The following is a 72089-nucleotide window of genomic DNA, read 5'->3' as shown; positions in this document are numbered from 1 at the left end:
AGTTGTCTGACTGTTTTTGTGGCCGTGAACACATCACTGGCTGTGCGGAGTGTGTGGTCTTTTGGCGCAAATGAATGAAAGTGGTTGCTGTCATTCAGACATACGGTATAGTTTGTTTCGTTTTGTGTGAGTATGGCAGAAAGTAACAGTTTTGCTCAGTGGTTATGTTGCTGATGTTGTTTTGGTGTAATTACCAGTGTTGGGACTAACGCGTTACAAAGTAATGCGTTACTGTAACGCCGTTACTTTCGGCGGTAACTAGTAGTATAACGCGTAATTTTTTATATTCAGTAACTCAGTTACCGTACTACATGATGCGTTACTGCGTTATTTTACGTTATTTTTTTATGTAGTATCGGCTAAAAACAGAAGATCTGAGTGTGTTTTATTGGAGAGTTGCAGTGCCGTCCTTTTGATTCTTCCTGTGTCACAACGGGGACAAGAGAAGAGGCGCTGTGTGTGTGTGTCTGGGTTGGGTTGTGGGAAGGGAAGGGAAGGGAAGGGGGGGCGTGTCTGTGTTTACTAACAAGACATCATGGTGAAGCCATGTTTCTTAACATGGAGATATTCTAGACTGACCATGCGTCTTCTTTTCCCCGGACATGTCTTCTTTTGTGCGGCTGTCTGGGCGGAGTTTCTTAAATGCCTCAAATGTCCGGAATTTTAAGTTAGAGTTGCGTGTATTTTCAATGTACGTTCAGGGTTAAGAAGGGGTTAAAAACAAAACAAATTGTGCACGCAGCAGCATTCGAGGGAGGGGCAGAGACAGAGAGAGAGAGCGAGGGAGTGTATTGATTGATTGAGACTTATTAGTAGATTGCACAGTACAGTACATATTCTGTACAATTGACCAATAAATGGTAACACCCGAATAAGTTTTTCAACTTGTTTAGGTCGGGGTCCACGTTAAACAATTTCTTTCAAACTGTCATTGCTCAAAACATAATATTGAATCAAAATCAATGTTATTATGAATTATTGACCTATCCAAGGTTCCGATTACTTCATATCGACAAATGCAGAGGACAAATTTCATCACATCTAGTGTGTGTGTGACAATCATTGGTACTTTAATCTTTAATCTTTAATCCAATATTAAACTTTGAAAAATATTTTTGGTGGAAGATTTTGCATATTTTGTGTGTTTGCCATTGAAAACATAGTTTTGTTTGACAAAAAAGGGCGGAAAACAAACAAACAAAAAAACAACAAACTAAAACATTTTGAAATGAGGAATAGATCTGAAGTTGATGTAGACTCCAGAGATTTAAGCGTTAAATCTAAAATGAATGTATGTCCTGGCACACCATTAGCATCATTTCATGACCGAAGCAAAACAATTTTTACACTTTTATACTGAAATAAATACACCTACAACTTATTAAATAAAAACATAGAAAAAAACTACCAGCAGTGGTAAAGTTTAGATCCATGAAGGAAAGAAGAAAGTGAATGAATGTTTATAACTGAATACATTTACATATGTATACAAATTTGTTTTCTTTTTTAATTATTTTTTTTAATGAATTAACGTTTATGACAACCTTTTTCCAAAACACAATATAGAATGTGAGATATAACAGGATAATGCATACGTTTATCTTTTTCTTTTTTTTTTTTCAAAACGCTTACAAAAAAGTGGGACCCAAAAAATGTACTGTAGGACCCCATTTTTATGACTTGATGGGGACCCCATTTTGAAAATTCATAGCGCTGATCAACAGATTGTATTATTTTCCAGTGCAATAACAGTACTGAAATGAAGCCTAAAAGGACATTAATGGGAGCTTTAAAAAAAAGAAAAGAAAAAAAAAAGTAACTAAATAGATACTTTTCACAGTAACGCATTACTTTTTGGTGTAAGTAACTGAGTTAGTAACTTAGTTACTTTTGAAATAAAGTAACTAGTGACTTTAACTAGTTACTGGTTTTCAGTAACTAACCCAACACTGGTAATTACTGCCGACAGTAATCAGTTTTGCTCAATAAAGAGATTTTTGATCAGGGGCATCACTAGGTTTGAAGAACAGGGGGGCTTAGTCCCCAGGAGGTTTTGCATTTGTAAGATCTTTTTGCTCACAACTTTTTGGCACTGTATTAGAATTACCCAACACCGAATACATCTAAATCAGTGGTCCCCAACCACCGGTCCGCACAGAAACACTAATTAATTTATGAACTAACCCATTTTCTCCAACTTAACTTTCGCCTGTCCCACTAAACACTAATAAGCTTGTTAATAGTTGTATATTACTCCTTTGTTATAGTACATGGGACAATGCACATTAATGGACATATAAAATGTTAATGTGCCAGATTGTAGCCAAAGGATAATTTTTTTGCTGTTTTTATCTGCCACACGTACAGTACAAAGCCGGTCCGTGAAAATAATGCATACATTAAACCGGTCCCTGGTGGAAAAAAGGTTGGGGAACCCTGATCTAAATGGTTGAAAGTGGAAGTGGAAGAACGCTTCAGTCATCTTTAGTAAGCATGAGATGGCCCAAACACGTGAGGGCAGTGTTGTTGCATGGAAAAGTGAGCAGGCAACTTGCAAACAGGGAAACTTGCACAGCGCTACAGAGTTGACCTGAAAACAGAGGAGGTTCTGGTGCAAGGAAACTTTCTTGCCTGGAAAACAGGGGCTGGATGTCCACCCAAAGATACTGTATGTTGTCCGTGCACAACCTCTTTGGTTCAGAATTTTTAAACAACAACTTGTTGTTACTGTATTAAAATTAAACAGAAATACTGAATAAATCAAAATGATTAAAAAGCAATATTGTTAGTTTATTGTTATTACTGTAATGGTTTATTAAGGCATTTAGACCACAGGTCTCAAATTCAAGGCCCACAGGGCACACTTGGCCAGTAGAGATGGATGGTATGGACTATCACAATAACCTGCCATTCATGGTGAAAACGATAACATTGAAGATTAAAAAAAAACATAGAACTCCACCTTTTTGACCGAGTCAAGTCTTTAGAGCCCACAAAACACTACTCTAAAATAACTAAGGCTATTAAACTACATCAATTAAGTTTAAGTAGCACACCTATACTGCAAAGCTGTTGTACCGTGCCTTGCTTTTCATACGGTATGAACGTTTTTTTCTGTCAGCAATGTTGGGGCGGTATAGCTCGGTTGGTAGAGTGGCCGTGCCAGCAACTTGAGGGTTCCAGGTTCGATCCCCACTTCCGCCGAGCTAGTCACTGCCGTTGTGTCCTTGGGTAAGACACTTTACCCACCTGCTCCCAGTGCTACCCACACTGGTTTAAATGTAACTTAGATATTGGGTTTCACTATGTAAAGTGCTTTGAGTCACTAGAGAAAAAGCGCTACATAAATATCATTCACTTCACTTATAGACATTATAATTATGAGTTTTACTTCCGTAAACACCGCAGGACCTCCAACTGCGGTCTGGCTCGACCTTGCTAAGGTAAAATTTCGCCACACCTTGTGTGTGTGTGACAATCATTGGTACTTTAACTTTTTACTTTTAAAAGTGAAAACGTGGACATGATTTTCAGTATAGTAATGCGGGCGTTACTGATGGAATGGATTGAATTGGATAATAAGCGCTGACAAAGGGTCTTCAAATTATTTATAATCATAGTGAATAATTACAGGTTATATTATTATTTATTTAAACTCATATTCCTGCATATTTACATTGTATTTTTTCTGCAATTTCTTGTAAAAAAAAATTAAAATCACACCAAATTATTGTTGTTGATGCAGACCACCATCTTTTCCTCCTAAAATCATCTCGGCTGACATTGTTTTGTCTGTTGTGACCACTTGTTGAAAATGGTGCAGAATAAACTATGTTTTTATACTGTTTAGAGTTTCATTTGGATTATGTGCGTTGCATATATTTTTCGTGAGCGGAGGACATCGGGAGCAGTGTGGAATTGCGAAACCTTACAGTCGAGAGAAAATTGGTGTGGAGTCAGTGGACCAAACCATTTTTTATGGGGGGCATCTGAGTTATTAAAATGAGTAATATTAGAATATTGTATGACTTGGGGCTTTGTTTTCATTCGAAAATAATTTCAATGAATGTATATTAGTTCAGTGTATGCATAATAATTTTGTCGTAGTGGCTACTGGGGATTGTGTGTGGGCCCGAGTGGGCTGTGAAACCTTAGAATTGTCCTCACCGTTCCCACCTGTACGACGTCCATGTCCGTGGCCCAGTGACGCAATGAGAAATTGTAATCAGACATTTTGAGAGCCTCTCCCTGAAACCTAACAATCGAGTTAGAAATCTAGGGATAATAATGGACTCAGACTTGACAGCCATATTAAGTCAATAACATTAGCAGCTATTTACCGCCAAAAAATATTGCCAAAATTAAAAAAATTATGTCTAAAGCAGACTAATTTGTCTCCAGCAGGCTCGACTACTGTAATGGCCTTCTCACTGGGCTCTCTAAATGGGCTGTATTAATGGTCAAGTATTTAGGTTACTGCCCAGCTTGTATTGCCTAGTGCAGTAACAAAGTACCTGTAATTTGCTACAGTGCAATATTTGTTGTGTATGTGTCTATAGGTGTCTGGAAAATGGATATTCTACGCCGGGACGTCAGACAATCAAGATTTCTTGAGTGAACTTGAAAAAGGGATCAACCTCTGGGTTCATTTCTCACTTATCCCTGACAGTGATAATATCCCAGTGAGATGGGGACACAAAGAGTAACTTCTTTTTTCATGAGCACATTTTGGACTAAATGGATCGCATAATAATAACAGTTGTTTTACTTTCTCCTTACTAGAGTTGGAAAATGCACCTATGAAAACCTAACTTCCACTTATCCAAGTGGCGTTGCAACAGTAGAAAGTAAGTATATTTTATTTAGGGCTGTGTAAGGTAGTTTCCTTTAACTGCACTATTTCGTTTTTAATCACGAGATTAAACAAGAAGAAACAAGTGATGAGACAGGGTGAGAGTTAGTGACAGAATTAGTTAAGAAAATTTAAAATATGTATATACATCTATATGTATATACATATATTCTGTATATACATATATACACATTCTTTATTACTTCTTGTGTAATTTATTTTTATCCCATATTTGTTCCCACTACCGCACCTTAAAGGCCTTTTATTTATTTAAACGGGGGATAGCAGATCCATTCTATGTGTCATACTTGATCATTTCGCGATATTGCCATATTTTTGCTGAAAGGATTTAGTAGAGAACATCGACGATAAAGTTCGCAACTTTTGGTCGCTGATAAAAAAAGCCTTGCCTGTACCGGAAGTAGCGTGACGTCACAGGTTGAAGGGCTCCTCACATTTCCCCATTTATTTACACAAGCAGCGAGAGCGATACGGACCGAGAAAGCGACGATTACCCCATTAATTTGAGCGACGATGAACGATTTGTGGATAAGGAACGTTAGAGTGAAGAACTAGAGTGCAGTGCAGGACGTATCTTTTTTCGCTCTGACCGTAACTTAGGTACAAGGGTTCATTGGATTCCACACTTTCTCCTTTTTCTATTGTGGATCACGGATTTGTATTTTACACCACCTCGGATACTATATCCTCTTGAAAATGAGAGTCGAGAACGCGAAATGGACATTCCCAGTGACTTTTATCTCCACGACAATACATCGGCGAAGCACTTTAGCTACGGAGCTAACTTGATAGCATCGGGCTTAACTGCAGATAGAAACAAAAGAAATAAGCCCCTGACTGGAAGGATAGACAGAAAATCAACAATACTATTAAACCATTGACCTGTAACTACACGGTTAATGCTTTCCAGCCTGACGAAGCTTAACAATGCTGTTGCTAATGACGCCATTGAAGCTAACTTAGCTACGGGACCTCACAGAGCTATGCTAAAAACATTAGCTATCCACCTACGCCAGCCAGCCCTCATCTGCTCATCAACACCCGTGCTCACCTGCGTTCCAGCGATCGACGGAGCGACGAAGGACTTGCGGTCGGCGGCTAGCGTCGGATAGCGCGTCTGCTATCCAAGTCAAAGTCCTCCTGGTTGTGTTGCTGCAGCCAGCCGCTAATACACCGATCCCACCTACAGCTTTCTTCTTTGCAGTCTTCATTGTTCATTAAACAAATTGCAAAAGATTCACCAACACAGATGTCCAGAATACTGTGGAATTTTGCGATGAAAACAGAGCTTTTTGTATTGGATACAATGGTGTCCGAATACTTCCGTTTCAACCATTGACGTCACCTGCATACGTCATCATACATAGACGTTTTCAACCGGAAGTTTCGCGGGAAATTTAAAATTGCACTTTATAAGTTAACCCGGCCGTATTGGCATGTGTTACAATGTTAAGATTTCATCATTGATGTATAAACTATCAGACTCTGTGGTCGGTAGTAGTGGGTTTCAGTAGGCCTTTAAGTTGGAGTCCTTAATCTTTTTACGTGCAAATATAATGACAATAAAGTTAATTCTAGTCTATTCTATTCTATTCTACATGTATATTAGGGTTGTCCCAATACCAATATTTTGGTACTGGTACCAAAATGTATTTCGATACTTTTCTAAATAAAGGGTACCACAAAAAATTACATTATTGGCTTTATTATTTTTTTAAATCTTACGGTACATTAAACATATGTTTCTTACTGCAAGTTTGTCCTTAGATAAAATAGTGAACATACTAGACAACTTGTCTTTTATTTGTAAGTAAGCAAACAAAAGCTCCTAATTTGTCTGATAACGCATGCAGTAACATATTGTGTAATTTTCCATTCTAATATTCTGTCAAAATTATAAAGGACAAGCTTTAAAAATTGATTATTAATCTACTTGTTCATTTACTGTTAATATCTGCTTACATTACTTTTGGATGATACCGCAAATTTGGGTATTGATCCAATACCAAGTAGTTACTGGATCATACAATGGTCATAATTTAAGTGCTCCTGTGTCTGGGGACATATTTCCTGAGTTTAAATTTAAAAAAAAAACGAAAAAAGATTTTGTGGTGCTAAGAAATATCGATGTAATCATAGTAGGATGTCAGGTGTAGATCCACCAATTGCAGTTGTTTGTGACGCCAGTGAGCTACTGTGTGTAGTGAAACATGTTTAGCTATTCCTCGTCCTGCAGAGATGATACTGGTAAGAAACATACTTTATTTGTCGCCATGGAGACTAGGATTAGTGATTCAGAAGTAGCTAAAACACTGCAGACTGCGTCTAGACGTTAGCCACTAGCTCGCTAGCCATTGTATTAAAGCACCTCTTCCTGAGGGCGTTTCAGTGTTATAACTTCACCTTTATCTTTAGTTTTTAAGCCAAAATGCGTCCATTCTCCCTTTTCTTTCTACACACCTTGTCTGCTTGTAAGTACTCCATGATTGTGCGTTGCAGAACACGCTCCTCTGCTTGTAAAACCAACAATGCCATGACGTGACGACGACGCACCGTCATGCCCGTTAAAAAAGGGGGGTGGGACCGGTACTTTTTAGAGGCGGTATAGTACCAAGTATGATTCATTACTATCGCGGTACTATACTAGCAGCAATTTTGGCAGCTATTTATTCTACAGCTTTTATGTTAATGCTAATAAGTTTGTCCAAACATCAAACACCACTCCTCCAATTCATACCTTTTCCAATGTGTATCTGTTGTTGTTAATTACTCAGGTTATCATACTTTATCAGAGAGTCTTTTTGTTAGTTTTAGTCTTGTATTCATTATCTAGTATCTGTGTTTTTGTGATTCTCTTATGCAGTGTTGGGTTAGTTACTGAAAACCAGTAACTAGTTACAATTACTAGTTACTTAATTTCAAAAGTAACTCAGTTACTAACTCAGTTACTTACACCAAAAAGTAATGCGTTACTTTTTTTCTTCTTTTTTTTTTTTAAAGCTCCCATTAATGCCCTTTTAGCCTTCATTTCAGTACTGTTATTGCACTGGAGAATAATACAATCTGTTGATCAACTTGACATGCATTTTTTTATTTTCCTTTTAACATAATTAATGAAAAACAGTGCAACATAAAAAGGCATTTCTCCTTTCTTTAAACTTGGACCAATGACCATTAATAAAAAACAACTGAAAGTGCAACATAAGAAGGCACATCATCTTCCTTGAAACATAGATAGTGAAATAAAGCCTGACATCTGGAGTGATGCTGCTGTCTTCCACACTTGGAGTCATGGATTGTAGAATCCTTGTTTTCAGTGGCAGGATCATTGACACAGATGGTGAAGTTTCAGTGCTCAGTAGAGATGTAACACTTTTGAGGGGTTGAAGCACCTGGAGGACCTCCTCTGCCACTCTCACATCATCAGACAGGTTGATGATGTCTTTGACATTTGTCTGCAGGGTGTTGTGGGTCAATGCAGAGTATATAGCTGCCTGCTGCTGCAACATATCATAAGTGGAGTTCCACTTCGTTGGGACATCATGTATGAGCTTTATGAGTAGGCAGCTTTAGCATTTCTTGCTTTGTCTTAAGCACATGAGCAGCTGTTGTGCTTTGGTGGAAGTAGGTAACCTCCTTCCTGATCCTCCCAAGGAGGCGCTCCATCCTATTGACTGAGATGTGATGCCAAATTCACTACTTGCACTACAAGTGGTCCCAGTCCTGCCTCATTCACTGCAATTATTTGATTTTTGGCATTATCATGTGACTTGGATATTTTTATCCTCCATTCCTCCACTGCTTGTGTCAGTACCTGCGCAAGGGGACTCTCGTAGAGGGGGCGTGTCTTCTCATCTGCCAGTCTGCTGTGATGAAGTGAGCGCTGGACGTCCACCCTTCTGTCATGAGCGCAACAGATGATGCTCGGGATAGTTCATCATCCACAACTTTTTTCTTCTCCTGCTCATAAAGATCTGGCAAAATCTTATCGCTGAAGTGGTTGCGCGACGGGATGTCGTAACGTGGCTCAACCACGTTCAGCATGTGTTTAAAACCCTCGTTTTGCACAACGGAGTCTGCACCTATAAACACACCGATTAAATGGCGCGGGGCGTTCAAGCTCCTCCGTTACTCCGCTCGCCATGACCACGCTGTGTGTGGACTGAACGTGCGGACACCTTTTTTTGTTTGTTTCATATATCAAACCGCGGATCACGTGTGTGCCGAACCGAAGACACGCCCACCCCCACCCCACCCTCCTCCCCACACCCACAGCCACACCCAGACACACACACACACGCCTCTTTTTTTCTCTCCGGCATGTGACAGAGGAAGATTCAGAAGAAAGACACCGCAGCGCTTCTGTTTCTAGCCGATACTACATAAAAAATAACTTAAAATAACGCAGTAACGCATCATGTAGTAACGGTAACTGAGTTACTGAATATGAAAAAATAACGCGTTGGATTACTAGTTACCGGCGAAACTAACAGCGTTACAGTAACGCGTTAATCCCAACACTGCTCTTATGGTAAAAGTGCAATTTCCATGTGCATTTATAAGAAAAACGTGTTAAGGCATTTAGAAAAATCCTTGTTTATTTCAACTATTTTCCCTTAAAGATGCATTGATGCGAGAAAGTCCGTTTTGCTCGATTACTCGATTAATCAAACAAATTAATTGATAGGTTGCGCGATTATTGAAATAATCGATAGCTGCAGCCCTAATGTACATACAGTAGCTGACTTTCTCGTATAGTCTGCATGTGATCAACTCCCACTTAATGGTTGACTGGATGGAAATTCATGAATGACACTATTTCATGCTGATGTCTAACAGCTCAATACAGCCTCAATGCTGAAGAACATTCGGAGAAATACCTGAAGTCATGTCCTGACTGCCTCCTCCTCGTCGACCACATGACAGTAAAGCTCCCTAACTTGAGGAGTCCCATGAAGGGCAGATTGCTCCTCATTTTAAGTGAGTCAACGCTCTTAAGTTGTATCCATATTTCCCAGCATCTTATGTTCGACAAGGATTTTCATTGGTTTATCGTGACATCATAAGCCTGTCTCTGCGTGTAACAGCGAGGACTGGAACACTCGATGATGCTCAGCTGGAGGTTTTCAAGAAACAGGCCGCATGTCTCAACTTTACAAAAAAGTTGCACTTTGCAGACAACACGGGTAAGACACTATTATGTCTCAGTTGGACACGATTATACGAGAATTGTAATGCTGTTCTCTCTTCTAGAACTGTGTCCAGAATAGAGGCTACAATTGACGAAACACATCCTGGGGACAGATATATACGACTGACTGACGCCTGACTTACTGCACAAGAGTCCGTAAAAAGACTGCACTAAAAGGAGTTAGTTTTCATGAAAAATAAGAACAGGGGAGGAACAGAATGTGTATGCAGAGTAACGGTCTATTTTTTCAGCCTTTGCTTCGATCATTTCCACATCTGTGTGTGTTCACATTCTTAATGATCAATTGTTCTAATAAACAGTCTATGTGAACGTTGACCGAATGATTCACTTGAAAGTTGACAAAAAGGTAAAAATAAGATGATCAGTAATCAAAACAGAGGCATGTTGACTAAGACGATAAAACAAGTAACTGACTTGTTAGTATAAAGTATAAATACCAGAAAAAGAAGTTGTCAGAAACGAAATCCAATCATATTTAATTTTGTCCTGTCGATGGGTGGGACAAATTCAGAATGAATCCAATCACGGCTCTTAAATAGCGTACATTGAAAGAGGGGTGGGGGTTTGGTATGAATGACAGCCAAGCACTTTTGATAAATGCTGTTTAAGTTAATTTACATTTTATGGAAGGTGCTTTATGTTTATTCAGCCAAAATGGGACTATTTACTTTATTTGCATGCTTAAAATAATTATTACATTTGTCTAAATAATTTGATGACGTAACTGTTTAAATTGCATATATGGCGGAAGGATCTGTGTGGTAGGTGGTTTTTTGGACACAGTGCATTATGGGTAATGACAGTCAGGTGTGGGGGAATTGAGCCACACAGTTTTTTGACCTCACTCTTACTTTTTCTCACTCTTACTTTTTCTAACTTTTTCTTGCTGTAACAAACTCGCTTTATTTTGCCATTCATTTGTTCCCACGTCGCTATTGTTTTACGTTTTTGAATAATTAAGTGACAAGTAAACGATACAAAACGAAGAGGAGCGTCTGGAGTTTGTTTGTTGTTGCCGCAGCAAGCGGAGCCAGGAGAAAGTAGAGGAGCGTCAAGCTAAAAGCTTCAATAGGAATCTACAGAAGCCATTGCCAAAACCAATACGTGCGGCTTAAACATGTAATATTTGATAGTGAACAGGATGTCAGGCTTGTCCCTGACGGTTTGGTTATGTTTTAGTTTTTCCTCTGTGTTTGTTCTATTTCCTGTCAGCACTATTATTTTTGTTCAGTTTCCTGCTTGTCTCCCTGAGCGCTGTTTCCTCTCAGCTGCGGCTGATTGACACCTGGCCACACCTGGTGTCAATCAGCCGGCTGCTATTTATACCTGCCCTGCCCTCCAGTCAGTGCTGGAGTATTGTCGATGTCGTTACTACCTGTTGTTGAAGCTGTACCTGTAGCTGTTTGCAGCGTGCCGTCTTTTCGTTCGTAGTTCCTGTTTGCTGGTTCCTGTTTCCCGTCTTCCAGTTTGGCTGTTCCTGGTTTCTGGTTTGTGTTTTTTTCTTAATTTTTGGACATTAAATTATGTTTTCCCGCACAAAGTCTGCCTTCTCTGCATCTTGGGGTTCGTCACCAACACTCTGTGACACAGGACACATTTTATTTGTATTGCTCTGATGCCATCTACAGACGAGTCATCCATTCTGACATCGACACAACTGTAGGTCAAATCTATTATTTGCTGCTATCAGTGTTGTGCCAAAAACAGATTTTGTGTACAGCTTTTGAGCTTCTTCTGTCCACAACTAATTACTAACTACATGTAGAACAAACACTCATAGGTGTGGTTATTGTAAGCATATGTGTTTGAAATTCCATTAATTGTCTACTGCTTATTCCCTTCGGGATTATTTAAGTTTTGATCTTGTCCGGAAAATGACAGACTTGGCCATTTCTATGGTATTAATGGGATCGTAAAGGACTCTTATTGATCCGATGTTAATGTGCTAAAACCTCTTTTTTGTTTAGAAGCTACAAACTATGGTAACGGATCTTTGTTTATCGAGGATTTTCAGTGCTTGATTATGTAATGATCTGAGAGAATTTAAAACTGGCTTAAGACCATGATGACATACAGACATTGCATTGAAAACTATTTAGCTGCTTCCACTGATAAAATGCTCCTGATGTGTTGTAAGTTCCTCTGCAATTATTGATCATGTAACTATTCACATAGATGTTTGGGAGAACACTTTGATTTGGTTTGTTTGAAAAATATGTTGTGACAGTTTTATCTGTGTTCAGTGTAAGGCAGGACTCGTTCTGCCACTTTGTTGCTTTAGTCATTGTCTCGGATAGCTTAGCTGCAACCAAAGTTGCATCGGAACCATGAGTAAAGGGGACTGTGTTGTCAGCATACATTATGATCTCCACATCCTCACAGACGGAAGGTAGATCATTAATGTACATACTGAAGACCAGACTTCTCAGAATAGACCCTTGAGGTACCTCTGTGGTGCAGGAGCTGAACGGCGAAGATTTGTCATTTATTTTTACACACTGGGAGCAATCTGCGAGGTAAGATTTAAACCACCTGATAGTGTTTGTGGAGAGATTGAAATTCTGTAATTTTGCCAGCAGCACTGAGTGATTAACTGTGTCAAACGTCTTACGTAGATCCAGGAAAACGGCCCCAACCACCCTTCCCCTGTCCAGGCTGGACTTGATCACCTCGAGGAAGTAACAGCATGCTGTGAAAACCAAACTGCATGGGATGTAAGATACTTCCATGATCTACAAAACCCAAAACCAGTGAAGTTGGCATGTTGTGTAATTTGTAAATAAAAACAGAATACAATGATTTGCAAATCCTTTTCAACCTTTATTCAATTTAATTGACTGCAATGACAGGATACTTAATGTTTGAACTGGAGAACGTAGTTATATTTTGCAAATATTAGCTCATTTGGAATTTGATGCCTGCAACTTGTTTCAAAAAAGCTGTGGCAATAAACTGAGAAGGTTGAGGAATGCTCATCAAACACTTATTTGGAACATCCCACAGGTGAACAGGCTAATTGGGAACAGGTGGGTGCCATGATTGGGTATAAAAGCAGCTTCCATGAAATGCTCAGTCATTCACAAACAAGGATGGGGCGAGGGTCACCACTTTGTGAACAAATGCGTGAGCATATTGTCCGAGAGTTTAAGAACATTTCTCAACAAGCTATCTCAAGGAATTTAGGGATTTCACCATCTACGGTCCCTAATATCATCAAAAGGTTCAGAGAATATGGAAAAATCACTGCACATAACATTGAATGCCCAGGACTTTCGATCCCTCAGGCGGTACTGCATCAAAAAGCGACATCAGTGTGTAAAAGATATCACCACATGGGCTCAGAAACACTTCAGAAAACCACTGTCAGTAACTACAGTTTTTCGCTACCTCTAAGTGCAAGTTAAAACTCTACTATGCAAAGCCATTTATCAACAACACCCAGAAACGCCGCCGACTTTGCTGGGCCCGAGCTCATCTAAGATGGACTGATGAAAAGTGTTCTGTGGTCTGACGAGTCCACATTTTAAATTGTTTTTGGAAACTGGACGTCGTGTCCTCTGGAACAAAGAGGAAAATATCCATCAGGATTGTTCTAGGCGCAAAGTTCAAAAGCCAGCATCTGTGATGGTATGGGGGTGTATTAGTGCCCAAGACATGGGTAACTTACACATCTGTGAAGGCACCATTAATGCTGAAAGGTAGATACAGGTTTTGGAGCAACATATGTTGCCATCCAAGCAACGTTATTATGGACGCCCCCGCTTATTTCAGCAAGACAATGTCAAGCCATTGACCTGGAGGGAAGGAGCAGGCGGAGTAATGCCCGGCTAGTTGGCTTACCCGAAGGGATAGAAGGCCCGCAACCTACCAAGTTTTTCTCCATGCTGCTGAAAGAAGTACTTGGTGAGGAAGTATTCGCCTCTCCACCTGAGCTGGACCGCGCTCATCGCAGCCTGGCTCCCAAGCCGAGACACGGGGACAAGCCCCGACCTATCCTGCTTTCTTTTCATCGCTTCCAGAGCAAAGACCTGCTGATTCGGGAGGCAAGGAAGAGGGGTACGCTGCAATATCACGGGCACACGTTCAGAGTGTATGAGGACTACTCTCCAGAGGTAGTGAATCAGCGGAGGGCTTACCGGACTGTGATGGCGTCATTGTACAAGATGGGACTCAAACCCTCCGCATCACACAGACGGACGGCATCCGCGTTTGGCTCGGAACAGTAGCCGAGGCAGACAGCTACATCAAGGCGTATAAAGACTCTCCATAACGGTCTCATCAACAAAGTGTGTTTATGAGTCACAGTGAGTTTAAGACCTGAACTATATAATCATATTAAGTGTGTGTGTGTTTAGTGTAAATGTTTCACTGGAGGTGGATACAAATGTGTCATTTGTACAAAGAAAAATAAATTAAAATATAACGGAAAGTGAATTAAAAAATATATTTTCTAATATTGGTAATAAGGAATCTGAATGTAGAAGTACTGATAATATTCATAGTAGAGAACTGTATAATAATCATAATCATATTCAACTAGATTTTTATGACAACATCAATTATAACTGTAATTCAAATGAGTTTGGCAGTGATATAGATCCAGACTGCAATCTTTACAATAACATTACCAGAAACTGTGAGTACTACACAGACGAACAATTTAAATGTGTGAATATGGACAAATCTTTTACTGTAATACATTTTAATAGCCGAAGCTTGTATAAAAATGTTGACAATATTAGTGAATATCTGAGCCAGTTCAAAAAATTTAGTATTGTTGCAGTCTCAGAGACTTGGCTCGATGAGAACAAGTGTTGTGATATGAGATTGGATGGTTATGAATTATTCACCACAAACAGAGTTGGAAAAAGGGGAGGAGGAGTAGCACTTTTTGTAAATCATGATTTAAAATGTTGGAAAATTGACAGCAAATCAACTGCTATAGCTGGAATTTTTGAATGTATTACTGTAGAAATTGAAGTAGAAAAATCAAAAAAAATAAATGTTAGTTGTGTTTATAGAACACCTGGATCATGTCTAGACACATTTAATCAAAAATTGGACTATTTGTTTAATAAGTCAAACAAGCTCCATATTGTGTGCTGTGATTTTAATATTAATCTTCTGAATCCCATGGACAGTACCAAAACAACCGATTTTATAACAGGATTGTACAGTAATATTTTTTTTCCCCTTATCATAAAACCTACCAGAATAACAGTAGACTTTGCCACACTGATAGATAACATTTTCACCAATCAACCTGAGAATCAAATAACAGCAGGACTACTACTCAATGACATAAGTGATCATCTACCTGTATTCAGTATTTTCCACAATTTCTTTGATCAGAGAGGGACCAAAAAAGCAGTTCAATATAGATTTGTTAGACATCAAACGCCAGAAACTATGGCAGCATTCAAGTCTGAGTTATGTGCTCAAGACTGGGGGGAGGTTTACACCTCCACAGACCCAGATGAGGCATACGAACATTTTCTCAACATTTTCATAACATTGTATGATAAGCACTGTCCAATGAAAAAACATTACATTAAGGACAGCACTGTTAAGGACAAACCATGGATCACAAAGGGACTATTGAAGTCCTGCAAAAAGAAAAATTATCTTTACAGAAGACATTTAAAGCACAGAACCAAAGAAACTGAACACAAATATAAAACGTATAAAAATAAGTTAACACAAATAATAAAGCACAGCAAAATAACATATTACTGTAACCTATTAGAACAACATAAAAATAGCATCCAGGGTACGTGGAAAGTTTTGAATGGTATCATTAAAAAAAACATGACAAATAAGGAACATCCAAGCTATTTCATAGAAAATAATCAAACTCTAAATGACCCTAAGGAAATAACGGATGCTTTTAACACCTTCTTTGTGAATGTTGGACCTAATTTAGCAAATGAAATTGTACAACCCGAAAACAGTGTCAAATTTAATGAACATACCATTCAAAGCAACTTAGAATCGTTTTTTATTTCCCCCGTCCATGAAAGTGAAATCACAGAAATTGTAAATTCTCAAGAAAACAAGAAGTCAACAGACTGCTGTGACTTGGACTTTTCTCTGATCAGGGAAATTGTTGATTTTATAGCTGTTCCCTTCACTTATGTATGTAATATTTCTTTTATAAAAGGTGTTTTCCCAAAGAAAATGAAAACGGCAAAAGTTATTCCCATCTTCAAAAGTGGAGATAAGCATCAGTTCACCAACTATAGGCCTATTTCTATACTCTCACAATTTTCAAAAATCCTTGAAAAATTATTTGTGTCAAGATTAGACAGTTTTATTGACAAGCAACATTTGCTAAGTGAACACCAATACGGCTTTCGACCAAACAGGTCCTCTTCCATGGCAGTGATGGAACTAGTTGAGGAGGTAACCACTGCAATTGATAAGAGGGAGTTTGTTGTTGGCGTTTTTATTGACCTGAGCAAGGCCTTTGACACCATCGATCATACATTGCTTTTAAACAAAATGCAGAGGTATGGTTTTAGAGGTCTTGCTCATGATTGGTTGAAAAGTTATCTTGGTGGCAGAGAACAGTACGTGCATATGAATAATGTAGATTCAGATAAAAAGATTATAACACATGGAGTACCCCAAGGTTCTGTATTGGGACCAAAATTGTTTTTATTGTACATTAATGATATCTGTAAAATCTTTAAAAAACTCAACTGTATTCTCTTTGCTGATGATACAAGTCTGTACTGTTCTGGGCAAGACCTTGGCCATCTCTTAGGGACTGTAGAGAGTGAACTCCACATACTAAAGCAATGGTTTGATGCCAATAAACTATCAATCAACCTAAATAAAACAAAATATATAATTTTTGGAAATAGGAAAAATAACAAACAGTGTCATATAAGAATTGATGATATGGAGATAGAAAGGGTGTATTCAACAACATTTTTGGAAATCCATATAGATGATAAATTAAATTGGAAACTGCACATAAATATACTTAAGACAAAGATGGCAAAAAATATTGCTATGTTACATAAAATAAAAAACTCCGTAAATCAAAAGGCTCTTATCATGTTATATAATTCTTTTGTACTCCCTTATCTTAATTATTGTGTCGAAATCTGGGGTAACAATAACAAAACAAACATTAAATCTATATTCTTACTTCAAAAGAAAGCGATTAGAATTGTAAATTATGCAGATTATCATGACCATACCAATGCTCTGTTTATTAAATTAAAAACATTAAAACTGCACGATCTTGTTGACCTCAACACTGCTATTGTGACGTACAAAGCTCATAACCACATGCTGCCTGGGTGTCTACAGGAGAGGTTTAAACCCAGAGAGAATCCCTATGACCTCAGAGGTTCAGCTGTCTTCCAGAAAGCTAAGATAAGAACAAGCTTAAAAAGTAGATGTGTTTCTGTCAGGGGGGTTCATCTGTGGAACAGCTTGGATTATTCCTTAAAATGTTCCAGTTCTATTCACGCATTTAAAAAACACTTTAAGACCAATGTCTTGAAAAAATATATCACTCTAGAATCAACACAGTAGTTAATTCTATGATCAATGTTAATTCAAATACTAAATGTGGGTTATAAAAAATAATGGAAGTACAATTGTTTGTATATAGTATATAAATTGGTACAAAGGTTTAACATGTCTACAAGGATATTTCACATGCCTTTACTGTGTATATAATTGAACTGTGTTTATGTTATATATAATGTGTATTTATAATATGTTGTACAATGGACATTCAATAATTTTCGGAAGTTTATTTTGTACTTGACATTGTTTATAGGGTTAGGCGCAATAAGTGTTCAACTTCAGCCTAAACCCTTTCGGTCTGCAACATTTTCATTTTCAATTTAAGAATGTACAACTGTTTGTTTATTTTGTTGACGATTGACCGAAGAATAATAAACTTGAAACTTGAATGTGTTACAACAGTGTGGCTTCATAGTAAAAGAGTGCGGGTACTTGACTGGCCTGCCTGTCGTCCAGACCTGTCTCCCATAACCAAAGAAGCGTGGAGTCTCCGGGTAAGAAGCCATTTAAACTAGAACTAGCCGGCGTCAGGCTGGATAATCCCTGCACACATAGCAATTCTCTTAGAATAAAACACAACTCACATAATGTTTTTTTTTTGTGACCGTGTCGGAGGCAGACATACATTGTACTGAGGTAGCTAACTATGATGCGTTCAGTTTATCGCAACATCAAGCAAACAATCTGAATATCCCCGTCGTATCAATTCCTAGATATGGTCGAAACTATTTAAAGTGCACTACGCATAATAAACGCAACATTATTAATATTGCTACTTCGGATAATTTCAACAAACAATCCTCAAAACAGCCCACTACCTATAATATGGGATTTTTAAACATAAGATCATTATCTTCCAAAACGTTATTAGTTAATGAAGTCATTAGAGACAACAAACTTGACGTCGTTGGTCTCGCCGAGACCTGGCTCAAACCAGACGATTTTTTGCGCTAAATGAGGCATCTCCTCCTAACTATACCAATACACATGTTGCCCGACCTCTTAAAAGGGGAGGGGGTGTCGCACTAATATACAATGAAAACTATAATCTTACACCTAACCTAAATAATAAATATAACTCGTTTGAGGTGCTCACTTTGAGGTTTGTCACACCGCTGCCTCTCCACCTGGCTGTTATCTACCGCCCCCCTGGGCCCTATTCGGACTTCATCAGTGAATTCTCAGAGTTTGTTGCTGATCTAGTGACGCACGCCGACAATATAATCATAATGGGGGACTTTAATATCCATATGAATACCCCATCGGACCCTCCATGCGTGGCGCTCCAGACTATAATTGATAGCTGTGGTCTTACACAAATAATAAATGAACCCACGCATCGCAACGGTAATACGATAGATCTAGTGCTTGTCAGGGGTGTCACCACCTCTAAAGTTACGATACTCCCGTACACTAAAGTAATGTCCGATCATTAAATTATAAAATTCGAAGTTCTGACTCATTGTCAACAAAGTAATAATAATAATAATAATAATAATAACTACTGTAGCAGCCGCAACATTAATGCTGCCACAACGACGACTCTTACTGACCTACTGCCTCCGGTAATGGCACCATTCCCAAATTATGTGGGCTCTATTGATAACCTCACTAACAACTTTAATGACGCCCTGCGCAACACCATTGATAGTGTAGCACCGCTAAAGCTAAAAAGGGCCCCTAAAAGGCGTACCCCATGGTTTACAGAAGAAACTAAAGCCCAGAAATTATCATGTAGAAAGCTGGAAGGCAAATGGCGTGCGACTAAACTTGAGGTTTTCCATCAAGCATGGTGTGATAGTTTAATAACTTATAAACGCATGCTTACCTCAGCTAAAGCTAAATATTACTCAAATCTCATCCACCTCAACAAAAATTATCCTAAATTTCTGTTTAGTACAGTAGCATTGCTAACCCAACAAGGGACTCCTCCCAGTAGCACAGCAGCTAAATGAACACTTAGCGTCTAACAATCTCTGTGAACCTTTTCAATCCGGTTTCAGGGCAAATCACTCTACGGAGACAGCCCTCGCAAAAATGACTAATGATCTATTGCTAACGATGGATTCTGATGCTTCATCTATGTTGCTGCTTCTTGATCTTAGCGCCGCTTTCGATACTGTTGATCATAATATTTTATTAGAGCGTATCAAAACGCGTATTGGGATGACAGACTTAGCCTTGTCTTGGTTTAACTCTTATCTTACTGACAGGATGCAGTGTGTCTCCCATAACAATGTGACCTCGGACTATGTTAAGGTAACGTGCGGAGTTCCCCAGGGTTCGGTTCTTGGCCCTGCACTCTTTAGTATTTACATGCTGCCGCTAGGTGACATCATACGCAAATATGGTGTTAGCTTTCACTGTTATGCTGATGACACCCAACTCTACATGCCCCTAAAGCTGACCAACACGCCGGATTGTAGTCAGCTGGAGGCGTGTCTTAATGAAATTAAACAATGGATGTCCGCTAACTTTTTGCAACTCAACGCTAAGAAAACGGAAATGCTGATTATGGGTCCTGCTCAACATCGACATCTATTTAATAATACCACCTTAACATTTGACAACCAAACAATTGCACAAGGCGACTCGGTAAAGAATCTGGGTATTATCTTCGACCCAACTCTCTCGTTTGAGTCACACATTAAGAGTGTTACTAAAACGGCCTTCTTTCATCTCCGTAATATCGCTAAAATTTGTTCCATTTTGTCCACAAGCGATGCTGAGATCATTATCCATGCGTTCGTTACATCTCGTCTCAATTACTGTAACGTTTTGTTTTCGGGCCTCCCTATGTCTAGCATTAAAAGATTACAGATGGTACAAAATGCGGCTGCTAAACTTTTGACAAAAACAAGAAAGTTTGATCATATTACGCCTATACTGGCTCACCCGCACTGGCTTCCTGTGCACCTAAGATGCGACTTTAAGGTTTTACTACTTACGTATAAAATACTACACGGTCAAGCTCCTGCCTATCTTGACGATTGTATTGTACCATATGTTCCGGCAAGAAATCTGCGTTCAAAGAACTCCGGCTTATTAGTGATTCCCAGAGCCCAAAAAAAGTCTGCGGGCTATAGAGCGTTTTCTATTCGGGCTCCAATACTATGGAATGCCCTCCCGGTAAAAGTTAGAGATGCTACCTCAGTAGAAGCATTTAAGTCTCATCTTAAAACTCATTTGTATACTCTAGCCTTTAAATAGACTCCCTTTTTAGACCAGTTGATCTGCCGTTTCTTTTCTTTTCTTTTCTACTCTGCTCCCAACCCGGGGTGGACCGCTAGCCTGTCCATCAGATGGGGACATCTCTACGCTGCTGACCCGTCTCCACTCGGGATGGTTCCTGCTGGCCCCACTATGGACTGGACTTTCGCTGATGTGTTGGACTTTCACAATATTATGTCAGACCCAATCGACATCCATTGCTTTCGGTCCCCCCTAGAGGGAGGGGTTACCCACATATGCGGTCCTCTCCAAGGTTTCTCATAGTCATTCACATTGACGTCCCACTGGGGTGAGTTTTCCTTGCCCGTATGTGGGCTCTGTACCGAGGATGTCGTTGTGGCTTGGACAGCCCTTTGAGACACTTGTGATTTAGGGCTATATAAATAAACATTGATTGATTGATTGATTTAAAATGTTTGGCGAATTATGAAGTGTAAAATACCACAACGGAGACCCCCGGACTGTTGAACAACTTAAGTTGTACATCAAGCTAGAATGGGAAAGAATTCCACCTGAAAAAGTTTCAGAAATTGGTCTCCTCAGTTCCCAAACGTTTACTGAGTGTTGTTAAAAGGAAAGGCCATGTAACACAGTGGTAAAAATGTCCCTGTGCCAACTTTTTTGCAAAGTGTTGCTGCCATTAAATTCTAAGTTAATGATTATTTGCAAAAAAAAAAGTTTCTCAGTTCGAACGTTAAATATCTTGTCTTTGCAGTCTATTCAATTGAATATAAGTTGAAAAGGATTTTCAAATCATTGTATTCTGTTTTTATTTACGAATTACACAACGTGCCAACTGGTTTTGGGTTTTGTAAGTGCTCAATCAGTTTGGCAAAAAATGTTTTTAACAATCTTAGAAACAATAGGAAGTTTACTGATTGGTCTATAGTTCTTAAGTACTTTTTATTTCCTGATTTGGAAATAGGTGTTACAATTGCAGTTTTCAAGGAGGATAGGAATACACATTATTTTACCGACTGGTTAATTATGTAAGTTTTTGGTCTTGCAAAAAACTATTTGTATTTCTTTAGTAAAAGTGGATCAAGTCCCCATTGAGTCATTAGCTTTTGAGTTTGAGAGTGAGGTGATCATTTTATCTCAACATTACCTGCAAATGTTAAATGTCATAAAATAAGCCTTATATAAATGTGTTGTTGTGTTTACTACTTTTTTCATTAGTTATATTTTCAGTTGTACAATTTATTGTACAAGGACTTGAAATCGGATCGTATCTGAGGCCAAAAATGTTGTTCGGCACATCCCTCATTTAAATGTAAAAAAAAATATTCTACAATTAAATATGCACATGTACAACATCAATAAAATTAAACGGTTAAGGTAATGTCCAACAAGTGGATTTTCACATGCTTCAGGTACAGCTCTCAATGCAAAACCTGACTTTGTTTGGGTGCACCTGTAACACTTCCTCACGACAGGTCTGACAAATTCTTGGTTTTCCTGTGTTTTATGTTTATTTCCTGGTCAACACTCTTGTTTTGGTTGCATGACAACTGTTCATGTTGAATTCATGTTGTTTCGTGTTTGCGTCACTTTGGATGTGAAGCTTGCTTATGCTTTTGTGCACTTCCCTGTTGTACTTATATTGCTATAAATAAAAGATTTACCTGGACGTTGTACTCCATCCTGTCTCTGCAGTCCAACCACCGCAGAGACAGCACCATGACACAAAACAAACATAATTCCTTTAAACCGGTCTGATATTAAAAACAAGGACAAGGTCCTAAGTCTGTGTTTACCTTTTTGTTTGTCTCGTTCTCTTTCTGTATAAAAGGTAATCTTTCTTGCACAGTCTTCCTGCTCTCAGCTAGTGTTCACTTGTCATCATGTTGGCTCACTTGTGTTTAGGTCTGCTGGCTCTCTGCTCTCTGACTGCTGCGTCAGATCCCACCTGTGAGGAGCTCACAGCTCCTTTGGAGGATCGCAGCCTGGTATGTTTCATCCAAGTTGTATCTGCTTTCCATGGCTTATAAAAAACCCTGACCCTGAAAACATACTTTGTCAATATGTTGCTGTATGTGTCCATAGCTATCTGGAAAATTGATTTTTACTCTTGGAACGTCAGACAATGACCAGTCCATAAAGAAACTTCAAAAAGTCACAAGCTCCTGGGTTGAATTCTCACCTGGTCCCAACAGTGACACATACTATAATGTTTGGAACCCTAAAGTGTAATCATTTCATTTGCTGTAATTTCATCTTTTCAACAAAATGTTTCACGAAATAATAACAATGTTTTTGTTTTCTCTTTACAAGAGCTGGAGAATGCACTTCTGAAAATCTGACTTCAACCTTTACAAGCGCTACAGCAGTTGTGTGTAAGTATATTCTAAGAGATTTGACATATGGTATTGATAATGTCTTGATCAGTGTTACTTTTTAAATTAGTTAGAATTGTTACTTTCCCCCCCCAAAACTATTTACATTTCTCAAAATTTAGTGCACTGCATTAGTTTTTTTGCGAAACCTTCAAATTTGTAAAATCATTTTTTAACAGGTTTCACAAGCCAGTTACTTTCATTTAATGTAATATTTATCGGCCCTCAAACCACAACTGGTAAACATAGTGTTGACCTCAATTCAAGTATGTTCTTTACTTTGTTACCGGGTTTGCTACTAGCAGCAATGTTATCCGTGATTTTGGCTGCTAGCTCTGCAGTGGTGTGCAGGGGCATCGAAGTGGGGATGTTGTACCGGGGCCCCAAGCACAGATGGGCCCCTGTTCTTCTGTAATGTTTAAAGATTTTTTTCTGTTATTTAAATATGTAAGTTATAATAAACACACCATAAATGTTCATATAAAACGAATATAGCCGTGAAAGTTCAATAATGAGGAATCAAATAATTATTTTTTTTTTTTTTTGTCCTGTCCAGCTTCTCAGGCAAATCATATAGTAGATGTAGATGCCCGTATTGGCTGTTCAGATTTACTTTACAAAAGAGAAGTGTAGGATACTTCTCTTGTTGCCTTATTTGTATTTGACTTTATTAAATGTATTTATATTATCATTTGGTGCAGCCGGGCCGGAGCAGGAGGGGATAGAAAGAGAAAAAAAGAAAGACAGAGGGGGGAATTGTGGGGACAAGAGGGGGATTAGACAGAGAGACAAAAACAACAACAGCAAACACAACAAAAACAACAACAATAGAGCAACATCAGCAAATACGACATGTACAAATATGATGGTAAAAGTAATAGCAAATAAGCAGTTAGCGAAAATAAAAAATAATACAGAAATGACAATGAGCATTATTACACTAAAAATGGAGCAATAAGAATACCAATAGAAATAGCGCTATTGATAATGAACAATACCAATACTTTACCTTTATTATCAACAATACAGTTGTACAGTTGGAATCAAATTAAGAATGTCTAAGACTCCCTACATTCCCTATCAGAAATGCAAAATGGTCAATTCCACCTGGTTAGCCGCAAACCTAACTTGGAACATTTAACTCAACACAGATGTAATGTCTTTAAAGCTCACCTTTAAGCATTCACACACAGCACCAGCATTTAGAACAAGGTTGTGGTGAATGTTAAAAATATAATACATCTATCTGTGGCTGCATAGGAAAAAGCTATGTACAAGTTACAAAATGTTTGCATCTCATTGCATTCAAGGACTCTCGATTCTAGAGAGAAACTAGGTTTTAAAAACAGGGGGCGACTCAACCCCCAGGAAGTGCACTATTAACAGTATAATCGTAATAATAACAATAATGCATTATCATTTGTATTATCTACTAATGGTGATCATGTATCAGCTAATATCTAGTTTACCCTCTGAAGTAAATAAAACACTATTTACATGTGTTTTTAAAAAACTAATTTCAACCAAATCCATGCAATAATTATTATTTTAGTGCATGTAAACATACTGAGTGTGCGTGGGGCAGCAACATTGGGTTTCGGGGCATTGGGGGGTCCTTATGGAGTCTTGTGTATGGGGCCCAGGATTTGGTGCGAGGCCGCTGCGTGCAACTGAAAAACAGTGATGCATGGATACATATTGAATGGTGCTAGTTTAAAAAATGTTTTTACATCGTACAGCCAAGTTTGATGTCCCTCATGAAGACCATTCTGAGCGATTCCTGCAGACCTGTCCTGACTGCCTCCTCGTTGTCGATCACATGGCAGCGAGAACTCCTAGGGAGAAACACAGAAAAGGCAGATACCTCTACTTCTTAAGTGAGTCTACATTATCATCTTACTCTTCACTGCACCCCGAATTAAGTTTACTGTATTTTCTATAAGGTGCACTTAAAATATTTTCATTTTCTCAAAAGCCTTATAACCTGGTTCGCCTAATGCAGTGTTTTTCAACCACTGTGCCGCGGCACACTGGTGATAGAGATATTGTTTGGTGTGCCGTGGGAGATTATGTAATTTCACCTAATTGGGTTAATTTTTTCAAACCAGTAACTATAACCCTGCAAAAGTGCCGTTGTTGAGTGTCTGTGCTTTCTAGAACTCGGCAGAGTAACCGTGTAATACTCTTCCATATCAGTAGGTGGCAGCAGGTAGCTAATTGCTTTGTAGATGTCGGGAATGATGACAATGGTTTGCAGGTAAAAAGGTGTCTAACGCTTAAACCAAAAATAAACAAAAGGCGAGTGCCGCTAAGAAGAGGCATTGAAGCTTAGGGATGGCTATACAGAACGAAGCTAAAACTGAACTTGGCTGCAAAGTAAACAAAAACAGAATGCTGGACGACAGCAAAGACTTACAGCGTGTGGAGCAGCAGATGGCGTCCACAAAGTACATCCGTACATGACATGACAATCAACACCAAAATAGGAGTGTAAGACAAGAAGTAAAACACTACACACAGGAAAACAGCAAAAAAGTCAAAATAAGTAAGATGTGACAGGTGGTGACAGTACACCTACTTTGAGACAAGAGCTATAGTGATGCATGCTTGGTTATGGTTTAAAGTCATGTCCAATGACTTTTTACTGTCAATATCGGCTGCTGAGTTTAATTTTCTAATTAATTTAGTTTTCTGCTGGTGGTGTGCCTTCGGATTTTTTCAATGAAAAAAATGTGCCTTGGCTCAGAAAAGGTTGAAAAACACTGGCCTAATGTACGTAAAAATTCTGGCAATTTTATTTGGTACATGGTGTAATGATAGTTGTGACCAGTAGATGGCAGTCACACATAAGAGATACATGTGGACTGCAAGATGGCACCTGTTCAATAAATAAATGCCTCTAGCAAGTAAGCCCAAAACTTTGAGGTTCCATTGAGATATTAAAACCTTACACATGGTGCTAAAAAAATCTGCCAAAATGTTTTAATACGACTTTGGTAAGCTACAAAGCCGCACCTCTGGATGGATTGTCAACGTATTACGGGGTATCAAGGATCCCAAAATGGCACCTATTCAGAGACATGTCTGCCGTTTTGTTTTAAAATATTTTGCAAAACCAACTTTTCTTACCTATTGGTACCTGCTGATGTGTATTTGAGATCTGCAGAAGTCCCGTAGTCAATAATCTCCTTCTTTTTCTCTTTTCTCTTGTTGTGGGGTATTCATCCTCTGCTGTAGCCATTTCTGATATAAAGTAGTGTACAGTTCTCACCTATTTCTGTCAGTAGACTCGCTATGGAAGTGCTAAAAACTACCGGTTCAAGAAAGATAACGCGGAGAAGACGCTGTCGAAGTGGAGGCACGGAAAAACGACCGCCCACAAAACGGTGCAACCTGAAGAGGGAGTCAGAAAGCGGCTTGAAGATGGTCTGTAAAACAATGTAAGCAACATTTTGACCAAAGAACTATCATTACATGTTATGTAGACCACAAGGAAGTGTACTTAATGGAGAAAGCAAATACTGTATGAGCCCTTTCAAAGCGCCTTATAATCCTGCGGCTTAATAGACCTAATTAGACCTGCTCATCGTCAGTGCGCCTTATAATCCAGTGCACATTATAGTCCGAAAAATATGGTACTTCCAAGACACTGTGCTTGATAAAGACTTCAATGGGTTCATTGTTAGATCACAAGTCTCTGTGTGCAATAGCAAAGGCCGGAACACTTGATCCCGCCCACCTGGATCTTGTCAAGAAGCAGATCGCATGCCTCAATTTCACTAAAGGTTTATACTTTAAAAACACCACAGGTAAGATGCTTCCTTTTCTGTCTTACATAGACACAATCACACATGGTCTGTAATGCTCCTCTTCTCCTCCAGATCTGTGTCCAGAAGAGGGTCAACATTAGAACAAAACTTCCTAGCGACGAAGACTGACAGTCACCTTCAACCTACTATGCATAGAGAGAAAAAACAGCCTAATGGTCCATCGAGTGGCGGGATGGAAGGAGGACCAATCAACACAAACATTAGTGACGCAAATACGACAAATTGGATCCCAAGAAGATGCAGTTGTGCAGGGCTTAAAACTTGCGAGACAAACATTTTTGCAGCAAACTCCTAAAAACACTTGAGCGCTCCTGTTGTACAGAGGAACTTGGACCACTGTAAACACGTTGGTAGATTCTTCCATTGACATGTTAACCTTGCTAGCAAACATAACACTGGGGTCCAAAATTGTGGTTTACATAACTGAGGCGTTCCTCAAGGCACCTTTTTTTTTAACATCGATCATGAGGAAGCCCATATTTTCTGTACAGATTTATTTTACAAAAGAGAAGTGTGGGATACTTCACTTTTTCCCTTACTTGTATTTGACTTTATTAAATGTATTTATATTAATGTTTGGCGAAGCCGGACTGGAGCAGGAGGGGATAGAAAAAAGAAAACGAATGAAGACAGAGGGGGATAAAACAGAGAGACAACAACAACCAAACCAGAACAACGACAGTAAATACAATATATACAAATACATTGACCCTAGTGTGAATGTTGTCTGTCTATCTATGTTGGCCCTGTGATGAGGTGGCGACTTGTCCAGGGTGTACCCCGCCTTCCACCCGAATGCAGCTGAGATAGGCTCCAGCACCCCCCGCTACCCCAAAAGGGACAACAGTCGTAAATGGATGGATGGACAAATATGATACAAAAAATGATCGCAAAGAACTAGTTACTGAAGTAGATATTAGTAACACAGAAATGGCAATGAAAATCATTTCACTACCAATAGAAATAGCACTATAGATAATAATAACTAGAAATGTTGATGGGCTTGCTATCTGTGCCCTGGACCTCTGGTGGGGGGTCACCGGAAGCCGCCGTACTTTTAAGATGGTGCCGAGTGTCTGAATCTGTGAGATTTAAGTGTGACCGTACAAAATGAGCTACAGAGGTAGCCTAAAACATAAGCATGCTAACATTAAATGCTAAAACTTAGATTGTGTGCAAACGTTGGCATGCTAACAGTTAGCATGTCTCACATACCAAGTAATATGACTGTAAGGTGTCTAGCTGCGGAAGTACAGAAAAAAGTGAAAAATAAGCTGAAAAAGTTAGCATGCTAATATTAGCTTGCTAGCATGCTGAAATGTGTATGCTAGCAGTTAACAAGTGTCAATCAAGTTATATGACTCTGGGATAAACGGTTGCAAAACTATCGAAAAAAGTTAGCATGCTAGCAAGTTAATGTTAGCATGCAAACAGTCAGCATGTGTCACATACCAAGTAATATGACTTTAATGTGTATTTCTGTGGAATTAGAGAAAAAAAGTGTAAAAATAGCGGAAAACGTTAGCATGCCATTGTTAGCAACAAGTGTTGCATACCAAGTTATATGACTCTGAAGTAAACAGTAGCTCAAAAAGTTTGCATGTTAAGGTTAGCATGCTAATTTTGCATCCTAACAGGGAACATGTTTCACATACCAAGTTATATGACTGTAAGGTGTTTGGCTGTGGAATTTAAGAAAAAAGTATAAATTAAGCTAAAAAAAAAAAAAAAAAGTTAGCATGCTAATGTTAGCATACTAGCATTGAAAAGTTATAAAGCTATCACATGACCGGGTAAGATGAAATACAAAAATGCACTATTGGTTAGTGTGGATGTAGAAAGTAGCAAAAAAGCTAGCATAAAACCTTAGCATGCTAATATAAGAGACGCTAGCAAAAAAAACCTTAGCATGCTTAAGTTCTCACAAATATACTAACAGTTAACGTGCGCTAAGTTAAGTGTTAGTATACTTGTTCGACAGCAGCGCATACTAAAAAAGACATGAGTTTTCTAATGGAGTTTCAATGCTTAGGCTGCTGCCCCTGTGACCCTACCTGGGATAAGCAGAATATGGATGAATGACCATGCTATCTGTCAATGTTGTGTGCCTGAGGGGAGGGGCTGTCACGTGACTTCAAAGGACTTCATGTAATTAGATGAACCTGCCACTATTATACAATGACACAGCATTTTATGTAGGATTTGTTTAAAAAATCCATGCCGAACGAAGTCTGATTGTGGGCCAACACTTTTCGTAAACACCGTGAGCACCTCAAAGCTTTGAGGAACGTTCCTTTGTTCTCAGATTTCCAATAAATTGAAAAATGGCCGAGTTTAAGCGAGTAGGAAAATGTGATTTTTTTGTGTTTTTTAGAGCCATAATTTAACATTGGAGTCAATGAGAGATTTAGCTGACTTTCTTGGCTTTGAAGGCCATCAGAAGCAAAATGGGACACATGACCTCCATAAAAGTGACATTTTCTGAGAGAGTACATGTGTGTCAACGTTTTCACTGAAACGCATGACAGTGATATAAAAGATGTGAGCGTGAGGAGAGGTTGTTCACAAAAAAAAGCGTATTTTCGCAGTTTCCACCCACTAGTACAGGGGTCGGGAACTGTATCTGAAAAATGTATTTCAGTGAGAGCCATATCATATTTTCTAACACTGAATACAACTAAATGCAGGCCTTTTTAAGTAAGACCAACAATTTTAGAGTATAATAAGTCTCTTATTCTTTTTAATAATATTGTTGAGCGTGGCTACCACTGCTGCTCACTGCTCCCCTCACCTCCCAGGGGATGGAACAAGGGGATGGGTCAAATGCAGAGGACAATTTCACCACACCTAGTGTGTGTGTGACTATCAGTGGTACTTTAACTTTTAACTTTAACATCATTCTGAAGCTAACCAATAATAAATAAAATACTTCTTACCATTAATGCGACTTCTTGAACAGGTGCGGTAGAAAACGGATGGATGAATTAAAATACATGAAAATATTTTGTCTTTTCAAAATGTATTTTTAACACTGTGATTACCGGCGGAACTATTCATTACTTATCGTGTTAAGCAATGTCAGCTAAGATTTATCTGAGAGCCAAATGCAGTCATCGAAAGAGCCACATCTGGCTCAAGAGCCATAGGTTCCCTACCCCTGCTCTAGTAAATTAGAGGGTACGCCATCCGCTTTTGTGGGGGAACCCCGATGGCGACGGCCACCCAGCTAAAACCAAATATTAGACGTAAAAACTTTTCAGCCAAGGTTAAAGTAGACAAGTGTGTGAACAAAATGAGACGTTAAAAACCGAGCTACATGAAAGTATGGCTGAGCTACAAGAGGTAATCTAACAGTTTTGAGCGTTCTGCTGGCAAAATCCTCCATTATGAAGGTTGCGTACCTATTCAATGGGCCCATAGCGATTTGGTTCCGGAATAGCCATGGTAACACAAAATTATTCCAACTATAAATACCGCTGTCGCCCTCATCGAGACCTTTCCGACGGTATAATATATGTAGGGGTTTGTTGGTTGGTTCGTTGCACATTAATCGTGAGCGTTTATGATATAATTTTTTTTTTTAAACTGTGAAGTATGAGGAATAATAATATGGGCTGCTTGCTATGTAGGGGAATTCACTGCTGCTTAGCAGTATGTGAATGGGTGCTTGCATTGCAGCAGGCCCATAATAATAATTATCTCTATAGCTGGATTGCATACGACGTCATATTTTCTTCTTTGTGGCGTAATTGACACAATGGTCCAGCAGCTTGAGCGTAGCATTAAAACAAGTGAGAGTGAGTGTAGAGTTTGATTAGAAAATGCTTTTATCGCCATACTTGCCAACCCTCCCGAATTTTCCGGGAGACTCCCGAAATTCAGTGCCTCTCGCGAAAATCTCCCGGGACATCCATTCTCCCGAATTTCTCCCCATTTCCAGCCGGACAACAGGCACGCCCCCTCCAGGTCCATGCGGACCTGAGTGAGGACAGCCTGTCGTGACGTCACGTCCGCTTTTTCTTCATATAAACAGCGTGCCGGCCCAGTCACGTTATAACATCTACGGCTTTTGGAGAGTGCACAACTGCACACACAACAAGAAGGAGACGAAGCTGAACAACGAAGAAGACAGAGTCATGGCGACGACGAGTGACAGAGAATAGAACGAGGATGGACAAATCAACCCTAAACTCACTCCTCTCCTGCAAATTACATTTCACAGACGCTGCCCATTCCTATGCTCCTTCAAAGGCTGTGCTACTGGCTGCAAAGCATTGCACTTTCAAATACAACATTGAGTAGAGGAGTGTTATGTGTGTGTACATGTGTAAATCAGTGGTTCTTAACCTGGGTTCGATCGAACCCTAGGGGTTCGGTGAGTTGGCCTCAGGGGTTCGGCGGAGCCTCCGCCACGGAGGTTAAGACACATCCGACTTATCGTGCAAATAAAAACTTCTCCCTATCTGCGTTTTATGGATGACCCCCAAACAATGTTCCCTCTAATTTTCCATCTGATATGCAGGTTGTTTGATTGATCGATTGAAACTTTTACTAGTAGATTGCAAAGGAAGAGAATACATTATATGAAACAGTACAGTTTACACAGTACAGTACATATTCCGTACAATTGACCACTAAATGATAACACCCGAATAAGTTTTTGAACTTGTTTAAGTCGGGGTCCACGTCAATCAATTCATGGTAATGTGTGTAAGGTGTGTAATTTGTTGCGAGTTCATGCACTGTGTTGGTTTTGTTCTTTGAACAAGGTGATGTTCAGGCACGGTTCATTTTGTGCACCAGTAAAAAAACATAACTTTTTCTTGAATTGAAATAACATATTATTTTTCACTAAAGAAGGGTTCGGTGAATGCGCAAATGAAACTGGTGGGTCTCGGTACCTCCAACAAGGTTAAGAACCACTGGTGTAAATCCGCCCCCCATGAATTGTAGATGAGAATAATATCTGTAGCAGGAAATCAACTGTAAGCAAACTTGTCCTTTCGAGGGATTGCCCTGCGGGGAGGGTTGGTGAGGGGATGAGGATGCCTCTATGGGGCTCCAGTCCTCCCGACTTGTCCCCTGATCGTCCATCCCTCATTGTTATTGAACACACTAACGTCGAGGAACTACTTTTAGTAAAACGGAGCCATAATAATAATCATTTTCACAATATTATGTCAGACCCACTCGACATCCATTGCTTTCGGTCTCCCCTAGAGGGGGGGGGGGGGGGGGGTACCCACATATGCGGTCCTCTCCAAGGTTTCTCATAGTCATTCACATTGACGTCCCACTGGGGTGAGTTTTCCTTGCCCGTATGTGGGCTCTGTACCGAGGATGTCGTTGTGGCTTGTACAGCCCTTTGAGACACTTGTGATTTAGGGCTATATAAATAAACATTGATTGATTGATAATCGGGTAATGTAGCTATTGCAGCGCTTGTCATTCCAAGTTACTGCCTCGCCTCTAGGTGGGTAGAAGCTATTGCTAAATTATAAATCATGCCTCTCACATATATAGTAGAAGTTTTAGGACATCCATCCATCCATTTTCTACCGCTTGTCCCTTTCGGGGTCGCGGGGGGTGCCTGGAGCCTATCTCAGCTGCATTCGGGCCGTAGGCGGGGTACACCCTGGATTAGAAATTGGTCAACTTTGAAATTCAGGTTGGACCCGAAGACATATAGGAAGACAATATGCTCATTTGGTCCCACTTATTTTTTTTCTACCTGATTAGTGAAGGTTATGATTAATTCATCATCTAAATGGGGAACACAAGTCTTGTGCTGAAAGATACAAACATCCCATCAGTCGGCATCTCAGTGAGAGCAAAGTACAGTCAGTGATTATTTTTTTATGTTCATAGTTTTTATTTGTTGTTTAACACTTAGCAATACTGCTACATGATGCTTGATGTTTCACTAGAGCTGGATTTACTTATTATCAGCTTCTAAAACTTGTAACTCATCCTTATATTCAGGCTAAAGAATAGAAGGTTGTAGATCAGGGGTGTCCAAACTTTTTCCGTTGAGGGCCGCACACGGAAAAATTAAAGCATGCGGGGGCCATTTTGATATTTTTCATTTTCAAATCATAACAAAATATATAAATATAAAGGGTCTCAGTCATTAAAATGTTAAAAATAAGTCACATTATTATTATTATTTTTTATTGAACTCTTACAGTAAATCTCTATATCAACTTCAGGTTGATATAACGTTAAAAAAAAAAGGTTTTATGCCTTTTCTGTCAAAGACAACTTTGTTTTTTATAGTAAAACTGAAATATGCAGTATTTTCCCCACCGCTCAAAACATTCAGAAAGCAATGTTTGATGTGAAGTAATTGGAGCCCTAAAAAGATCAATAATGCAGGACACCATTGATTTTAATTTATTATTATTTTTGATTAATCACAGTGAAAAGATCAATAAAATTCCATTAAATATATTTGGGATCCAAAAGGTCCCCCACTCATAAAGTGATACATTTTTATCATATTTTTTTTTTACTTTCAACACTTAGATTACGAGATCAACTTCAGATATACAGTATCTGTCCATTTTACGTTTGAACTATTATTTTGTTTGTTTTATGCTCTTATGTCAAAGAAAACATTGTTTTTATATGGCAACCACACAATATATGCAATATTTTCCACATAAAACATTTTAAAGTGAAATATTTGAAGTAATTAGAGCCTTGAATAGATCAATAATTGATTATAACATTGACTTTTTTTTTAAAGATTTTTTTTTTCGAGCAATGGCAAAAAAAGCAAAATAAAGAAAGACAAGAGAAAAACAAACAGCCTGCGTGGCTGCTTTGTGTCAACATTGCAACTGTTCCTCGTTAGATTTCACCTCATTCCACTTTTTTTAATGTTGATTTTTAATTTTTGCAATAGCATTTCCAGAATATGTGGCGGGCCGCTAAACAATTAGCTGCGGGCCGCAAATGGCCCCCGGGCCGCACTTTGGACACCCCTGTTGTAGATCATCATTTATCCCAAACTAGTCATTGTTGTCTCTTATGAAGTCTGCCATGAATATGCCCCCCAAAAAATGTTCCGGAAGTAATTACGTGTTATTATGAATGTACCGGTTACTACATTATGCATATATTTACAGCATGTATATAAAACATTGATGGAGATTTTTGGATGTTTTTAGAGGGCTTTATAGGCAGAATAGATTGACTCCTAAAACCTGCATGGTTAGCTGCCTCTTGCTAGCGTTTATTTACAAATTAGAATGCATGAAAAAGAGAAAGACACCTGTTCTTATCTCAGACAGAGATTGTGAATAATAGGCAAAATCCCCCAGAAAATGCAGTTCACCTGTAAACAAATGTACAGTAGGTAGCATTCCATCCCACACACTTGATAACAATCATCTAATTTACAACAATGCTAGCAAATCATAAATATAATAGGATACACTTTATGAAAATGTGTTATTGTGTTCACTTTAGTTGCTTGCTCTAAAACATTTTCAGTTCTATAGTCTATTGTTCAAGTGTAGGATCAGGACTCAAAATCGGATCTGAGGCCAAAATGTTGATGGTAACATCCCTAATTTAAAGGTAAAAAAAACCAAACCTACTATCAAAATTAAATATGCACATATACAACTTGAATTCAATCAAACTGTTAAGGTAATGTCCAACAAGTAGCTCTTCAAATCCTTCAGGTACAGCTCTCAATTCAAAACCTAACGTTGATAGAGTGCACCCTGATTTGACCTAAACACAAAACAAACATTATTCTTTCAATCAGACATTAAAAACAAGGACAAGGTCCTAAGTCTTTGTTTACCTTTTTGTTTGTCTCGTTCTCTTTCTGTATAAAAGGTCATCTTTCTTGCATCCATGCACAGTCTTCCTGCTCTCAGCTATTGTTCACTTGTCATCATGTTGGCTCACTTGTGTTTAGGTCTGCTGGCTCTCTGCTCTCTGACTGCTGCGTCAGATCCCACCTGTGAGGAGCTCACAGCTCCTTTGGAGGATCGCAGCCTGGTATGTTTCATCCAAGTTGTATCTGCTTTTCATGGCTTATAAAGAACCCTGACCTTGAAAACATACTTTGTCTCTATGTTGCTCTATGTGTCCATAGCTATCTGGAAAATGGATTTTTACTCTTGGAACGTCAGACAATGACCATTTTATGAAGGAATTTGGAAAGGTCACTAGCTCCTGGGTTGCATTTACACCCGTCCCCAACAGTGACACATACAGCATTAGATGGAAGGACAAAGAGTAATCATTTCATTTGCTCTAATTTAATCTTTTTCAATGAAATGGATCGCAACGGATGACAAGGATTTTACTTTCTCTCTAGAATAACTGGAGAATGCACCTCTGAAAATTTGACTTCAACCTTTACTAGCGCTACAGCAGTTGTGTGTAAGTATAATCTAAGAGATTTGACATATGCTATTGATAATGTCTTGATCAGTGTTAGGTTTTTAATTAGTTACTGTTAAGTTACTTTTTAATTTCCCCCCAGAAATACAAAACCCAAAACCAGTGAAGTTGGCACGTTGTGTAAATCGTAAATAATAACAAAATACAATAATTTGCAAATCCTTTTCAACCTATGTTGAATTGAATAGACTGCAAAGACCAGATACTTAACGATTGAACTGGAAAACGTTGTTATTTTTTGCAAATATTAGCTCATTTGGAGTTTGATGCCTGTAACAAGTTTCAAAAAAGCTGGCAAAAAAAACAGAGAAAGTTGAGGAATGCTCATCTAACACTTACTTGGAACATCTCACAGGTGAACAGGCTAATTGGGAACAGGTGGGTGCCATGATTGGATAAAAAAGCAGCTTCCATGAAATGCTCAGTCATTCACAAACAAGAATGGGGCGAGGGTCACCACTTGGTGAACAAATGCGTGAGGAAATTGTCAAACAGTTTAAGAACAACATTTCTCAACGAGCTATTGCAAGGAATTTAGGAATTTCACCATCTACAGTCCCTAATATCATCAAAAGGTTCAGAGAATCTGGTTAAATCAATGTTAGTACCCGACAGTAATTAAACGTTTTGAAAAAGCATGTTGTTGTTTTGTTTTTTTTGTTTTCTCTGTTGGCACTTGGTGGAGGCGGTCGCATTTCCCTCCCTCTCTATTTCTCCCTGCTTGCTCTCTATGTCTTGTCCTGTCTATACTTTTTAAGAGCCTCTTTTTCTGCGCTGTCCTTCGAAATCTAAACATCTAACATGGAATTGATAAGATGGACTGTCGGCTCAATTGACAAAATCTTCTCGACGAGGAAAAGAGGTTCAGGGGAGCCTGGCTGCCCCGACGGAACGATGGCTGCGAGGTACGCGAGAGACTCGTGGGAGAAATGGAAATTATTGTTCCTCTCAGTGCTTGCCGTTGAGGACGTGGAAGACATCTATGTATTTGGAACCGTGATCGCAGGGCATTGCTTTGGTGTATCGTCAAATTCGGCCGCTCAAGGAGCCGAAAGGCTGCCCGTCGCAATGGAAGGCATGGGCCGAGCTGTGGGAACACAGACTGGTGATTTGTAAGTTGGATCACATCCCCAAAAGGCTTACTGAAATGCGAGAATTGACCAATCTGAGAGCCAGCATGGACGATTAGAACAGACAAGCCATTGAAATGTCTGCTCTCTTGGAAAACAACAATCTTTATCTTTTATTATTCGACTCCCTTAAATGGCCTTGACGCTGCTCACAACAGAGGAAGGCTGTTCTGAAAACATCCTCTCAAGGACATCACGGTGATAGCTGCTCTGAGATCCCTCCCTTATCCAACAACACCTGAGACTTGCTTGCAATGCCTGCAGAGGAAGACTTTGGGTCTATAGACACACCATCACTACACCCTGGACAAAGGGCATATGGTTTGTAACATGTTTGTGTGCTTACGGCTATCAAGTTTGGTTTCTTGGCCTCAGCCTGGAACCCCGAGTCTGATTTTGACCCTTTTTTACTCACTCCCAAGCGTTTACCTTTTTCCCACCTTTCATGAATTCCCCCCGCGGATTAATAATATTTTTCTGATTCTGATTCCAACGCTAAGTTTGAGTTCTCAACACTGTTTCAATGTTATGTGCCTTCTGGGTTGTGCTATGCTACTGAAACACAATGACAGTATTATTACTCCAAACACCCAGCTCACTTCATTGAAGCCAACATGGGATTTGATAACTCTTGGTGTGACTATTAATTGACTAGTAACCACCCTGAACCTGGGAAGCAGTACTCTGTGGATGCATGGATACATATCGAATGACATTACGTTTAAAATAAATGTTTACATCATACAGCCCAGTTTAGCACACCTGATACAGAACATTCTGAGCAACACCTAAAGTCGTGCCCTGACTGCCTCTTCGTCGTCGACGACATTACAGTGAAGATTCCTGGAGGGGAACCCATTAAAGGCAGATACCTGTACTTGTTAAGTGAGTCTACATTTTCCTCTTACTCTTCACTGCACCCCGAGTTAGTCTTACTTCAAAGACACTGTGCTTGATAAAGACTTCAATGAGTTCAGTGTGAGATCACAAGTCTCTGTGTGCAACAGCAAAGACCGGAACACTTGATCCCGCCCACCTGGAGGTTGTCAAGAAGCAGATCGCATGCCTCAATTTCACTAAAGGTTTATACTTTTCAAACACCACAGGTAAGATGCTTCCTATTCTGTCTTACTTTGACACAATCACACATGGTCTGTATTGCTCCTCTCTCTTCCAGATCTGTGTCCATAAAAAGGTCAACATTAGAACAAAACTTCCTAGCGACGAAGACTGACAGTCACCTTCACATCACGTTTATCCTCAGACTTCCTGCATGAAACACTGCAAACAATAACCACAGATGTGTGTTGTATGCAGACTATACTCTGATATGACCAGTTCTATATGTTCTGTTATGTGTTTCTTGGTTGCAACTCATTAAAAAGACAAACTGATGTGTTTCCTGTCACATGTCGGTCAATTAAATAACTTTAGTATTAATCACTGTAGTTGCACGTAATTGAACAGTTCACTCCTAGTCCTGCTATTCTTACGCTGCCAGCTCGCCGTTATATAACAAGATAAACAGGATACAATGTGACCTGGTGGCAGCCCACTGTGACGCAACACATCTTTGGAGGGGGTATCTTGCAGGCAGGCCTCCTTGACATCAGTCTGCTGCTGCGCCATCTTCACTCAGTCATGTCTGCACAGTTGGTCGTCGTTCTGCTGGCCCTCACCTCCTTGTGTGCCGCTGCATCACCGGAACATGACTGCAAAGATCTGGTGAAGCCTCTTTTACTGGACAACCACAGCCCTGTGAGTATTGCGTCAACATGTCTCAATGACATCATGCGCCATTTTACATAAGTTGAAATGACGCATCAATGCAACATTTTCTAGTTTTTTTTAATATGTCTCATTTTTGGACTTTTAAGCATGCACTCGTATTGATGTAAGAAAAAAAAAGTCAAAAATAAATTACTGTAAAATATTAACTATTATTAAGGGTTTTCCACTTTAAACAAGTATATATTGTGCAACAACCTTCAGAATGATTGATATTGTGGGCTTTTTACTATTTAAACGCCAATATGTTTATATAACGCAACTGTTTTAGTTTTTTTGAGTACTTTTCCAAAAAAATAACAAATTAATATTTTTGTTCTCAAAATCCTACAGACAATACCCCCATTATGACAATTATTATTGAAAAAACAAAAACTAAAAATCACATGTACATAAGTATTCAGACCCTTTGCTTGATACTTAGTTGATGCACCTTTGGCAGCAATTACAGCCTCGAGTCTTTTTGAATACGATGCCACACCTATCTTTAGGTATTTCCGCCCATTCCTCTTTGCAGCACCTTTCAATCTCCACCAGGTTGGATGGGAAGTGTTGGTTTTAATCCAGGATGTGTCTGTAAATTTTTGCATTCATCTTAGTCTAGTCAGGGAGGTGACCAATATCCTGATAGTCACTCTGTCAGAGCTACAGAAGAACAACTATCTCTGCAGCAATCCACCAATTGGGCCTCTATGGTGGAGTGGCCAGACGGACGCCATTTCTTGGTAAAAAAGTTTCCCAAGATGCACCTGAAAGACTCCCAGACCATGAGAAACTAAATTCTCTGGTCTGATGAGACAAAGATTGAAGTCTTTGGCGTGAATGCCAGGCATCATGTTTGGAAGAAACCAGGCACCGCTCATCACCAGGCCACTACCATCCCTACAGTGAAGCATGCTGGTGGCAGCATCATGCTGTGGGGATGGTTTTCAGTAGTCAGGACAGAGAGAAAGATGAATGCAGCAATGTCCAGAGACATCCTGGATAAAAACCAACGCTTCCCATCCAACCTGATGGAGATTGAGAGGTGCTGCAAAGAGGAATGGGCGAAACTAACTCAAGATAGGTATGCCAAGTTTGTGGCATCGTATTCAAAAAGGCTCAAGGCTGTAATTGCTGCCAAAGGTGCATCAACTAAGTATTGAGCAAAGGGTGTGAATCCTTTTTTTTTTGGACTTTTTTTCTACCATAAATTTGCTTAATTGAAAAAAATATATTAAATAATCACATTGTCACTACGGGGTACTTTGAGGACAAAAATTAATTTGTTCCCTTTTGGAATAAGGCTGTAACATAACAAAATGTGGAAAAAGTGTGAATACTTTCCGGGGCCACTCTATGTTGTCTTGGTTCCATCATGAGTGTTTTTGGTGACGTGTTGCCAGATCTTCGGGAAATGGGTCCTCCATGTGGGCTCATGGGACACGCCGGGCCTGAAGAACGACCTGGTGGTCGTGAACACATCGTGGATTGAACTGTCTGCATCCTCACGGAGCGACATCATCTTCCTCTACTGGGGTGACCGCCTGTAAGCGCGCCATTTTCCTTTGTTGACGTTGAGTCGTTATCGCCATATCTCACCGACTGTGTCTCACCTTTCAGGAACGAGGGTAGATGTCTTCAGGGATCAGCTGACGTCACCGTGACTGGCATGACCAGTAACGCCACCTGTAAGCGTCACCTCAAATAACATGTACAGGTCCAAAAGTTGTTATACACCACCTCAATGGATGTGAAACTGAATAATATGTCATTAAAGTGTATACTTTTAGAGGTTAGGCAAAAAATATGTGCTATATTGGGAATTATTATGTAGAGTGGTTCTATTTTCCGCGGCTTAAAATCATTGAAACACAAATTACTAACCATAAGTTTTGGATGAACAATAATTTTCAGTCAGTGAGTGATGACCAAATTCAGTTTCCTCCTTGGAGAGGACGTCACTTGCTTTGTGGGTTTTACTGCCTTCACTTCTGTCTGGGACAAGTAAAAAAACACATTAGTAGTTGGAGTATACTCCCATTTCTTTGCATCAAAACGTCTTGAATTGCTTTAATTATATGTTTATGGTCATTTTCCACCCTTGCCGAGTGTCAGTTTTGTAGCATTTTTCTGATTGGAAGCGATTCATCATTCAGCAAGGTCGTGACAGTTCCCCCCTCCCAAAAATAAAAAAAGGTGGTGGTAGAAAATGTTTACCTACAATCTTGTCCTTTTCAGTCCCTAAAACCACTAATAATTATAGATTACGAATTGTTCTAATCTACATTTTTTTAAGTATAATTTTACTTAATTTTTCTCAAATCATACACTTGAGTCCTTTAAAGTGGAAGTATTCTGAATACAGTACAATTTGTAACTGGTAAATGTTGTATTTTTTAACCTCTTAAAGCTCAACGTGGAATGTGTTATTGTTCTTAGTAGGGTTGTACAGTTTACCGGTACCAGTATAGTATCGCAGTACTAATGAATCAAAAAGGGTACTATACTCTGTTTGAAAAGTACCGGGTTTTTTTTACAGGCATGATGTCGCGTCGTCGTCTTTTCGTGACATTGCTGGTTTTACAAGCAGAGGAGCATGTTCGGCAGTGCACAATCACGGAGTACTTACAAGCAGACACAGTGTGTAGACAGAAAAGGGAGAATGGACGCATTTTGGCTTAAAAACTAAAGATAAAGATGAAGCTATAACACTGAAACGCCCTCAGGAAGAGGTACTTTAAAACATGTCTAGCTAGTTAGCGGCTAACGCCCATCCGCAGTCGGCAGTATTTTAGCTACTTTTAAATCACTAATCCTCGCCTCAATGGCGACAAATTAAGTGAGTTTTGTTACAAGTATCATCCCTGCAGGACGAGGAAAAGCTTAACATGCTTCACTACACACTGTAGGAGGATACAATAGCTCACCGGCGTCACAATGTAAACAAATGTAATTCGGTGGATCTACACCTGACATCCACTGTAATGATACCAAGTACAAGAGTGTATCTAGTCGATACTACTATGATTCCATCAATATTTTTTATCGTCACAAAATCTGTTCATATTATTTTCATAAAATCAGAAAATATGTCCCTGCACACATGAGAACTTAAATTATGACCAATGTATGATCCTGTAACTACTTGGTATAGGATTGATACCCAAATTTGTGGTATCATCCAAAACTAATGTAAAGTATCAAACAACAGAAGAATAAGTGATTATTACATTTTAACAGAAGTGTAGATAGAAAATGTTGAAACAGGAAGTAAGCCGATCTTTACAGTAAATGAAGAAGTAGATTAATAATCAATTTTTACAGTTTGGTCCCTCATAATGTTGACAAAATAATAGAATGATAAATAACACAATATGTTACTGAATATGTCAGCAGACTAATTAGGATCCTTTGTTTGTTTACTTACTAATAAAAGACAGGTTGTCTAGTATGCTCACTATTTTATTTAAGGACAACATTTTTCTCCAATTGCAATAAGAAACATATGTTTAATGTACAGTAAGATTTTTTGTTAAAATAAAGCCAATAATGCCATTTTTTGTAGTCCCCTTTATTTACAAAATTATTGAAATAGTTTTACATGAAATACAGTACCGGTACCAAAATATTGGTATCGAGACAACCCTAGTTCTTAGTGTACAAAAGCAATCTGAATACTTGAGGATCCAAGCCAGGATGTCCAAAGTGCGGGGGCCATTTGCGGCCCGCCACACATTCTGGAAATGCTATTGCAAAAATAAAAATGAAAGAGGTAAAATCTAACTAGAAAAAGTTGCAATGTTGACACAAAGCTGCCATGCAGGCTGTTTTTTTTCTTTTGTCTTTCTTTCTTTTTTTGCCATTGCTCAAAAAAAAAAATAATGCCAAAAAATCCATGTTATAATGAAGTATTTTTAAGGCTCCAATTACTTCAAATATTTCACTTTAAAATGTTTTAAGTGGTAAATATTGCATATATTGTGTCTTTGCCATATAAAAACATCAACGTTTTATTTGACAAAAGAGCATAACACAAACAAAATAATAGTTCAAACGTAAAATCGACAGATATATCTGAAGTTGATCTCCTAACTTAAGTGTTGAAAGTAAAAGAAAAACCTAATAAAAATGTATCACTTTATGAGTGGGGCACCTTTTAGATCCCAAGTATATTTGGTGGTATTGTATTTATCTTTTCACTGTGATTACTCAAAAACATTAAATAATTAAAATCAGTGCATTATTGATCTTTTAGAGCTCTAAATACTAAATACTGCATATTTCAGTTTTACTATAAAAAACAAAGTTGTTTTTGACATAAAAGCCATAAAAACGTTTTTTTTAATTACTTTATATCAACTTGAAGTTGATATAGTGATTTACTGTAAGCGTTAAATAAAAAACTATAATAGTTTGACTTATTTTAAACATTTTAATGACTGAGACCCTTTATGGTCCCCGGGATAATTTAAAAAATCCATATATTTTGTTATGGTTTAAAAATTAAAAATATTAAAATGGCCCCCACATGCTTTAATTTTTCCGTGTGCGGCCCTAAGTAGAAAAAGTTTGGACCCATGATCTAAAACAATGACATTGAAAATGTATCAGCGTTGTTTTCATATCTCCGCAGACAACAACAAAGGCCACCCTTTCTATTACAAGAGCAAGTACTACGAGACCTGCGCTGAGTGCCTCCTGTCCGAAGACACCACACTCCTGCCGCACGACAAATCTGTGGACCGATAACTTTTCCTCTGAAGTATGTCCGTCTTCTTTTATTGTGCAGTATTATGAGCCATGACTGCAGAAACTAGGTCATCTATACAACTTTAACAACCCCCATAATATACAGAGGAGTTGCACCTTCATTTGGAAATGCACAATACTCCAATGAGATTTGGATTCTATGTGCAAACATAAAACACGTTTTAGGGACCGTCAACAAAGCGCAGAAGTGAAAATAGGTACAACTGTAATGAAATGTAGATTATGTTCTACTCACAAAGTGAAAAAAGGTGATTTTTTTTGGCTCATGTTTGCCAACTATTAATATATGAAAAACACTTCTATAGTGTAGTTGCATAAGCGTTGAGACAATATATGGATAAAGCAATTTAAGTTGTATAGCTCATATACTCTAGTATAAAAAATATGTATAAAATATATAAATATTTATAAATGTATGTATACATGTAATTATATATAATTACATTAGTTTTATTTAATTATAGAAAAATAGACTTAAAATTTTTTTGGGGTTTTGCAAAAAACAATCCAATTTGGTCTTATATTAGGCTAACAAATGACTCCATTTTTTTCTGTTTTTGCATGAAATATCTAAAAGTCCATATTATTAATATAAAATAAAAATATTTTAGATAACTTTTAAATAACTTCTCCATGAATTGCCACCTTAACGTGGTGGAGGGGTTTGAGTACCCAAATGATCCGAGGAGCTGTGTTGTCGGGAGCTACATGCCCCGTGGTAGGGTTTCCCAAGGCAAACTGGTCCGAGGTGATGAGACGGACTAAGAGCCATTCAAAAGACTTTTATGAAGAAAAGAAGACCCAGTAACAGCACCACGCCCAGGTAAGGGATACCAGGGCCCCACTGTGGAGCCAGGTCCAGGGTAAAGGCTTGTCAGCGAGCACCTGGTGGCCTGGACTTCCTCCACGAAGCGTGATTGGGAGGAACGGCCTCCACGATCTGAAACATAGTGGTGTTCTGTTATTGGACTTCTGTGCTAGCCACAGTTTGTCCATAACAAACATAATGTTCAAACATAAGTGCATGTGGCACCAGGACACACTATGTCGCAGGTCGATGATCGACTTTGTAGTTGTTTTATCAGATATGCGACCACATGTCTGGGACACTCGGGTGAAGAGAGGGGCAGAGCTGTCAACTGATCACCACCTGGTGGTGAGTTGATCAGGGGGCAGGGGAGCATGCCGGACAGACGCGGCAGGCCCAAACGTTTAGTGAGGGTAAGCTGGGAACGTTTGGCAGAGGCTCCCGTCCGCCAGATCTTCAACTCGCACCTCCGGTACAGCTTCAACTACATTGCGATGGAGGTGGGGGAATTGAGTCCGAATGGGCCGTGTGCCGTACCTCCATTGCTGCTGATGATGATCAGAGCTGTTGTCGCAAGGCGGTTGGTGCTTGTCATGGCGGCAACCACCGAAGTACCTCTGGATTGGCAAACTGGGGTGGTGGTCCTGTTAAGTATGGGCGAAAATGAGGACTCAGGTGCAAAAGAGTGACAATTGACTCAGACTTTATTTAGATAGTTTTCTTTGCTATCTCTTGGACAGAGTGATTAAAACAAAGTGGCTACAAAATCTATGATATATTCAAGCAACAAAAGGATATGTAGCATAGGGCATAAGGCAATAAACAGAGAATCACTCCATAAGGAGGAAAAAGGCAATAGCAAAAGTTCTATACGAGTCTAATAACAAAAAAAACAACAATCTATGATTATATACAAAAAGGTAAATCACTCATGCAAAGAAGTCGAGAAGCTATAAACAGAAAGTATGTTATGAAGTGTTGAGAGGCCTGTAAACTAAACGCGCTCCAAAAGGAGGAAAAAAGGAAGACAAGGCACTATGAAAATTGATACAAAAAGACTTGACCGAAAAACTTTAGCAAAAGAACATCACTCTCAAAGAGGGAACAAAGAAATCAATAAATAAAGCGAGACAATACTTATCAAACTTGGTTCAAGGCTGTGGACAAGGCTGGAGGTACGTAGCGAGACAATATACTCTGGCAACAAGACAGGGGAAGACGAGGACTATATACACATGAGGGAGGGTGACACAGGTGGGCACAATCAGGCAATCAGGAGAGACATCAGACCAGTGACACAGGAGGAAGGGCAAGTGGCCTGAAACGAGAGGAGGATTAGAATTTTCAAAATAAAACAGGAAGTGTGCCAGACAACCCCAAAACAGGACTTCCCTCACCACGGTGTGACAGTGCCCCCCCCCTTATGTCCGACTCCCGACGGCCCAGACTGTTCAGGGTGGTCTCTGTAGAAGTCCCTGATGAGAATGGGGTCGACAATGTGGCTGGAAGGAACCCACTGTCTCTCTTCAGGTCCGTATCCTTCCCAATCCACCAGGAATTGTCTGCCCCGGTCCCGGCTGCGCACTGCCAACAAGCGTTTAACTTTGTATACTGGTCCACCTTCAATTACTTCGGGTGGTGGAGGGGACGTGGTGGCTGGGACCATGGTGCTTTCTTTGACTGGTTTGACCTGACTGACGTGGAAGGTGGGATAATTGCGGAGGGATCGGGGAAGACGAAGCCGAACCGCTGCAGGTCCGACGAGCTTGGTAATTGGGAATGGACCTACAAAGCGTGGTGCCAGTTTCTTTGATGTGACCTTGAGATGTAGGTTCTTGGCTGAAAGCCAGACTCTCTGACCGGGTTCGTACGCAGGCACAGGTCGTCTCTTGCAGTCTGCCGCTCTCTTCATCCGATCTCGTTGTCTGGTCAATACTTGACGGGCGGCCGCCCAAATGCGGCGACAACGTCGGACCATGGCATGGGCGGAGGGGGCCGACACTTCTGACTCATTCTCTGGAAAGAGAGGGGGATGGTACCCTAAGGCACAATGAAAGGGAGAGAGGCCGGTGGCTGATGTAGGCAGCGAATTGTGCGCATACTCTACCCAGACCAGATGTTTGCTCCATGTGGAGGGGTTCTGGCAGACCAAGCACCGGAGGCCGGTTTCCAGCTGCTGGTTAAGTCGTTCGGTCTGGCCGTTGGCTTCCGGATGATATCCTGATGTCAGGCTGGCCTTGGCTCCAATGAGTTGGCAGAACTCCCCCCAGAACCGTGATACAAACTGTGGTCTCCAGTCTGAAACAATGTCTTTGGGAAATCCATGAACTCGGAATACATTAGTCATCATAGTCTCTGCCGTCTCCTCGGTGGATGGTAATTTAGGCATAGCGATGAATCTGACCATTTTGGAGAATCTGTCGACCACAGTGAGGACGGTGGTGTTACCTTGTGAGACCGGGAGGCCTGTAACGAAGTCCATCGAGATGTCTGACCACGGTCTGGAGGGAATGGGGAGCGGCTGGAGAAGTCCCATGCGAGACCTGGAAGACATCCTGTTCCTGGCACAGACCGAACAGGCCTCTACGCACTCCCGGACCTCTGTCTCCATGGCTGGCCACCAGAACCGCCGGGAGATCACAAACATGGTTCTTTTAACTCCCGGATGACACGAAAGCAGCGAGGTGTGAGCCCAATGAATCACCCGGGGACGCAGCTCAGTGGGGACAAACAATCGATTCTCTAGGTGGTGGGGCCACACTGTTAGCTTGCTTTACCTCAGTTTCTATTGGCCAAGTTACCGCTCCTACCACACAGTTCAGTGGAAGGATAGTCTCAGGTTGCTTGGCCTCGGGGTCCAATAATCGTGACAAGGCGTCTGGCTTGACGTTGCGGGACCCCGGCCTGTAGGAGAGCGAGAAGGAAAAGCGATTAAAAAAAAGCACCCACCGGGCCTGGCGAGAGTTGAGTCTCATAGCCTTCTTTATGTAATCCAGGTTCTTGTGATATGTCCAGACGATGAATGAGTGTTCGGCCCCCTCGAGCCAAAGCCTCCATTCCTCCAAGGCGAGCTTCACCGCCAGCAACTCCCGATTGCCGACATCATAGTTTCTTTCCGCTTTGGACAGCCGCCGCGACAGAAAGGCACAGGGATGCATCTTCCCGTCCTGCTGAGAGCGTTGAGACAGCACTGCTCCAACTCCTTCATTAGAAGCGTCCACCTCCACGACGAACTGGCGCTGCGGGTCCGGAATGGTGAGGATGGGCGCTGAGGTGAAGCGGTGCTTGAGCGTCTGGAATGCCCTCTCTGCCTCTGGAGACCAATGTAACCGCACCTGGGTGGAGGTAAGAGCATGGAGAGGAGCAACTATTGCGCTGAAGTTTCTGACAAACCGCCTGTAAAAGTTAGCAAATCCCAAGAATTGCTGAACTTTCTTGCGGCTGTCAGGTGTCGGCCAATCGGCCACAGCGCTAACTTTAGTCGGATCCATCTGCACTCTTCCAGGGGCTACAATGAAGCCCAGGAAGGAAACAGTGTCGGCATGAAAAACACTCTTTTCAGCTTTAACATATAGATCATTGTCTAAGAGTCTCTTTAAAACCTGATTTACATGGTCTTGGTGAGTGTCACTGTCAGGTGAATAAATCAATATGTCATCAAGATAAACATAGACAAAATGGTCCAGGAAGTCACTTAGTACTTCGTTAATCATGGCTTGGAACACGGCCCGGGCATTGGTGAGACCAAAAGGCATGACCCTGTATTCATAGTGACCATGGGGTGTGTTGAACCCGGTCTTCCACTCGTCTCCCTCTCTTATTCGGACCAGATGATAAGCGTTGCGTAGGTCCAGCTTGGTGAATATTTTAGCCTGTTGGAGTTGGTCGAAGACAGAAGACATGAGGGGAAGAGGGTAACGCTTCTTGATGGTAATGTCATCCAGGGGGCTGTAATCGATGCAGGGCCTTAACGACCCGTCTTTCTTCTTCACAAAGAAGAACCCTGCTCCTGCTGGCGATGATGACGGGCGAATCAAGCCGGCTTCCAGTGATGCCGAGATGTAATCGTTCATCGCAGTTTTTTCTGGACCAGAGACGGAGTACAGACGCCCCTTGGGAATTGTGGCCCCGGGCAGTAGATCAATGGCACAGTCATAGGAACGGTGGGGTGGAAGTGACAGGGCCTTTGTTTTGTTGAAGACTTGTCGTAGATGGTGATAACAGGGGGGGGCAGAATTCAGGTCCTGAAATTCTGAGTCTGTGACAGGATTGGCAGAGAAAAGATTAATTTCCTTTACACTTTCTTTCTGGACAGCGGAAAAAATACAGTTCTGGGTACATTCCCTTCCCCATTCACTGATCATCCCTGTCTTCCAGTCCACACGAGGGTTATGCTGGTACAGCCATGGATACCCCAAGATCAACGGATGAGAAGGAGAAATAATCAAATATGGACAAATTTGTTCCTGATGGCCGTCAATGTTCATTTGGAAAGGTTCACTGATGTGTGGGATGGTGAAAAGCGCCTTACCATTCAGAGACCTGGCCCTAATGGGTTTAACTAGTGGTTCTGACTTGAGTCCTAGTCTCCTAGCTAAACCCCAGTCCATCAGACTCTCATCTGCCCCAGAGTCTATTAACGCCTCGATAATTGTGACTGTGTGATGAGTTAACGTGATCTTGGTAAGAGTGCGTGGCCTCTGAGGAACAGCCGGAATGTGACTCACCGCCTGGGATCTCTTGGTTGGACACGAAACAACAAGATGGCCACCCTCTCCACAGTAAAAACATCTCCCCTCCATCAGCCGCTTGCGTCGCTCCTCTGGCGTCAGTCGGGCTCTCCCCAGCTGCATGGGCTCCTCCTCCCGGTTGGTGCGTAAGTGAGGATGTAGCTCCGGGGGTGTGCGCCGAGTCGTCGACCAGTTAGGTGCTAAAGGATGGGTGGTTCTTTCTGCAGCTTCCGATCCTCCACCTCGCTGTCGTTTGAGCTGGGCCCGTCGGTTGTCCGTCCTGATGGCGAGCGCGATGAGGGCATCTAGATTGTCGGGTAGGTCCAGGGGAACGAGGAGGTCCTGTATGGAAGCACTGAGCCCTTTCAGAAAAACATCGTAAAGAGCCGTGTCGTCCCACCCGCTTTCTGCTGCCAGCGTGCGGAAGCGGATGGCGTAGTCACACACGGAACCGCTGCCCTGCTTTAAACTGCTTAGTTCTTGTGCCTTGTCTCTGTTAGAGGTCACTGGGTCAAACGTTTTGGTTAGAGCAGCTTGAAAGTCTGTGAAGGAGTGGCAGAGTGACGAGTTCCGCCCCCATTCGGCAGAAGCCCACGCCTTAGCTCTATCCGTAAGATGTGAAATCATGAAAGCAATCTTGGAACGTTCAGTGGGAAATGCATGGGGCATCAGTTCAAAATGAATAGCACAGTCTATTAAAAACGTTTTGCACAAACCAGGAGCGCCAGCGTATGGCGCCGGAGGGGCCAGCTCGCATCCGGCTCCGGGAGGAGGTGAAAACACAGTGGGAGCAGCGGGTGGCGTGGGGGGTTGGGACGCTGGAACCGGTCGAGCAAACTGCTCAAGTAGTCCTTGTAGCTGGGAGGAAAGGTGACCCATGGTTGCTGCCATCGCCGTCTGAAAATCCTCCTGTCGGGCGAGCCGTGATTCCTTGGTGCGCAGGATTTCCATCAGTTCTTTAGCCTCTGCTGAGTCCATACTGGCCAGAGTATACTGTTAAGTCTGGGCGAAAATGAGGACTCAGGTGCAGAAGAGTGACAATTGACTCAGACTTTAGATAGTTTTCCTTGCTATCTCTTGGACAGAGTGATTAAAACAAAGTGGCTACAAAATCTATGATATATTCAAGCAACAAAAGGATATGTAGCATAGGGCATAAGGCAATAAACAGAAAATCACTCCATAAGGAGGAAAAAGGCAATAGCAAAAGTTCTATACGAGTCTAATAACAAAAAAACCAACAATCTATGATTATATACAAAAAGGTAAATCACTCATGCAAAGAAGTCGAGAAGCTATAAACAGAAAGTATGTTATGAAGTGTTGAGAGGCCTGTAAACTAAAAGCGCTCCAAAAGGAGGAAAAAAGGAAGACAAAGCACTATGAAAATTGATACAAAAAGACTTGACCGAAAAACTTTAGCAAAAGAAAATCACCCTCACAGAGGGAACAAAGAAATCAATAAATAAAGCGAGACAATACTTAGCAAACTTGGTTCAAGGCTGTGGACAAGGCTGGAGGTACGTAGCAAGACGATATACTCTGGCAACAAGACAGGGGAAGACGAGGACTATATACACATGAGGGAGGGTGACACAGGTGGGCACAATCAGGCAATCAGGAGAGACATCAGACCAGTGACACAGGAGGAAGGGCAAGTGGCCTGAAACGAGAGGAGGATTAGAATTTTCAAAATAAAACAGGAAGTGTGCCAGACAACCCCAAAACAGGACTTCTCTCACCACGGTGTGACAGGTCCCCCTTTTCAATAAGGGAGATCTGGGGTGGGTTCCAATTATAGAGGGATCACACTTCTCAGCCTACCGGGGAAAGTCGGGAGTGAAGTTCTGCCTCAAGTGGAGGAGTTCAATTATCTTGGGGTCTCGTTCACAAGTGCAGGAAGAATGGAACGCGGGATTGACAGACGGATTGGTGCAGCGTCTGCAGTGAAATAGAAGCTGAGCCAGCAGGCGAAGCTCTTGATTTACCGGTCAGTCTACATTCTTATCCTCACCTATGGTCACAAGCTTTGGGTAATGACCGAAAGGACAGTGTCGCCAATACAAGCGGCAGAAATGAGTTTCCTCCACAGGATGTCTGGGATCACCCTCAGAGATAGGGTGAGGAGCTCGGTCATCCGGGAGAGACTCAAAGTAGAGTCGCTGCTCCTTCATGTTGAGGGGAGCCAGCTGCAATGTCTCGGGCATCAACAACGGCCTCCTGGACGCCTCCCCGGTGAGGTGTTTCGGGCATGTCCAGCCAGGAGGAGGTCTCAGGGCAGACCGAGGACACATTGGAGGGACTATGTCTCACAGCTGGCCTGGGAACACCTTGGTGCCCCCCCTGTGGAACTAAAGGAGGTGGCCGATGACAGGGGAGTCTGGGCATCTCTCCTTAGACTACTGCCCCCGCGACTCGGACTCGGATAAGCGTCGGGAAAATGGATGGATGGATAGATAACATTTAATATATGTTAAGCATAATATATAATAATTTTCATCTTTATAACATAAAATAAAAAATATTATATATAATGTTTGATTTATATTAAATATTATATTAAACATAATATACAATGTTTTATACATATTAAACATATACTTGTATAATATTTTTATTTTATATTAATAAACTAGACTTTTTCTGTTATGCAAATATTAATAAAATAAACAAATACAATTGTATATAAAATTATATTCTATCCTGTATAAAAAGTATATTTATATAAACCTGTGTACATAATATACAAAATAAAAAATATGGATTTATTACAAAAAACTTTCAGATGTTTTTTTTTGCTATGCAAAAACCATGAAAATCCAATTTAGTTTTCTATGAAGCTAACAAATGACAGACCAGACCAGAAATGTAAACCCTTTTTCACTGAAAATTGTACATGTAATGTTTTATGATGTGTAAGCAGACACCGAATGTAGTAAATATTTTTGTGACAAAAATTAAAAGGTACAAATTGTCATTGCACATTTTGATTAGTTGTAGATCGGCTAACCATAATTTTAATATTTGATTACTTTATCAATATTTTGTCTCGTGAAATTATCAATATCATTATTATTATCAATATCATTTTGTCATTCTGCAGAAGTGCATCACTTGTTGCCATTTAATGTGGCCTGTGGCTTTGATTTTAATTGTAGGTTGGGATTGTATCAACCATATCAGTTTACTTCAGTTATTATTTCATTATAATGTTATTATTTCCATTTTTTTAAGCCCGAACTGGTAAACTGAAGCCTTCTGAGTTGGAGACCTTCAAGAAGCAAGCGGCCTGTCTTAATTTCCCTGATGAGTACTATTTTATGGGCACAAGTGAGACGTAATTTTTCACTTTTATATGCACTTCCAACTTTCCTGTTGCATCATTGTCCTGTGTTTTGCTTTTCAGACGACATGTGCCCTGACAACAGGAAGACTGAGACTCCTGCCTCTGCAAACTAAAACTTGAAACATGCACGTGCAGACGAGCAAATGTCTTACTAACGCAGGGTGTCCTTAAATGTCCCCTTGTGCTGGGGAATAACGTTTTCAAATACATCAAAGATGCTATTTTAATCCATTTCTAATGGATAAAGCTTTGGCCTGGACAAGAGGTCATCAGGTGGTCCCCAACGTTCACCGAGTGTTTCGACCCTTAACCACAACACTCTCCGGTTGGTGGGTCAGCAGTGATTGGCCAGATCACTGCCCCTCTCATCCAGGCTTCCAGCTATTGTCCTCTCTTTTATGCCAGAGCCAACAGGAGGCTCTCTCTGCCGCTTCTCCCAGCGTACGAACGGCTGTTTTCCTCGAGTGACCTCTCAATCCGACCTTTGTCATCAGATTCCACACAGATTGAGCAGGGAATCCTCGACATCCAACTTCCACTGTCATCAGCCATGCCATCCACCCCTTGTCCCGGCAGTCCTGGACAAGTTGTTGGTACTTTGTTTTCTTCCTCTCTGCCGCTTCCTCACATCCCTCCTCCCATGGGACAGTAAGTTCCACCAGGATGATTTTCTTTCCCACTGGGGACCACATAACTATATCTGGTCTTAGAGTGGTGGACAGTACCGCCTCTGGGAAGAGGAGCTTCCTCCCCAGGTCAACCTCCATCTCCCAACACTGGGCCAACTGCAGGAAGTTTTGCTTGGCTTGGCCTTGGACAACTGGTCTATGACCCTCTTTCACGAAGGTGATGGTGCTCAGCAGTGGCTTAGTTTTGGCGTGGTGTTTCTTTCTCCTCTCTCGCTCTAAGATGTTTGCGAGCATTGCCAACACCCTGTCATGGCGCCACCTGTATCTTCCCTGGGTCAATGCTGTTTTGCACCCAGAAAGAATATGCGCCATAGTTCCTTTACAGCCACACAACCTGCACAGCGGGTCCTCCCTCATTCCCCACCTATGCAAGTTGACTGGGGTCGGCAGGGTGTCGTATACTGCTCGGAGCAGAAACGAGATACGAAACGGCTCCAGCCTCCACAGTTCACTCCACGTCACGGTCCTCTTGGGAAGGTTCCACCTTGTCCAGGCACCTTGGGTTGCGAGCTCGACGGCTTTAGCTCTTCTTCCTTCTTCCTCAAGGTTTCGAACTTCATCCTGGATCATTGTCCTCTTTTCCCTGGGAGTGGACTTGGACCACTGCTGGAAATGTGATGTTCCTAGACCCTGTCTTCCAGTGCAAGGGCTTCCGATGGTATCTTTGGTCCTGAGAGATGATTCTGCCTGGGTAACAGCAGCGCTGGCGGCCCACTTCCTGCCAGATCTTGTTCTTATTCCAGCTTCCCTGATGAGTTGATCTTGGGAGTCCCTATACGTCAGGGAAAGTCTGCATTTTGCGACTTTAAACTCCTCCACAACTGAAGACAGGGGGAGCTGGAGCTGACCCGACCTTATGTAGAGCCCCGTAGATGTAAAGCTTGGGGGTATTCCAAACCATTTACGAAGATGCTTGTTGAACTTCCTCTCCAACCCTTCAACTGTTGTTATGGCCACTTCGTACACAGTGAGAAGCCACATAAGTCTTTGGAGTAGGCCATGCTGGTAGATCCAGCACTTGTATTTCCCAGGCAGACCAGACTTGCCAATCTTTTTCAACCATTCTTCAACTTGATTTTCGGTGTTGGAGATGCTGTTTTTATCTGTCATGGAATCATCATACCACTTTCCAAGGCATTTAATAAACATGGAATAACTAGAAGACACGTTGAACTGTACTGTACAATAATTGTTTAGGTCGGAACAAAAACGAGTTGAATAGACAAAATAAAACATTATTCACTGATTTTTTCTAAGCCCTTAGTAAAAGAACCTTCCACAAAGACTGTTGCCGGGTAACATTGTGGTGACCCTTTGCTGGGAAATCGACCTTTGTTACACTGCAGAAAAGCTTTTGGCGAATGGTGGCACTTGGCCCAGAGTCCTTTCAAGCGTCAAGATGTTCATTCAGCGCTCGGTCAAAACATGATGAGAAACAAAATTCCCCTGTGCAGAATTCACCTTTTCTCCACTCCTTTACGGTAACCATTTTGAAAAAAAGCACTCTTTTCTCTCGAGAGAGAGATCAATGCTCGGCAGTAACACTCTGCAGTGTGGCAGTTCAACATGACTCTCGTGCCTGCCTTTACCTTTTTGTTGGCCCTCGCCACATTTTGTGATGCTTCTGTACCAGACTGCAAGGACCTGGTCCAACCCTTCATGCCAGAGGATCCAAAACTGGTAACATTTCGTTATTTTTATCGTCTTATTTTTTGGTAGAGAATGTAGCGCAGTGTAGTTCTATGTTAGAGGTGTGACATTCGCAAACGAATCGAGTCTTTTGAACTGCTCTTTTAATGGAACAATGAGAACCGATTCCCGGTTGAGAGCCGTTTTTTATGCACGTGCAAGTTTGGTGTCGGTAATTGCTCGCTTCGCACCTGCGTGCCGCCCGACTGGCAACTGGACAAGAGAATGAGTCAGAGTTAAGGAAACTTACCATTTAGATTAACTCTTTTTAAATTTAAGGATAAATGTATTTTTACACATAAGAACAGTGAAATACATTACATATATTTACATGTATACATACAGACACACACACACATATATATATATATATATATATATATATATATATATATATATATATATATATATATATATATATATATATATATATATATATATATATATATATATATTTTTTTTTTTTTTTTTTTGGGGCGGCATAGCTCAGTTGGTAGAGTGGCCGTGCCAGCAACTTGAGGGTTCAAGGTTCGATTCCCGCTTCCGCCATCCTAGTCACTGCCGTTGTGTCCTTGGGCAAGACACATTACCCATCTGCTCCCAGTGCCACCCACACTGGTTTAAATGTAACTTAGATATTGGGTTTCACAATGTAAAAGCGCTTTGAGTCACTAGAGAAAAGCGCTATATAAATATAATTCACTCACAATATATATGTATTTATAAATATACATACATACATACATATGCATACATACACATATTAATATATATATATATATATATATATATATACACATACATATATATATATATATGTATACATATATATATATATATATATATATATATATATATATATATATATATATATATATATATATATATATATATATATATATATATATATATATATATATATATATATATATATATATATATATGTATGTGTATATATATATATATATATATATATATATTAATATGTGTATGTATGCATATGTATGTATGTATGTATATTTATAAATACATATATATTGTGAGTGAATTATATTTATATAGCGCTTTTCTCTAGTGACTCAAAGCGCGAGGGTAAGGGTGCGCCCAGTGGAGGTGGGCTGTAGGGGCTTTGTAGCTAGCACAACAGCAAAGCTCCTTAGGGAGGTTGGAGTCAGGGGGCAGGCTCACAGACAGGCCATTAAAGAGCTGGCCAACACAGCAGAGAGGACGAGCCATTGGTTGTGGTTGAGGAGGAGTGACACCAGCTGGGCTGCTAAGGCTAACACCTAATGGGACACACACACCCAGGGATTTGATCACCCTGGGGTGGGCCCTTCCTCAGCAGAGGGTGTCTTGTGGTAAGCCGGGCCGAAACACCCCGTGACGCTGGGGCACACAACTGAAGATGTGTCCCAATGGTGGAAAAGCCTCCCAGCAGTGTCACCTAGCCTCACTTAGGTATGCGGTCAGGTGCAAGCCTGGCTCAGGGAGGAGGACGCCCCTGCCATGCAGAGTCCCCAGGGATTGTACCAACTAGTCCTTTCAACAAATTATATATATATATATATATATATATATATATATATATATATATATATATATATATATATATATATATATATATATATATATATATATATACATTTATATGTGGCACTAAGTGATTTAATTTGACTAAAATAGTTGCCCCCCCATTAAAAACTCTTTAAGGTCAGAAAACTTGATTTAAATACTGTTTATAGACTACTGTTTTGTGATGTCAAGGTTTTCTATGTATTTCTATGCAGCATGCGATATTTAGTTACACCAGCAGAGGGTGCTTGGTGCCGTTGGTATCAGTAGCTGGTGCCGTAGAAGAAGTCTGCCAGTACGTGATATGAAAAGAAGCATATGCATCAATCTCCAGTTGTAACGCAGTGTCAATTGTTTTGCAGGTAAGCTTGTTTGCATATAACACATACAAGCAGTAGTAGAATTTATTCTGTACCTTTTAGAGTAAGCAATGTTAAGCTAATGTCTGTTTTGTGAATGTTATGAGTTAAAAACGAGTCACATTCAGGGTATTTTCTAAGATGGCGGACGTTGGTCCGAGGGTAACCACGGTGACGAAGCAAAATACAGTTCGCTTTAGTTTAAGAGTAAGTTCACAACATAACTCCTCAGAGATACTTGAAAATAAAATGTTAAATGCCATTTATGTTACAAGGACATGCTAAACGAACTTTTGAGTGTTGTATTGATCATAAGCACACAGACACGTGTGTCAAAGCTGAACTATTGTTAGTGTGTGCTAAGGCAGTAGATTTACAGTCGCACATAGGACAGTAGATTGAGTAAAAGTAATGATAAGATGACATAAATAAATACATCTAATAAATACATATAATAAATACAATCCATACATTATTAAACAGTGATTAAGAGCATGATTCAAAGGTAGATAGAAATAGTAAAAAGGGGTTTTGTGTATATATATGTGTATGTGTATACATAAATATATTTTTGGAATATTTGTAAAATTGTTCAACTCCAGACATTGTATTTTGTAGAAGAAGTCTGCCTGTACGTGATATGAAAAGAAGCATATGCATCAAGCTCCAGTTGTAACGCAGTGTCAATTGTTTTGCAGCTTGATCCTGAAAAATAAATGTGTCGCACAACGAAAGAGTTGGCCCATCTTTCGAGCTGTGTAACATATACATACATAATATAGTATATATACATACAAATATGTATGTATGTATGTATATAGGTATGTACAGTATATATGTATATGTGTGTATATATATATATGTTGAAATTATTATTTTTATTATTATATATTATTATTACTTCTTTTTGGATTCACTTTTCAGAACCATAATTCTAAAGAGTAGTAGTTAAAGTGTACGCACACCAGGTATAGTAGTACATACTTTTTATTATATATTTATTATTTTAATTTTTAATGCATTTTATTACTATTTTATTTGTGTATTTTTCTCTACTGTTAAAATGCTACACATGTTGCTAGATGAGGGAAAATTCAAACTAATGACGTCACTGTCCAAGCATTAAATATGGCACCTCCTTATGGAATGTTTACAATGAAAATACAACAAAAATAAGATTATGGTCAAAATGTCAGAATAATTCTCACCAGTAGAGTAAGATATATGTGTACATTTGGTTATTCTGATATACATCCTATCGTATAACTGATGCTAGTAATTGTTTCTTTGATAAAAACAAAAACCAAAAAGTAAGTATTATAACGAGCCAGTCTTTCAAACGGCTCTTTGAAATAGAACGGCTCCTCAATATCCGGCTCTCTTCAAAGAGCCATAAATCCCATCTCTATTCTACATTACTGCAAAGTAGGAGTGTCCTGATACAACCTTTTCAATTTCCAATTGGAGCCTTGATTATTGGCCGATGCCAACAGATAATATACAGGTATATGATATCAGCACAAATCAAGTACACACTTGTAATAATTTAATATAATATGTAATATAATGTAATATACTATTTTATAGTGCGGCTTGATCGAGTGTAATTACTCAAACAGAGAACAACGGTATGTATTAGTAATGGTAAATGACGCCCTGGTGAGTGTATGGCACACTCATTAACTGTATTGACACTGTATTGTGTTTCATAATGCTCATCCGCCATTTACAGCATTACAAATGTCACTACATTTGACCTGATTAGGGTTAGCACGAATCGTGGTTCGTACTTTTTTTTTGTAGTGGAGGATGTTGGAAAAAGTTTGATCAAGTGAAATGTATAAAAAAAAACACTAACTTCATGTCAGGTTTATGCTTTTGAGATGGAGAGGTAATTCTTTTTTGGCGACACCTCGTGTTCACTATAATTAATTTAAGCGCTTGACAGAGTGGGTGGAATGATGCGGACACGTTTGTTACAGGACACTTTCTAATATTTTGCATCGCTAATATGCAACTATGATTATTTATTGCTTGTTTATATTGACAATTATCTTTTAGACTGCGATATTGTTAAATTAAGGACACTTATGTGTGTCTAGCCAGCGTGCTATTTTGTGCTTAGCTGCTGTGTAGCTGTGCAGCAAGCTCCTGGGCAAAGGACCCCAAACTGATTGAGTTAATACATATCCTGTATAAAAGTATGTTTTAAATACAACTGGTCCTATAGGTACCTTGTTATTGTGCATCACTTAGATGTTCAAATACAACAGGATAGCACTGCTAGTAGCTCGCTGGCAACTAGTGCGCTAATCGCTAGCAATGTTAAATGCTATGCTAACATGAATATAATAATGATTTATTCATGAATGTATGTTTACCTTTTTGTAAATAACTTGCACAAGTAAACACGCTGCAGGACTCCGTGTATCGGCGCGTATAGCGATATCATCCGATACTTGTTTTTTGGCTAATATCAGACCGTTTTTTTGAGCCATTCTGCAAAGCACAACAACGACAAAACAATTGTGATTTTGCTTCCCTTGCAGATATTTGGAAAATGGGTGTATGTGATGGGAGCTGGCGACCCCCAGCAGTACCATAAGGCCATGCAGTCGGTGCAAAGCTCGTGGATCGACTTGTCGCTGACGCTGCAGAGTCACGTGGTGACGCTAAGATGGGGCGATCGCTGCTTGTGAGTCCCTTCATCAGAAGAATCTTTCAAAGGAACTTTTGGCAAAATATGCTTTGTCCCACACAGCAATCGTTGTATTTTGGGTGAAGTGAACGCAACAACTGTCGGACTTACCACCATGTTTCGCAGTAAGTGGACCATAAGTAGGCTGACCATATTCTGAAATCCCAAAAAGAGGACACATATATGCGTGCCAAGGCGGGCAGCACACCAAGGCCGGGACTAGGTGAAAATTTGGCAATGATACTCAAACTTGCTTCATAAATAATATATTTATTTAAATAAAGCATTTTTTCTCCTCCGTTGACAGCAGTGTTGGCGCTAGGAATTTTCAAAATGGGGTCCCAGGGACCCCATCAAGTCATAAAAATGGGGTGCCACAGTAAATTTTTGGGGTCCCACTTTTTTGTAAGCGTTTTGGAAATAAATGACAAATGTATGCATTATCCGGTTGTATCTCACATTCTATGTTGTGTTTTGGAAAAAGGTTGTCATAAACGTTACTTAATTCATTAAAAAAAAAAATACAAAAGAAAACAAATGTGTATACATATGTAAATGTATTCAGTTATAAACATTCATTCACTTTCTTCTTTCCTTCATGGATCTAAACTTTACCGCTGCTGCTATTTTTTTCTATGTTTTTATTTAATAAGTTGTAGGTGTATTTGTTTCAGTATAAAAGTGTAAAAAGTGTTTTGCTTGGGTCATGAAATGATGATAATGGTGTGCCAGGGCATACATACATTTTATATTTAACTCTTAAATCTCTGGAGTCTACATCAACTTCACATCTATTCCTCATTTCAAAATGTTTTAGTTTTTTTATGTTGTGTTTTTTGTTTGTTTATTTTCCGCCCTTTTTTGTCAAACAAAACTATGTTTTTTATGGCAAACACACAAAATATGCAAAATCTTCCACCAAAAATATTTTTCTAAGTGGAATATTTGATGTGAAGTAATCAGAACCTTTGATAGGTCAATAATTCATAATAACATTGATTTTGATTATTATTATTATTATGTTTTGAGCAATGACAGTTTGAAAGAAAAAAAAACATTTTTGTTTTATTAGTCAACATTGCAACTGTTTCTAAATTACATTTCACCTGTAAGCTTTTTTATTTCACTTTTGTTATGTTTTTGTTTATTTTAATAGTATTTTTAGAATGTGCCGTGGGCCTTAAAACATTAACTGTGGGCCGCAAATGGTAAAATAAAAAAAATCTGCGTCCTTTCTGATTTCAGTGCGTTAAAAAGACACAAAAAGTGTGTTAACGTCAACACTGCTTGACAGTATAACAAAATTAGTCACACTTATATTCTGAACATTCACAGTTTTGGAAAAAAAAGTGCAGAGGTAGAAATATTCAAAATAACCTCTTGTATATAATCTAAACATAAATAATGCCTCAAAAGAAGTTAATTACATTTAAACAAAAAACGGCAGACAAGCTCTCGCCCTGCACAGCTGTTTTGTGCTTTGTAGTGTCGATATGGGCTTGTAGATCTTTATTTGCCACAGATACATACGTTGCTGCTTTGCACACAGTGCATTCTGCTTCCCATTTGTCACGGCCAGGACCAAAACACAAATACTTTTTCCGCAAAACATCCGTGAAGTTGCATTTACTTTTCGGCATTTCTTGTTTTCATGTCTGTCTCCAGTTCTCCACTCACTAGCTCTCCCGCTCTGTGTCTCTGCCCCTCCCTCACAAATGTTTCTGCGTGCGCACACCTTCACAGTTTGTTTTGTTGAACCCCTTCTTAACTTAACCTTGGACGTACATTGAAAATACATGCAACCCTAACTCAAAATGCCGGACATTTGTAGGGATGTTAACAATTAATCGATTTTCGATTAATTGCCGTTAAGAAATTACCCGATTAAAATTAACGATTTCAATTAATTGACAATTCCGTTCTGTCACGGTCGGTGCGGTGGTTTTCTGTGTGAAGGTAATGCTGAGTTTATACCTCGCTAGTCCACACGAGGGAGTTGTTGCTTATTGTACTTTTTCCAAGCAGCAACACCATCACGTGACCAGCCCTACATGTCCGCTGTACACATGAGAGTCCACATGCGAGAGAAGAAAAACAAACATGAAGCGACGCAAGAGAAGTGCTGTGTGGGAACATTTCACCCTAAAAGAGGACGATGCAACGTGCAAAATATGTAAGGCTGTTTTGAAGTACAACAATTCAACCAGTTCGTTAAATTACCACCTAAAAAGTTTACATGCCGCTGTGCTTGGAGGAGAGAGTGGAGGCGGAGCACGGCCAGGCCAGCCCTCCGTCGCCGAAGCGTTTTCCAAAAGAAAAGCGGTGTGTGATGACGCACGGGCAGAGGGCATCACCCAGAGGATTTGCAACATGGTTGAAAAGGATATGCTGCCTATAAGCATTGTGGATGGCAAGGGGTTTCGTGAGTTGATGAACTATTGTGAGCCAGACTACCAAATCCCTTCTCGAGAAACAATAACAACCCGCATAGAGGCTCGCTACAAAAGAAAGAAAGCCGAGCTGAAAGCACGACTGGCCAACACGCATGTAGCAATAACCACTGACTGTTGGACGTCAAATACAACAGAGAGCTATATCACCGTCACTTGCCACTACATGGAGGACTGGCATAGTGCATGCACTTTATTTTATTTTATGCAGTGACATGTTTTTCATTCAGTTCTTCTGTCAGCCTCACTTGAGCCCAAATGTTAAGTTGAATCAATGACTGTTCTTCTGCAGCAGGCTTAGGTTTACTTATTTTGCTGTTACTTACAATTTCAGGGATGTCTGCCTTATATTTTTTCAAGTTGACTGTCATATAGGCACTTTTCCCAGTTCAAGAGGGATTCAATTAATGTTGCAGCTTGCAGGCTGCTAGCCTTCTAATAGTTTGTGAGACAGACTAAGATGTGCATTGTGCATGTTGTGCACTTGATGTTACTTTATTTTTCTTGTCTTTACAGTAGTGAGTGAGTGACATGTTTTTTCACTTCAGTTCTTGTCAGCCTCACCTGAGTCCAAAGGTGAAGTTCTGCAGCAGACTGCAACAGCCAACAGGCTTACTTATTTGCTGCCTGCTGTTACAATTTTCAGGGATGTCTTCCTTGTATTTTTTCAAGTTGACAGATAGGCATTAGGCACCTTTCCCAGTTCAAGAGGGATTATATAAAATAAAGCTAGCTATTATGGCTGCTGCCACTACCAAGTCTTGCATGTGTGACAAGACTAAAGTGCACTTTATATTATATTCCTCATGTTACAAAGATGACTTACTTTTGTATCAAATAAACATTTGATTAGGGAATACAATGTCCTTTGTATTTTATACCAGCAAAATTTTGATTTTGATTTTGTACCTTATTGAGGGGAAATCTCAGATGGGGGGAAAACGCCGCTTTATCAACTAATCGATGATCGATCGATAAGGTTATCAACTATCAATTAATGAAATAATCGATAATTTGCATCCCTAGACATTTGAGGCATTTAAGAAACCCCGCCCGGACACAAAAGAGGACATGTCCGGAGAAAAGAGGACGTATGGTCAGCCTACCATAAGAGATGAGGAAACATGACCTATTGTACGGTCACTTCCTAGGGTACAAAATCCAACACATCATCAAACACCCAACTGCACTCATGATATGTAATAAGTTAGAATATACAGTTGTTTGTATTATATATACAGTATATGCAAGATTCTGGTATAATTAATGTATGTGCGATATATGGTACGGTATATGATATACTGTATCATATGTTATGATATATGATGTATTGTATCATATTTTATGATATATGATATACTGTATCATATTTTATGATATAATATGATGTACTGTATCATATGTTACGATATATGATATACTGTATCATATGTTATGATATAATATGATATACTGTATCATATGGTATGATATAATATATGATATACTGTATCATATGGTACGATATAATATGATGGATGATATACTGTATCATATGGTATGATATAATATGCTAAGACATGTAACATATGTCATACACTGTAAATAAATACTATAACAATTGTATGATATATAGCATATGTTAAAATATTTGCTATTACAGTGGTTGGCTTTTTAACCAAGTACCACCATAATGACCAATGTTAAAATACAGTAGCGTAGTAGGCCAAGGTATTCATTAAAAACAAGGCAGAGCTTTTATTTAACAAGTATATTTACAATGTTTGGCCACTGTAACATTACACACAGTTGGAACAGTAACACTGTGTTTGAATATAGGGAAATACAGCGCCGTATTTTAAACAAGTGATTCCCTGGCGTACCACTAGATGGAGCCCGCTTACCACAGCTTGAGTGAATGTGCTATGATTTAATATGCTATATGTGACATATCATAGACTGTAAAGAAAATCTACCATAACAGATGTTGTATAATAAAATATCACATGGTATAATAAATGTAACATTTAGGAAAACCTACAAATGTTTTGCTATGACAGGGATGCTGTTTTTTCTGTCTAAAGTAATGCACTGTAGATATTGCGGTAAAAAAACACACACAAAAACCTGGCTACTCCTTGCCATAATCCTTTTTTAAAATGTATGGTGGTTTTTACATGGAATTACTGTAAATTGAAAAAAGGTACCAATGTTATTTTTCCAATAAAATTCTAGTGACTTAGCTGCTGGTATATTTCCATAAAATTCACAGATTATTTTTTTTACAGTGCATTACTGTAATTTGAAAAATAGTACCACTCTTTTTATGGTGAAATTTTGGCAACTGAGGGTTTTTTTTGTTTGTTTGTTTTTTACAATGAATTACTGAAAATTGAAGAGCACTACTACATTTGCGGTTATTAAAAAAAAAAAAGGTAACACCTTGCCAGAATTTTACTGCAAAATGTTAAGTTTTCCAATACTGTAAATGGAAAATCAGTACCACTGTTATTTTTTCCTGCCAGGTTTTTTTTTGACAGAAATCTATGGTCGTTATCACAATGTATTATTGTAAATGGGAAAATAGTACCGCTGTTATCTTTACACGAAAATTCTGGCAGCAGAGCTACCAACGCTTTAACGTAAAAGGAAAAGCAATAGGCCTACTAATTTTAATATTTGAGTAAAATTCTGGTGACTAAGCAGTGCGTTTTTTACTGTAAAATTTACTGACTGTTTTTTTTAAGTGTACAGCTATGGGAGTTACAGTGCTAACATCTTATCGGCTAGGTTGGCTTATCTGCTGAAAAAAAAGAAAAAAAAAAAGATCAAACTTACAGCTGCCATGGTGGAAGGTCGCAGAAGTTCCAGATTGGATTCAAAGATGTGTAGCAAAGAGGCTTTTTTGCCCACTCTTTTGGAGTGTGGAGCAAACAAGTGAGGGTTTGGTGCTCATAAACAGACTCTAGGGACACAAACAACTGTTACAGTGTCACTGTTTTTATAATAGGAGACATCAAAGATTAAATCTAATAAGTCAGAAAATGATGTTCCTTTCCCAAGAAAACCTGGCGGAGCACAAAGGTCACATCCTGAGGACCTGCTCTGACTGTCTCCTGTGGACAGACACCTTCCGTAACGGCGACGTCACTGGAAGATTCATCCTGCTGTTCAGTAAGTCTGCACTTCCCTCATTCATACATCAGTGTTTACAAACACAATATTGTCAAATGAATATTCTGCATTAATATTCATCTTCAAGCAAGGAGCGGAGAGATGGAGCCCAAAGATGTTGAAGTGTTCCAAAAGCAAGTTGGCTGTCTCAATTTCCCGGCCAACATCCATAAATATGATGGAATAACAGGTCAGCAGAAATTAATGTGTAATACTCTGTATATATATACATACAGTATATATATACACACACATGCATACATACATATTCTACCGCTTGTTCCTCTGGAGGTCGTGGGTGTCCTGGAGCCTATATACAGGTACATATGTATGTATATATATATACACACACATATATATATGCATATATATATGCATACATACTGTATATACATGCATATATATATACACATATATAAACATATTCATACACACATGCATACATACATACATATATATATATATATTCTACATACATACATATATATATTCATTCATTCATACGCACGCAAAATGTATGTTATGGTAAAAGGGACATTTCTATTTATTTTGGTGTTTATCTGTCTTCCTGTTCCAGGGCTGTGTCCTGATGACAAGCAGACGGCTGAGTGAAAAAAAACAATAACACATACAGTAGCTGCTTAAACACAATGTATGCTCCTAACATGTGTTTTCCCAACCATATTAAAAGCTATAGTGCAATAATGTAACTGGACATGTCATTAAAGTGTTATAACATGGAACATATAAATACTGTGTATGCAAAGGCCACAACAATTAGGTGCACTTGCACAATTGAATGAGAACTTAGTGCACAATGTAAGTGCGCTTTACAGTAAGTACACAAGTTAACAGTTATCAAGGAACTGTTTGTATTATTAGGTCCATCAGTGTTAAATATTATAAACTTATCACTTTCCTCCGGCACTGTTCCCCTAGCATTCAAAAAAGCGGTTATTCATCCTCTGCTCAAAAGACCTAACCTCGATCCTGACCTCATGGTAAACTACCGACCGGTCGCCCACCTTCTGTTTATTTCCAAAATTCTCGAAAAAATTGTTGCACAGCAGCTAAATGAACACTTAGTGACTAACAATCTCTGTGAACCTTTTCAATCCGGTTTCAGGGCAAATCACTCTACGGAGACAGCCCTCGCAAAAACGACTAATGATCTATTGCTAACGATGGATTCTGATGCGTCATCTATGTTGCTGCTTCTTGATCTTAGCGCCGCTTTCGATACTGTTGATCATAATATTTTATTAGAGCGTATCAAAACACGTATTGGTATGTCAGACTTAGCCTTGTCTTGGTTTAACTCTTATCTTACTGACAGGATGCAGTGCGTCTCCCATAACAATGTGACCTCGGACTATGTCAAGGTAACGTGCGGAGTTCCCCAGGGTTCGGTTCTTGGCCCTGCACTCTTTAGTATTTACATGCTGCCGCTGGGTGACATCATACGCAAGTACGGTGTTAGCTTTCACTGTTATGCTGATGACACTCAACTCTACATGCCCCTAAAGCTGACCAACACGCCGGACTGTAGTCAGCTGGAGGCGTGTCTTAATGAAATTAAACAATGGATGTCCGCTAACTTTTTGCAACTCAACGCTAAGAAAACGGAAATGCTGATTATCGGTCGTGCTAGACACCAACATCTATTTAATAATACCACCTTAACATTTGACAACCAAACAATTAAACAAGGAGACTCGGTAAAGAATCTGGGTATTATCTTCGACCCAACTCTCTCGTTTGAGTCACACATTAAGAGTGTTACTAAAACGGCCTTCTTTCATCTCCGTAATATCGCTAAAATTTGTTCCATCTTGTCCACTAGCGACGCTGAGATCATTATTCATGCGTTCGTTACGTCTCGTCTCGATTACTGTAACGTATTATTTTCGGGCCTCCCTATGTCTAGCATTAAAAGATTACAGTTGGTACAAAATGCGGCTGCAAGGCTTTTGACAAAAACAAGAAAGTTTGATCATATTACGCCTGTACTGGCTCACTTGCACTGGCTTCCTGTGCACTTAAGATGCGACTTTAAGGTTTTACTACTTACGTATAAAATATTACACGGTTTAGCTCCAGCCTATCTCGCCGATTGTATTGTACCATATGTCCCGACAAGAAATTTGCGTTCAAAGAACTCCGGCTTATTAGTGATTCCCAGAGCCAAAAAAAAGTCTGCGGGCTATAGAGCGTTTTCTATTCGGGCTCCAGTACTCTGGAATGCCCTCCCGGTAACAGTTAGAGATGCTACCTCAGTAGAAGCCTTTAAGTCCCATCTTAAAACTCATTTGTATAATCTAGCCTTTAAATAGACCCCCCCTTTTTTAGACCAGTTGATCTGCCGTTTCTTTTCTTCTCTCCTCTTCTCCCCTGTCCCTTGCGAGGGGGAGTTGCATAGGTCCGGTGGCCATGGATGAAGTGCTGGCTGTCCAGAGTCGGGACCCCGGGTGGACCACTAGCCTGTGCATCGGTTGGGGACATCTCTGCGCTGCTGACCCGTCTCCGCTCGGGATGGTTTCCTGTTGGCCCCGCTGTGGACTGGACTCCCGCTGATGTGTTGGATCCACTGTGGACTGGACTTTCACAATGTTATGTCAGACCCACTCGACATCCGTTGCTTTCGGTCTCCCCTAGAGGGGGGGGGGGGGGGGGGGGGGGGGGTTACCCACATATGCGGTCCTCTCCAAGGTTTCTCATAGTCATTCACCGACGTCCCACTGGGGTGAGTTTTTCCTTGCCCGTATGTGGGCTCTGTACCGAGGATGTCGTTGTGGCTTGTACAGCCCTTTGAGACACTTGTGATTTAGGGCTATATAAATAAACATTGATTGATTGATAAACATTGATTAAGTGCCTCAGAAACTGCCCCTCCAATTTGAATACACTTAAATACACAAGCAAAATAAGTGCTTTCACAAAGTGCACAAGCTAAGTGCCCAAAATGAGTGCATTTACTATTCAAGTTCACTGAGGTACACAAGCTAAGTGCACAAGTTAGGTGTGCAAAATAAGTGCACTCAACAAGTACACAAGTAAGGAAAAATAAGCACATTTACAATTTAAGTGCACTTACATTCACAAGCTAAGAGCACTTACACAGGTTAAGCGTGCAAAGTTAGCACAATTCAGTGCACTTATGTGTTGTACTTCAGTACAAAGGCTAAGTGCACCTAAGTACAAAAGAAAACACATTTTAAATGCACAAGTTTGGTTTGCAACATAAGTGCGCAATGTAAATGCACTTACATGTACAACTTAAGTGCACATGTCAAGTGTGCAAGTTGAACAAGTTAAGTGCACTTAGGTGCACAAACTAAGTGCACACAATGAGTGCACAGGTTAAGTGTACAAGGTAAACCATTTAAGTGCACTGAAGTACACAAGCAAAGTGTGCAAGTTTAGTGAGCACAATAAGTGGACAAGTTAAGTGCACAGGTAAAGTGTGCAAAATAAGTACACTTACCAAGTGTAAATAATAAGCACATATACAATTTTAGTGCACATACGTACACAATCTAATTGCACTTACAAATTATTAAAAGTTATTTGCGCAAAATAAGTGCATGTGTCAAGTGTACACATTTAAGTGCACTTAGGTACACAAGCTAAGCCAGGGGTGTCAAACTCAAATACAGAGTGGGCCAAAAATTTAAACTGAACAAAGCCGCGGGTCAAGGTTGAACAAATTAACCTTTTATTAGGGACCCAAACAAGTTTTGCATTGAATATTGAACAAGCAAGGCTTATATAACTTTATAGTGACATGCAAAATTGAGTTTCAAATAATAATAATAATAATTAAAAAATATCAATGGCATATCAAATAAAATTTAAATAAAAATTGAATGCCTCTTTTCTATTTGCAGCCTTCTGAGGTAAATATCAAAATAAACCTTTTCCACAGGCTAATAATAAATTTGAAAATAAAATAACAATAATGAATTAATCAAACATTCAAGCCTTGAAGTAGCAAGAGAAAGTGCATGAATAAAACGTTAATTATTGCTCAGTTTGCTACACTGATTTGCTTTAACACTGAATATGGAACAAGCAACGCTTATATAACTTAATAGTGCAAAATCAACTTTCAAAAAACAAACGAAAAAACATCAATGGTATATTAAATAAAATGTAAATAAAAAACTGAATGCCTCTTTTCTATTTGCAGCCTTCTGAGGTAAATATCAACATTAACTTGGTGGGCGGGGGAGGGCTTTGGTGGTAGCGGGGGTGTATATTGTAGCGACCCGGAAGAGTTAGTGCTGCAAGGGGTTCTGGTTATTTGTTCTCTTGTGTTTATGTTGTGTTACGGTGCGTATGTTCTCCCGAAATGTGTTTGTCATTCTTGTTTGGTGTGGGTTGACAGTGTGGCGCATATTTGTAACAGTTTTAAAGTTGTTTATACGGCCACCCTCAGTGTGACCTGTATGGCTGTTGATCAAGTATGCCTTGCATTCACTTGTGTGTGTGTACAGCCGCATATATTATGTGACTAGGCCGGCACACTGTTTGTATGGAGGAAAAGCGGGCGTGACGACAGGTTGTAGAGGACGTTGAAGGCAGTGCCTTTAAGGCACGCCCCCAATAATGTTGTCCGGGTCGAAATCGGGAGAAATTCGGGAGAATGGTTGCCCCGGGAGATTTTCGAGAGGGGCACTAAAATTCGGGAGTCTCCCGGGAAAATCGGGAGGAAAATCGGGAGGAAAAGCGGGCGTGACGACAGGTTGTAGAGGACGTTGAAGGCAGTGCCTTTAAGGCACGCCGCCAATAATGTTGTCAGGGTCGAAATCGGGAGAAATTCGGTAGAATGGTTTCCCCGGGAGATTTTCGGGAGGGGCACTAAAATTCGGGAGTCTCCCGGGAAAATCGGGAGGGCTGGTAAGTATGAGTATTAGCGGTGAATGCGGTGTTACAGCGGCACCGCCGCTGTATAATACTGGCGGGTCAGCTCTAATGTTAACTTGATATTGCCTCAAGGGCCAAATGGAATTACACGGCGGGCCAAATTTGGCCCGCGGGCCAGAGTTTGACACCCATGAGCTAAGCCCTTAATTGCACAAGTGTGCACATTTTGTGTGCACAGTAAGTGTACTTAAAGAGTGCCCAATACGAACTACCTTCACAAAGTGCACAAATTAAGTGCTTACGTCAACATAGTTTCATACATAAACGGTCAGTCTGCAGTTTTGTCTTTGAATAACTTCCGGTTCCGGTGTTTTTCCCCCCTTTCAGTTGACTGGTGATCTTCATTTGTGTTACTTTTTTGACACAAAAATGAAAAAGCTGTTTTTCATTTTTAATCTATTTTTTTTCCTTAATGGATACATTCACGGGCAGCACGGTGGCAGAGGGGTTAGTGCGTCTGCTTTACAATACGAAGGTCCTGAGTAGTCCTGGGTTCAATCCCGGGCTCAGGATCTTTCTGTGTGGAGTTTGCATGTTCTCCCCGTGACTGCGTGGGTTCCCTCCGGGTACTCCGGCTTCCTCCCACCTCCAAAGACATGCACCTGGGGATAGGTTGATTGGCAACACTAAATTGGCCCTAGAGTGTGAATGTGAGTGTGAATGTTGTCTGTCTATCTGTGTTGGCCCTGCGATGAGGTGGTGACTTGTCCAGGGTGTACCCCGCCTTCCGCCCGATTGTAGCTGAGATAGGCTCCAGCGCCCCCCGCGACCCCAAAAGGGATAAGCGGTAGAAAATGGATGGATGGATACATTTACATGCTCACAGGCTGTCGAGCTTTGCGCAAATAAACGGTGCTTATAGCTTGTAAATTTTACTTCCACTTGGTTTTATTTTGCCAATATTATCACTAACAGATCAAGGCACCCCGACGTTCTATTGTACAAAACATGAAATACAGAAAAATACACAAAGTGTAACCCTTATATTTTGGTCTCTCACCAATTTCGAAGACGGTGGGTTAAAGGCGGGTTACAGTTGAGTTGTTTAGAAAATATTTGTGTTGTCTTCCTTGCAAAAGTACCACAAAGGCAGGACACGCTTGACCCCACTTTATTTTTCAACAGCCGCCACTTCTCGTCTCCCGCGCTTTTTTAGCTCCTCCCCCGTCCGTTCTATATTCGGGCCCACGGATACCGAAGTACATGTCAAACTACTTCCTTAACGTAAATGACCGCCATAACCACAACACCAGAGGGAGCTCCACTAACCATGTTAAACCCAGATTCCGATCTAACAAAGGTCTTAACTCATTCTGTTTCTATGCCACATCAATGTGGAATGCACTCCCAACAGGTGTAAAAGAAAGTGCATCTCTATCCTCCTTCAAAACCGCACTAAAAGAACACCTCCAGGCAACTTCAACCCTAAACTAACACCCTCCCTTCCTTATCATACCTCTTCGGATTGTAAATAATCAAATGTAGACACTTTTTCTTGTAATTTCTGATCTCTCTCTGTGTCCAATACTTGCTGTACATATCCTACCAAGTCAGACCTACACTGTTCCAATGTCAATTTCTCTGATGATGCAATTGTTGATGACTGAAGTGTTGATACCAACCAAACTTAACTCCCCCTGACCGCCCCAACCCTCCATATCCCACACCCCGGATTGTAAATAATGTAAATAATTCAATGTATATACTCTGATGATTATCTTGTGTGATGACTGTATTATAAAAATAGCATATATCTGTGTCATGAATCAATTTAAGTGGACCCCGACTTAAACAAGTTGAAAAACTTATTCGGGTGTTACCATTTAGTGGTCAATTGTACGGAATATGTACTTCACTGTGCAATCTACTAATAAAAGTTTCAATCAATCAATCAATCAATAGATAGGAATGAAATGCGGGACCGAATTAAAAAATATATAATTGATTGATTGAAACTTTTATTAGTAGGTTGCACAGTGCAGTACATATTCCGGACAATTGACCACTAAATGGTAACACCCGAATAAGTTTTTCAACTTGTTTAAGTTGGGGTCCACGTTAATCAATTCATGGTAAATAAAGACAAAATTAACAGTATTTATATATCTAATATGATTATATATTTTGGTTCCTATTGGGAGAGACTAAATGACGACACTACGATGAGCATAAAATTTTGCCAACTTAGCAATAGAAATTCTGTGTTTTTGGCAAGGCTCACATTGCCCAGCCTTGGCTTAGCATCTTGACCTACGTTGGATTGTTGTTGTTTTTTGTGTGTATTTTTTATAACCAAAAAGGTGAATGATATCAAAGTGGAATCATTCGATTAGTGCCAAGACAGCTTCCGGTGGGAAAAGTTTGGACACCCCCACGTTTAAAAAGTTAACTTTAGTTGTTATTTCCATTTCAGCTTGTTGTATGGAACTGTACTTTGTTTTCTAAAATCAAAAACGACCATAATTTACTTACACTGTAAAAAAAAATCCTATTTTTATGGTTAATTTACTCTGAATTTCTACTGTAATTTTTCTATTTTTTTAAAATA

General features: G+C 39.9%; 2 protein-coding genes across 4 annotated transcripts; both read left to right on the top strand.

Moving 5' to 3' along the window:
• The first annotated feature begins 34875 nt into the window (after nt 1-34875).
• LOC133652309 (uncharacterized) lies at nt 34876-37975 on the top strand. The gene is made up of 6 exons (XM_062050913.1): nt 34876-35043; nt 35141-35283; nt 35366-35430; nt 37329-37466; nt 37589-37687; nt 37759-37975. The coding sequence occupies exons 1-6, from the start codon at nt 34897-34899 to the stop codon at nt 37770-37772; spliced, it is 606 nt and encodes a 201-aa protein (XP_061906897.1). The 5' UTR covers nt 34876-34896; the 3' UTR covers nt 37773-37975.
• Nucleotides 37976-38087: 112 nt separating this feature from the next.
• LOC133652308 (uncharacterized) lies at nt 38088-65371 on the top strand. Of its 3 annotated transcripts, none has more exons than XM_062050911.1 (8): nt 38204-38339; nt 51894-51989; nt 52066-52598; nt 58864-59009; nt 59076-59137; nt 64505-64615; nt 64704-64805; nt 65193-65371. In XM_062050911.1, exons 3-8 carry the CDS (start codon nt 52404-52406, stop codon nt 65225-65227), a joined length of 651 nt encoding a protein of 216 aa, XP_061906895.1. In that variant the 5' UTR covers nt 38204-38339; nt 51894-51989; nt 52066-52403; the 3' UTR covers nt 65228-65371. The 3 variants fall into 3 exon arrangements, 2 of the variants coding, with proteins under 2 accessions (XP_061906895.1, XP_061906896.1); XM_062050912.1 differs by having other exon boundaries at nt 52066-54374; XR_009826562.1 differs by lacking the exons at nt 58864-59009; nt 59076-59137; nt 64505-64615; nt 64704-64805; nt 65193-65371 and adding exons at nt 39755-39897; nt 39972-40039; nt 42985-43113 and having other exon boundaries at nt 38088-38339; nt 52066-54731.
• Nucleotides 65372-72089: the final 6718 nt, after the last annotated feature.

The sequence above is a fragment of the Entelurus aequoreus genome, linkage group LG06 (genome assembly GCF_033978785.1).
Source record: "Entelurus aequoreus isolate RoL-2023_Sb linkage group LG06, RoL_Eaeq_v1.1, whole genome shotgun sequence".
NCBI classification, from domain to species: domain Eukaryota; kingdom Metazoa; phylum Chordata; class Actinopteri; order Syngnathiformes; family Syngnathidae; genus Entelurus; species Entelurus aequoreus.
The sequence above is the reverse complement of the archived record's forward strand: the minus strand, read 5'-3'. Positions and strand labels throughout refer to the sequence as shown.

What these genes read in the sequence shown, in the direction of transcription:
- LOC133652309 (XM_062050913.1), top strand. Translation starts at nt 34,897, where the DNA reads ATGCACAGTCTTCCTGCTCTCAGCTATTGTTCACTTGTCATCATGTTG. An exon ending in ATTAGATGGAAGGACAAAGA is followed by an intron (nt 35,284 to 35,365) that starts GTAATCATTTCA and finishes CTTTCTCTCTAG; the next exon opens with AATAACTGGAGAATGCACCT. An exon ending in TAGCGCTACAGCAGTTGTGT is followed by an intron (nt 35,431 to 37,328) that starts GTAAGTATAATC and finishes TACATCATACAG; the next exon opens with CCCAGTTTAGCACACCTGAT.
- LOC133652308 (XM_062050911.1), top strand. Translation starts at nt 52,404, where the DNA reads ATGCCAGAGCCAACAGGAGGCTCTCTCTGCCGCTTCTCCCAGCGTACG. An exon ending in ACTTACCACCATGTTTCGCA is followed by an intron (nt 59,138 to 64,504) that starts GTAAGTGGACCA and finishes TCCTTTCCCAAG; the next exon opens with AAAACCTGGCGGAGCACAAA. An exon ending in AAGATTCATCCTGCTGTTCA is followed by an intron (nt 64,616 to 64,703) that starts GTAAGTCTGCAC and finishes TTCATCTTCAAG; the next exon opens with CAAGGAGCGGAGAGATGGAG.